The sequence below is a fragment of the Triticum aestivum genome, chromosome 5D, assembly GCF_018294505.1.
Source record: "Triticum aestivum cultivar Chinese Spring chromosome 5D, IWGSC CS RefSeq v2.1, whole genome shotgun sequence".
In the NCBI taxonomy this organism is placed as follows: Eukaryota; Viridiplantae; Streptophyta; class Magnoliopsida; order Poales; family Poaceae; genus Triticum; species Triticum aestivum.
This window is the reverse complement of record NC_057808.1, coordinates 509,333,670-509,405,758: the sequence shown is the minus strand read 5'-3', so window position 1 is coordinate 509,405,758 and position 72,089 is coordinate 509,333,670. Positions and strand designations below refer to the sequence as shown.

At 47.0% G+C, this 72,089-nt stretch overlaps 2 protein-coding genes across 2 annotated transcripts; both read left to right on the top strand.

Moving 5' to 3' along the window:
• The first annotated feature begins 31,608 nt into the window (after window positions 1–31,608).
• LOC123123312 (hydroxyproline O-galactosyltransferase GALT6) lies at window positions 31,609–35,305 on the top strand. Its single transcript, XM_044543802.1, has 7 exons — window positions 31,609–32,619; window positions 32,750–32,979; window positions 33,080–33,367; window positions 33,461–33,589; window positions 33,679–33,852; window positions 34,360–34,467; window positions 34,744–35,305. The coding sequence occupies exons 1-7, from the start codon at window positions 31,821–31,823 to the stop codon at window positions 34,948–34,950; spliced, it is 1,935 nt and encodes a 644-aa protein (XP_044399737.1). The 5' UTR covers window positions 31,609–31,820; the 3' UTR covers window positions 34,951–35,305.
• Window positions 35,306–39,211: 3,906 nt separating this feature from the next.
• Window positions 39,212–56,286, top strand: LOC123123311 (protein NO VEIN). Its single transcript, XM_044543801.1, has 13 exons — window positions 39,212–39,847; window positions 40,682–41,016; window positions 41,294–41,927; window positions 43,090–43,194; window positions 44,044–44,221; window positions 44,386–46,187; window positions 46,273–46,485; window positions 46,680–48,947; window positions 49,055–49,167; window positions 49,420–49,804; window positions 49,917–50,231; window positions 53,972–54,229; window positions 54,701–56,286. The coding sequence occupies exons 1-13, from the start codon at window positions 39,245–39,247 to the stop codon at window positions 55,820–55,822; spliced, it is 8,331 nt and encodes a 2,776-aa protein (XP_044399736.1). The 5' UTR covers window positions 39,212–39,244; the 3' UTR covers window positions 55,823–56,286.
• Window positions 56,287–72,089: the final 15,803 nt, after the last annotated feature.

Sequence of the window (72,089 nt, the reverse complement as noted above, 5' to 3'; positions counted from 1 at the left end):
GTGGTCATACGTAGGTAAGAAACGTTCTTGCTAGAAACCTACAAACCACGTAAAAACTTGCAACAACAATTAGAGGACGTCTAACTTGTTTTTGCAGCAAGTGCTATGTGATGTGATATGGCCAGAAGATGTGATGAATGATATATGTGATGTATGAGATTGATCATATTCTTGTAATAGGAATCACGACTTGCATGTCGATGAGTATGACAACCGGCAGGAGCCATAGGAGTTGTCTTTATTATTTTGCATGACCTGCGTGTCATTGAATAACGCCATGTAAATTACTTTACTTTGTTGCTAAACGCGTTAGCCATAGAAGTAGAAGTAATCGTTGGCGTGACGACTTCATGAAGACACAATGATGGAGATCATGATGATGGAGATCATGGTGTCATGCCGGTGACGAAGATGATCATGGTGCCCCGAAGATGGAGATCAAAGGAGCATAATGATATTGGCCATATCATGTCACTATTTGATTGCATGTGATGTTTATCATGTTTTTGCATCTTATTTGCTTAGAACGACGGTAGTAAGTAAGATGATCCCTTATAATAATTTCAAGAAAGTGTTCACCCTAACTGTGCACCGTTGCGAAGGTTCGTTGTTTCGAAGCACCACGTGATGATCGGGTGTGATAGATTCTAACGTTCGAATACAACGGGTGTTGACGAGCCTAGCATGTACAGACATGGCCTCGGAACACACGCAATACACTTAGGTTGACTTGACGAGCCTAGCATGTACAGACATGGCCTCGGAACACGGAGGACCGAAAGGTCGAGCATGAGTCGTATAGAAGATACGATCAACATGGAGATGTTCACCGATCTTGACTAGTCCGTCTCACGTGATGATCGGACACGGCCTAGTTAACTCGGATCATGTTTCACTTAGATGACTAGAGGGATGTCTATCTGAGTGGGAGTTCATTAAATAATTTGATTAGATGAACTTAATTATCATGAACTTAGTCTAAAATCTTTACACTATGTCTTGTAGATCAAATGGCCAACGTTGTCCTCAATTTCAACGCGTTCCTAGAGAAAACCAAGCTGAAAGATGATGGCAGCAACTATACGGACTGGGTCCGGAACCTGAGGATCATCCTCATAGTAGCCAAGAAAGATTATGTCTTAGAAGCACCGCTAGGTGAAGCACCAATCCCACAGAACCAAGACGTTATGAACGCTTGGCAGCAGCGTGCTGATGATTACTCCCTCGTTCAGTGCGGCATGCTTTACAGCTTAGAACCGGGTCTCCAAAAGCGTTTTGAGAAACATGGAGCATATGAGATGTTCGAGGAGCTGAAACTGGTTTTCCAAGCTCATGCCCGGGTCGAGAGATATGATGTCTCCGACAAGTTCTTCAGCTGTAAAATGGAGGAGAACAGTTCTGTTAGTGAGCACATACTCAGAATGTCTGGGTTGCACAACCGCTTGTCTCAGCTGGGAGTTAATCTCCCGGATGACGCGGTCATTGACAGAATCCTCCAGTCGCTTCCACCAAGCTACAAGAGCTTTGTGATGAACTACAATATGCAGGGGATGGAAAAGACCATTCCTGAGGTATATTCAATGCTGAAATCAGCGGAAGGGGAGATCAGAAAAGAACATCAAGTGTTGATGGTGAATAAAACCACTAAGTTCAAGAAGGGCAAGGGTAAGAAGAACTTCAAGAAGGACGGCAAGGGAGTTGCCGCGCCCGGTAAACCAGTTACTGGGAAGAAGTCAAAGAATGGACCCAAGCCCGAGACTGAGTGCTTTTATTGCAAGGGAAGTGGTCACTGGAAGCGGAACTGCCCCAAATACTTAGCGGACAAGAAGAAGGCCGGCAACACCAAAGGTATATGTGATATACATGTAATTGATGTGTACCTTACCAGTACTCGTAGTAGCTCCTGGGTATTTGATACCGGTGCGGTTGCTCATATTTGTAACTCAAAACAGGAACTACGGAATAAACGGAGACTGGCGAAGGACGAGGTGACGATGCGCGTCGGGAATGGTTCCAAGGTCGATGTGATCGCCGTCGGCACGCTACCTCTGCATCTACCCACGGGATTAGTTTTAAACCTCAATAATTGTTATTTAGTGCCAGCTTTGAGCATGAACATTGTATCTGGATCTCGTTTAATTCGAGATGGCTACTCATTTAAATCCGAGAATAATGGTTGTTCTATTTATTTGAGAGATATGTTTTATGGTCATGCCCCGCTGGTCAATGGTTTATTTTTGATGAATCTCGAACGTGATGTTACACATGTTCATAGTGTGAATACCAAAAGATGTAAAGTTGATAACGATAGTCCCACATACTTGTGGCACTGCCGCCTTGGTCACATTGGTGTCAAGCGCATGAAGAAGCTCCATGCAGATGGACTTTTGGAGTCTCTTGATTACGAATCATTTGACACGTGCGAACCATGCCTCATGGGTAAGATGACCAAGACTCCGTTCTCCGGAACAATGGAGCGAGCAACCAACTTATTGGAAATCATACATACCGATGTGTGCGGTCCAATGAGTGTTGAGGCTCGCGGAGGATATCGTTATGTTCTCACTCTCACTGATGATTTAAGTAGATATGGGTATGTCTACCTAATGAAACACAAGTCTGAAACCTTTGAAAAGTTCAAGGAATTTCAGAGTGAAGTTGAGAATCAACGTGACAGGAAAATAAAATTCTTACGATCAGATCGTGGTGGAGAATATTTAAGTCACGAGTTTGGTACACACTTAAGGAAATGTGGAATAGTTTCACAACTCACGCCGCCTGGAACACCTCAGAGAAATGGTGTGTCCGAACGTCGTAATCGCACTCTATTGGATATGGTGCGATCTATGATGTCTCTTACCGATTTACCGCTCTCATTTTGGGGCTATGCTTTAGAGACTGCCGCATTCACTTTAAATAGGGCTCCGTCGAAATCCGTTGAGACGACACCGTATGAATTATGGTTTGGGAAGAAACCTAAGCTGTCGTTTCTAAAAGTTTGGGGATGCGATGCTTATGTCAAGAAACTTCAACCTGAAAAGCTCGAACCCAAGTCGGAAAAATGCGTCTTCATAGGATACCCTAAGGAAACTATTGGGTATACCTTCTACCTCAGATCCGAAGGCAAGATCTTCGTTGCCAAGAACGGGTCCTTTCTGGAGAAGGAGTTTCTCTCGAAAGAATTGAGTGGGAGGAAAGTGGAACTTGATGAGGTGATAGTCACCCCTTCCGAACCGGAAAGTAGCGCAGCGCGGGAAAATGTTCCTGTGGTGCCTACACCGACTGGGGAGGAAGTTAATGATGATGATCATGAAGCTTCGGATCAAGTTACTGAACTTCGTAGGTCCACAAGGACACGTTCCGCACCAGAGTGGTACGGCAACCCTGTCCTGGAAATCATGTTGTTAGACAACGGTGAACCTTCGAACTATGAAGAAGCGATGGCGGGCCCGGATTCCGACAAATGGCTAGAAGCCATGAAATCCGAGATAGGAATCCATGTATGAAAACGAAGTATGGACTTTGACTGACTTGCCCGATGATCGGCGAGCCATAGAAAACAAATGGATCTTTAAGAAGAAGACGGACGCGGATGGTAATGTGACCATCTACAAAGCTCGACTTGTCGCTAAGGGTTATCGACAAGTTCAAGGGGTTGACTACGATGAGACTTTCTCACCCGTAGCGAAGCTGAAGTCCGTCCGAATCATGTTAGCAATTGCCGCATACTATGATTATGAGATATGGCAGATGGACGTCAAAACGGCATTCCTTAACGGCTTCCTTAAGGAAGAGTTGTATATGATGCAGCCGGAAGGTTTTGTCGATCCTAAGAATGCTAACAAAGTATGCAAGCTCCAGCGCTCAATCTATGGGCTGGTGCAAGCATCTCGGAGTTGGAACATTCGCTTTGATGAGATGATCAAAGCGTTTGGGTTTACACAGACTTATGGAGAAGCCTGTGTTTACAAGAAAGTGAGTGGGAGCTCTGTAGCATTTCTCATATTATATGTGGATGACATACTATTGATGGGAAATGATATAGAATTCTTGGAAAGTATAAAGGCCTATTTGAATAAGTGTTTTTCAATGAAGGACCTTGGAGAAGCTGCTTATATATTAGGCATCAAGATCTATAGAGATAGATCAAGACGCCTCATTGGTCTTTCACAGAGTACATACCTTGACAAGATATTGAAGAAGTTCAATATGGATCAGTCCAAGAAGGGGTTCTTGCCTGTATTGCAAGGTGTGCAATTGAGCACGGCTCAATGCCCGACCACGGCAGAAGATATAGAAAAGATGAGTGTCATCCCCTATGCCTCGGCCATAGGGTCTATTATGTATGCCATGCTGTGTACCAGACCTGATGTAAACCTTGCCGTAAGTTTGGTAGGAAGGTACCAAAGTAATCCCGGCATGGAACACTGGACAGCGGTCAAGAATATCCTGAAGTACCTGAAGAGGACTAAGGATATGTTTCTCGTTTATGGAGGTGACGAAGAGCTCGTCGTAAAGGGTTACGTCGACGCTAGCTTCGACACAGATCTGGATGACTCGAAGTCACAAACCGGATACGTGTATATTTTGAATGGAGGAGCAGTAAGCTGGTGCAGTTGCAAGCAAAGCGTCGTGGCGGGATCTACATGTGAAGCGGAGTACATGGCAGCCTCGGAGGCAGCACAGGAAGCAGTCTGGATGAAGGAGTTCATTACCGACCTAGGGGTGATTCCCAATGCGTCGGGCCCGATGACTCTCTTCTGTGACAACACTGGAGCTATTGCCCTTGCGAAGGAGCCCAGGTTTCACAGGAAGACCAGGCATATCAAGCGTCGCTTCAACTCCATTCGTGAAAGTGTTCAAAATGGAGACATAGATATTTGTAAAGTACATACGGACCTGAATGTAGCAGATCCGTTGACTAAACCTCTCCCTAGGGCAAAACATGATCAACACCAGGACGCAATGGGTGTTCGATTCATCACAATGTAACTAGATTATTGACTCTAGTGCAAGTGGGAGACTGTTGGAAATATGCCCTAGAGGCAATAATAAATGGTTATTATTATATTTCTTTGTTCATGGTAATTGTCTATTGTTCATGCTATAATTGTATTGTCCGGAAATCGTAATACATGTGTGAATACATAGACCACAACGTGTCCCTAGTAAGCCTCTAGTTGACTAGCTCGTTGATCAACAGATAGTCATGGTTTCCTGACTATGGACATTGGATGTCATTGATAACGGGATCACATCATTAGGAGAATGATGTGATGGACAAGACCCAATCCTAAGCATAGCATAAAAGATCGTGTAGTTTCGTTTGCTAGAGCTTTTCCAATGTCAAGTATCTTTTCCTTAGACCATGAGATCGTGCAACTCCCGGATACCGTAGGAGTGCTTTGGGTGTGCCAAACGTCACAACGTAACTGGGTGACTATAAAGGTGCACTACGGGTATCTCCGAAAGTGTCTGTTGGGTTGGCACGGATCGAGACTGGGATTTGTCACTCCGTGTGACGGAGAGGTATCTCTGGGCCCACTCGGTAATGCATCATCATAATGAGCTCAATGTGACTAAGGCGTTAGTCACGGGATCATGCATTGCGGTACGAGTAAAGAGACTTGCCGGTAACGAGATTGAACAAGGTATTGGGATACCGACGATCGAATCTCGGGCAAGTAACATACCGATTGACAAAGGGAATTGCATACGGGATTGATTGAATCCTCGACACCGTGGTTCATCCGATGAGATCATCGTGGAACATGTGGGAGCCAACATGGGTATCCAGATCCCGCTGTTGGTTATTGACCGGAGAGGCGTCTCGGTCATGTCTGCATGTCTCCCGAACCCGTAGGGTCTACACACTTAAGGTTCGGTGACGCTAGGGTTGTAGAGATATGTGTATGCGGAAACCCGAAAGTTGTTCGGAGTCCCGGATGAGATCCCGGACGTCACGAGAGGTTCCGGAATGGTCCGGAGGTGAAGAATTATATATAGGAAGTCAAGTTTCGGCCACCGGGAAAGTTTCGGGGGTTACCGGTATTGTACCGGGACCACCGGAAGGGTCCCGGGGGTCCACCGGGTGGGGCCACCTATCCCGGAGGGCCCCGTGGGCTGAAAGTGGAAGGGAACCAGCCCTAGTGGGCTGGGGCGCCCCCCTTGGGCCTCCCCCCATGCGCCTAGGGTTGGGAACCCTAGGGTGGGGGGGCTTCCCCCTTGCCTTGGGGGGCAAGGCAACCCCTTCCCCCCTTTGGCCGCCGCCCCCCCTGAGATCGCATCTCCTGGGCCGGCGCCCCCCCCCAGGGGGCCTATATAAAGGGGGGGAGGGAGGGCAGCAAACTACAGCCTTGGGCGCCTCCCTCCTCCCCTGCAACACCTCTCTCTCTCTCGCAGAAGCTCGGCGAAGCCCTGCCGGAGACCCGCTACATCCACCACCACGCCGTCGTGCTGCTGGATCTCCATCAACCTCTCCTTCCCCCTTGCTGGATCAAGAAGGAGGAGACGTCGCTGCACCGTACGTGTGTTGAACGCGGAGGTGCCGTCCGTTCGGCACTCGGTCATCGGTGATTTGGATCACGGCGAGTACGACTCCGTCATCCACGTTCATTGGAACGCTTCCGCTCGCGATCTACAAGGGTATGTAGATGCACTCCTTTCCCCTCGTTGCTAGTATACTCCATAGATGCATCTTGGTGAGCGTAGGAAAATTTTAAAATTATGCTACGATTCCCAACAGTGGCATCATGAGCCAGGCCTATGCGTAGTTACTATGCACGAGTAGAACACAAAGCAGTTGTGGGCGTTGAGTTTGCCAATTCTTCTTGCCGCTACTAGTCTTTCTTGTTTCGGCGGCATTGTAGGATGAAGCGGCCCGGACCGACCTTACACGTACGCTTACGTGAGACAGGTTCCACCGACTGACATGCACTAGTTGCATAAGGTGGCTAGCGGGTGTCTGTCTCTCCTACTTTAGTCGGAACGGATTCGATGAAAAGGGTCCTTATGAAGGGTAAATAGAAATTGGCAAATCACGTTGTGGTCATACGTAGGTAAGAAACGTTCTTGCTAGAAACCTACAAACCACGTAAAAACTTGCAACAACAATTAGAGGACGTCTAACTTGTTTTTGCAGCAAGTGCTATGTGATGTGATATGGCCAGAAGATGTGATGAATGATATATGTGATGTATGAGATTGATCATATTCTTGTAATAGGAATCACGACTTGCATGTCGATGAGTATGACAACCGGCAGGAGCCATAGGAGTTGTCTTTATTATTTTGCATGACCTGCGTGTCATTGAATAACGCCATGTAAATTACTTTACTTTGTTGCTAAACGCGTTAGCCATAGAAGTAGAAGTAATCGTTGGCGTGACGACTTCATGAAGACACAATGATGGAGATTGATGGAGATCATGGTGTCATGCCGGTGACGAAGATGATCATGGTGCCCCGAAGATGGAGATCAAAGGAGCATAATGATATTGGCCATATCATGTCACTATTTGATTGCATGTGATGTTTATCATGTTTTTGCATCTTATTTGCTTAGAACGACGGTAGTAAGTAAGATGATCCCTTATAATAATTTCAAGAAAGTGTTCACCCTAACTGTGCACCGTTGCGAAGGTTCGTTGTTTCGAAGCACCACGTGATGATCGGGTGTGATAGATTCTAACGTTCGAATACAACGGGTGTTGACGAGCCTAGCATGTACAGACATGGCCTCGGAACACACGCAATACACTTAGGTTGACTTGACGAGCCTAGCATGTACAGACATGGCCTCGGAACACGGAGGACCGAAAGGTCGAGCATGAGTCGTATAGAAGATACGATCAACATGGAGATGTTCACCGATCTTGACTAGTCCGTCTCACGTGATGATCGGACACGGCCTAGTTAACTCGGATCATGTTTCACTTAGATGACTAGAGGGATGTCTATCTGAGTGGGAGTTCATTAAATAATTTGATTAGATGAACTTAATTATCATGAACTTAGTCTAAAATCTTTACACTATGTCTTGTAGATCAAATGGCCAACGTTGTCCTCAATTTCAACGCGTTCCTAGAGAAAACCAAGCTGAAAGATGATGGCAGCAACTATACGGACTGGGTCCGGAACCTGAGGATCATCCTCATAGTAGCCAAGAAAGATTATGTCTTAGAAGCACCGCTAGGTGAAGCACCAATCCCAGAGAACCAAGACGTTATGAACGCTTGGCAGCAGCGTGCTGATGATTACTCCCTCGTTCAGTGCGGCATGCTTTACAGCTTAGAACCGGGTCTCCAAAAGCGTTTTGAGAAACATGGAGCATATGAGATGTTCGAGGAGCTGAAACTGGTTTTCCAAGCTCATGCCCGGGTCGAGAGATATGATGTCTCCGACAAGTTCTTCAGCTGTAAAATGGAGGAGAACAGTTCTGTTAGTGAGCACATACTCAGAATGTCTGGGTTGCACAACCGCTTGTCTCAGCTGGGAGTTAATCTCCCGGATGACGCGGTCATTGACAGAATCCTCCAGTCGCTTCCACCAAGCTACAAGAGCTTTGTGATGAACTACAATATGCAGGGGATGGAAAAGACCATTCCTGAGGTATATTCAATGCTGAAATCAGCGGAGGGGAGATCAGAAAAGAACATCAAGTGTTGATGGTGAATAAAACCACTAAGTTCAAGAAGGGCAAGGGTAAGAAGAACTTCAAGAAGGACGGCAAGGGAGTTGCCGCGCCCGGTAAACCAGTTACTGGGAAGAAGTCAAAGAATGGACCCAAGCCTGAGACTGAGTGCTTTTATTGCAAGGGAAGTGGTCACTGGAAGCGGAACTGCCCCAAATACTTAGCGGACAAGAAGAAGGCCGGCAACACCAAAGGTATATGTGATATACATGTAATTGATGTGTACCTTACCAGTACTCGTAGTAGCTCCTGGGTATTTGATACCGGTGCGGTTGCTCATATTTGTAACTCAAAACAGGAACTACGGAATAAACGGAGACTGGCGAAGGACGAGGTGACGATGCGCGTCGGGAATGGTTCCAAGGTCGATGTGATCGCCGTCGGCACGCTACCTCTGCATCTACCCACGGGATTAGTTTTAAACCTCAATAATTGTTATTTAGTGCCAGCTTTGAGCATGAACATTGTATCTGGATCTCGTTTAATTCGAGATGGCTACTCATTTAAATCCGAGAATAATGGTTGTTCTATTTATTTGAGAGATATGTTTTATGGTCATGCCCCGCTGGTCAATGGTTTATTTTTGATGAATCTCGAACGTGATGTTACACATGTTCATAGTGTGAATACCAAAAGATGTAAAGTTGATAACGATAGTCCCACATACTTGTGGCACTGCCGCCTTGGTCACATTGGTGTCAAGCGCATGAAGAAGCTCCATGCAGATGGACTTTTGGAGTCTCTTGATTACGAATCATTTGACACGTGCGAACCATGCCTCATGGGTAAGATGACCAAGACTCCGTTCTCCGGAACAATGGAGCGAGCAACCAACTTATTGGAAATCATACATACCGATGTGTGCGGTCCAATGAGTGTTGAGGCTCGCGGAGGATATCGTTATGTTCTCACTCTCACTGATGATTTAAGTAGATATGGGTATGTCTACCTAATGAAACACAAGTCTGAAACCTTTGAAAAGTTCAAGGAATTTCAGAGTGAAGTTGAGAATCAACGTGACAGGAAAATAAAATTCTTACGATCAGATCGTGGTGGAGAATATTTAAGTCACGAGTTTGGTGCACACTTAAGGAAATGTGGAATAGTTTCACAACTCACGCCGCCTGGAACACCTCAGAGAAATGGTGTGTCCGAACGTCGTAATCGCACTCTATTGGATATGGTGCGATCTATGATGTCTCTTACCGATTTACCGCTCTCATTTTGGGGCTATGCTTTAGAGACTGCCGCATTCACTTTAAATAGGGCTCCGTCGAAATCCGTTGAGACGACACCGTATGAATTATGGTTTGGGAAGAAACCTAAGCTGTCGTTTCTAAAAGTTTGGGGATGCGATGCTTATGTCAAGAAACTTCAACCTGAAAAGCTCGAACCCAAGTCGGAAAAATGCGTCTTCATAGGATACCCTAAGGAAACTATTGGGTATACCTTCTACCTCAGATCCGAAGGCAAGATCTTCGTTGCCAAGAACGGGTCCTTTCTGGAGAAGGAGTTTCTCTCGAAAGAATTGAGTGGGAGGAAAGTGGAACTTGATGAGGTGATAGTCACCCCTTCCGAACCGGAAAGTAGCGCAGCGCGGGAAAATGTTCCTGTGGTGCCTACACCGACTGGGGAGGAAGTTAATGATGATGATCATGAAGCTTCGGATCAAGTTACTGAACTTCGTAGGTCCACAAGGACACGTTCCGCACCAGAGTGGTACGGCAACCCTGTCCTGGAAATCATGTTGTTAGACAACGGTGAACCTTCGAACTATGAAGAAGCGATGGCGGGCCCGGATTCCGACAAATGGCTAGAAGCCATGAAATCCGAGATAGGATCCATGTATGAAAACAAAGTATGGACTTTGACTGACTTGCCCGATGAGCGGCGAGCCATAGAAAACAAATGGATCTTTAAGAAGAAGACGGACGCGGATGGTAATGTGACCATCTACAAAGCTCGACTTGTCGCTAAGGGTTATCGACAAGTTCAAGGGGTTGACTACGATGAGACTTTCTCACCCGTAGCGAAGCTGAAGTCCGTCCGAATCATGTTAGCAATTGCCGCATACTATGATTATGAGATATGGCAGATGGACGTCAAAACGGCATTCCTTAACGGCTTCCTTAAGGAAGAGTTGTATATGATGCAGCCGGAAGGTTTTGTCGATCCTAAGAATGCTAACAAAGTATGCAAGCTCCAGCGCTCAATCTATGGGCTGGTGCAAGCATCTCGGAGTTGGAACATTCGCTTTGATGAGATGATCAAAGCGTTTGGGTTTACACAGACTTATGGAGAAGCCTGTGTTTACAAGAAAGTGAGTGGGAGCTCTGTAGCATTTCTCATATTATATGTGGATGACATACTATTGATGGGAAATGATATAGAATTCTTGGAAAGTATAAAGGCCTATTTGAATAAGTGTTTTTCAATGAAGGACCTTGGAGAAGCTGCTTATATATTAGGCATCAAGATCTATAGAGATAGATCAAGACGCCTCATTGGTCTTTCACAGAGTACATACCTTGACAAGATATTGAAGAAGTTCAATATGGATCAGTCCAAGAAGGGGTTCTTGCCTGTATTGCAAGGTGTGCAATTGAGCACGGCTCAATGCCCGACCACGGCAGAAGATATAGAAAAGATGAGTGTCATCCCCTATGCCTCGGCCATAGGGTCTATTATGTATGCCATGCTGTGTACCAGACCTGATGTAAACCTTGCCGTAAGTTTGGTAGGAAGGTACCAAAGTAATCCCGGCATGGAACACTGGACAGCGGTCAAGAATATCCTGAAGTACCTGAAAAGGACTAAGGATATGTTTCTCGTTTATGGAGGTGACGAAGAGCTCGTCGTAAAGGGTTACGTCGACGCTAGCTTCGACACAGATCTGGATGACTCGAAGTCACAAACCGGATACGTGTATATTTTGAATGGAGGAGCAGTAAGCTGGTGCAGTTGCAAGCAAAGCGTCGTGGCGGGATCTACATGTGAAGCGGAGTACATGGCAGCCTCGGAGGCAGCACAGGAAGCAGTCTGGATGAAGGAGTTCATTACCGACCTAGGGGTGATTCCCAATGCGTCGGGCCCGATGACTCTCTTCTGTGACAACACTGGAGCTATTGCCCTTGCGAAGGAGCCCAGGTTTCACAGGAAGACCAGGCATATCAAGCGTCGCTTCAACTCCATTCGTGAAAGTGTTCAAAATGGAGACATAGATATTTGTAAAGTACATACGGACCTGAATGTAGCAGATCCGTTGACTAAACCTCTCCCTAGGGCAAAACATGATCAACACCAGGACGCAATGGGTGTTCGATTCATCACAATGTAACTAGATTATTGACTCTAGTGCAAGTGGGAGACTGTTGGAAATATGCCCTAGAGGCAATAATAAATGGTTATTATTATATTTCTTTGTTCATGGTAATTGTCTATTATTCATGCTATAATTGTATTGTCCGGAAATCGTAATACATGTGTGAATACATAGACCACAACGTGTCCCTAGTAAGCCTCTAGTTGACTAGCTCGTTGATCAACAGATAGTCATGGTTTCCTGACTATGGACATTGGATGTCATTGATAACGGGATCACATCATTAGGAGAATGATGTGATGGACAAGACCCAATCCTAAGCATAGCATAAAAGATCGTGTAGTTTCGTTTGCTAGAGCTTTTCCAATGTCAAGTATCTTTTCCTTAGACCATGAGATCGTGCAACTCCCGGATACCGTAGGAGTGCTTTGGGTGTGCCAAACGTCACAACGTAACTGGGTGACTATAAAGGTGCACTACGGGTATCTCCGAAAGTGTCTGTTGGGTTGGCACGGATCGAGACTGGGATTTGTCACTCCGTGTGACGGAGAGGTATCTCTGGGCCCACTCGGTAATGCATCATCATAATGAGCTCAATGTGACTAAGGCGTTAGTCACGGGATCATGCATTGCGGTACGAGTAAAGAGACTTGCCGGTAACGAGATTGAACAAGGTATTGGGATACCGACGATCGAATCTCGGGCAAGTAACATACCGATTGACAAAGGGAATTGCATACGGGATTGATTGAATCCTCGACACCGTGGTTCATCCGATGAGATCATCGTGGAGCATGTGGGAGCCAACATGGGTATCCAGATCCCGCTGTTGGTTATTGACCGGAGAGGCGTCTCGGTCATGTCTGCATGTCTCCCGAACCCGTAGGGTCTACACACTTAAGGTTCGGTGACGCTAGGGTTGTAGAGATATGTGTATGCGGAAATCCGAAAGTTGTTCGGAGTCCCGGATGAGATCCCGGACGTCACGAGAGGTTCCGGAATGGTCCGGAGGTGAAGAATTATATATAGGAAGTCAAGTTTCGGCCACCGGGAAAGTTTCGGGGGTTACCGGTATTGTACCGGGACCACCGGAAGGGTCCCAGGGGTCCACCGGGTGGGGCCACCTATCCCGGAGGGCCCCGTGGGCTGAAAGTGGAAGGCAACCAGCCCTTAGTGGGCAGGGGCGCCCCCCTTGGGCCTCCCCCCATGCGCCTAGGGTTGGGAACCCTAGGGTGGGGGAGTTCCCCCTTGCCTTGGGGGGCAAGGCAACCCCTTCCCCCCCTTTGGCCGCCGCCCCCCCTTGGATCTCATCTCCAGGGCCGGCGCCCCCCCCAGGGGGGCCTATATAAAGGGGGGGAAGGGAGGGAAGCAAACTACAGCCTTGGGCGCCTCCCTCCTTCCCTGCAACACCTCTCTCTCTCTCGCAGAAGCTCGGCGAAGCCCTGCCGGAGACCCGCTACATCCACCACCACGCCGTCGTGCTGCTGGATCTCCATCAACCTCTCCTTCCCCCTTGCTGGATCAAGAAGGAGGAGACGTCGTTGCACCGTACGTGTGTTGAACGCGGAGGTGCCGTCCGTTCGGCACTCGGTCATCGATGATTTGGATCACGGCGAGTACGACTCCGTCATCCACGTTCATTGGAACGCTTCCGCTCGCGATCTACAAGGGTATGTAGATGCACTCCTTTCCCCTCGTTGCTAGTACACTCCATAGATGCATCTTGGTGAGAGTAGGGAAATTTTAAAATTATGCTACGATTCCCAACAGTAAAGCGCATGAAGAAACTCCATACTGATGGGATTTTGGAATCACTTGATTATGAATCACTTGATGCTTGCGAACCGTGCCTCATGGGCAAGATGACTAAAACGCCGTTCTCCAGAACTATGGAGAGAGCAACAGATTTGTTGGAAATCATACATACAGATGTATGTGGTCCGATGAATATTGAGGCTCGTAGCAGGTATCATTATTTTCTGACCTTCACAGATGATTTGAGCAGATATGGGTATATCTACTTGATGAAACACAAGTCTGAAACATTTGAAAAGTTCAAAGAATTTCAGAGTGAAGTGAAAAATCATCGTGACAAGAAAATAAAGTTTCTATGATCTGATCGCGGAGACAAATATTTGAGTTACGAGTTTGGTCTTCAATTAAAACAATGTGGAATAGTTTCACAAATTCATGCCACCTGGAACACCACAGCATAATGGTGTGTCCGAACGTCATAACCGTACTTTATTGGATATAGTGCAATCTATGATGTCTCTTATCAATTTACCACTAATTGTTTTGGGGGTTATGCATTAGAGACAGCTGCATTCACGTTAAATAGGGCACCATCAAAATCCGTTGAGATGACGCCTTATGAACTGTGGTTTGGCAAGAAACCAAAGTTGTCGTTTCTTAAAATTTTGGGGTTGCGATGCTTATGTGAAAAAGTTTCATCCTGATAAGCTCAAACCCAAATCGGAGAAATGTGTCTTCATAGGATACCCAAAGGAGACAGTTGGGTACACCTTCTATCACAGATTCGAAGGCAAGACATTCGTTGCTTAGTATGGATCCTTTCTAGAGAAGGAGTTTCTCTCGAAAGAAGCGTGTGGGAGGAAAGTAGAACTTGATAAGGTAACTGTACCTGCTCCCTTATTGGAAAATAGTTCATCACAAGAAACGGTTCCTGTGACATCTATACCAATGAGTGAGGAAGTTAATGATGATGATCATGAAACTTCAGATCAAGTTGTTACTAAACCTTGTAGGTCAACCAGAGTAAGATCCGCACCAGAGTGGTACGGTAATCCTGTTCTGGAGGTTATGTTACTAGACCATGACAAACCTACGAACTATGAAGAAGCGATGGTGATCCCAGATTCCGCAAAATGGCTTGAGGCCATGAAATCTGAGATGAGATCCATATATGAGAACAAAGTATGGACTTTGGTTGACTTGCCCGATGATCGGCAAGCCATAGAAAATAAATGGATCTTCAAGAGGAAGACGGACGCTGATAGTAGTGTTACTATCTACAAAGCTAGACTTGTCGGAAAAAGGTTTTTGACAAAGTTCAAGGTGTTGACTACGATGAGATTTTCTCACTCGCAGCGATGCTTAAGTCTGTCTGAATCATGTTAGCAATTGCCGCATTTTATGAAATATGGCAAATGGATAAACAAAACTGCATTCCTTAATGGATTTATTAAAGAAGAGTTGTATATGATGCAACCAGGAGGTTTTGTCAATCCTAAAGGCGCTAACAAAATATGCAAGCTCCAGCGATCCATCTATGGACTGGTGCAAGTATCTCGGAGTTGGAATATACGCTTTGATAAGTTGATCAAAGGATATAGTTTTATACAGACTTGCGGTGAAGCCTGTATTTACAAGAAAGCGAGTGGGAGCACTACAACATTTCTGATAAGTATATGTAAGTGACATATTGTTGATCGGAAATAATGTAGAATTATTCTGCAAAGCATAAAGGAGTTTTTCAAAGAAAGACCTCGGTGAAGCTGCTTACATATTGAGCATCAAGATCTATAGAGATAGATCAAGACGCTTGATAAGTTTTTTTAATGAGTACATACCTTAACAAGATTTTGAAGTGGTTCAAAATGGAACAGTCAAAGAAAGAGTTTCTTGCCTGTGTTACAAGGTGTAAAATTGAGTAAGACTCAAAACCCGACCACGGCAGAAGATAGAAAAAGAATGAAAGTCATTCCCTATGCCTCGGCCATAGGTTCTATAAAGTATGCCATGCTGTGTACCAGATCTATTGTATACCCTACACTGATTTTGGCAAGGGAGTACAATAGTGATCTAGGAGTAGATCACTGGACAGCGGTCAAAATAATCCTTACTGGAATAAGGATATGTTTCTCGATTATGGAAGTGACAAAAGGCTCGTCGTAAAAGGTTACGTCGATGCAAGTTTTGACACTAATCTAGATGACTCTAAGTCTCGGTCTAGATACATATTGAAAGTGGGAGCAATTAGCTAGAGTAGCTCCATGCAGAGCATTGTAGACATAGAAATTTGCAAAATACTTACGGATCTGAATGTGACAGACCCGTTGACTAAAATCCTCTCACAAGCAAAACATGATCACACCTTAGTACTCTTTGGGTGTTAATCACATAGCAATGTGAACTAGATTATTGACTCTAGTAAACCCTTTGGGTGTTGGTCACATGACGATGTGAACTATGGGTGTTAATCACATGGTGATGTGAACTATTGGTGTTAAATCACATTGCAATGTGAACTAGATTATTGACTCTAGTGCAAGTGGGAGACTGAAGGAAATATGCCCTAGAGGCAATAATAAAGTATTATATATTTCCTTATATCATGATAAATGTTTATTATTCATGCTAGAATTGTATTAACCGGAAACATAATACATGTGTGAATACATAGACAAACAGAGTGTCACTAGTATGCCTCTACTTGACTAGCTCGTTAATCAAAGATGGTTATGTTTCCTAGCCATAGACATGAGTTGTCATTTGATTAACGAGATCACCTCATTAGGAGAATGACGTGATTGAATTGACCCATTCCGTTAGCTTAGCACCCGATCGTTTAGTATGTTGCTATTGCTTTCTTCATGACTTATACATGTTCCTATGACTATGATATTATGCAACTCCCGTTTACCAGAGGAACACTTTGTGTGCTACCAAACGTCACAACGTAAATGGGTGATTATAAAGGTACTCTACAGGTGTCTCCAAAGGTACTTGTTGGGTTGGCGTATTTCGAGATTAGGATTTGTCACTCCGATTGTCGGAGAGGTATCTCTGGGCCCACTCGGTAATACATATCACTATAAGCCTTGCAAGCATTGTGACTAATGAGTTAGTTGCGGGATGATGTGTTACGGAACGAGTAAAGAGACTTGCCGATAACGAGATTGAACTAGGTATCGAGATACCGACGATCAAATCTCGGGCAAGTAACATACCGGTGACAAAGGGAACAACGTATGTTGTTATGCGGTCTGACCGATAAAGATCTTCGTAGAATATGTGGGAGCCAATATGGGCATCCAGGTCCCGCTATTGGTTATTGACCGGAGACGTGTCTCGGTCATGTCTACATAGTTCTCGAACCCGTAGGGTCCGCACGCTTAACGTTACGATGACAGTTTTATTGAGTTTTGATGTACCGAAGGAGTTCGGAGTCCCGGATGAGATCGGGGACATGACGAGGAGTCTCGAAATGGCCGAGACGTAAAGATCGCTATATTGGACGACTATATTCGGACTTCGGAAAGGTTCAGAGTGATTCGGGTATTTTTCGGAGTACCGGAGAGTTACGGGAATACGTATTGGGCCTTATTGGGCCATACGGGAAAGAAGGAAAAGGGCCTCAAGGGTGGCCGCACCCCTCCCTTTGGTCTGGTCCGAATTGGACTAGGGAAGGGGGGCGCCCCCTTCCTTCCTTCTCTTTTTCCCTTCCTCTTTTCCTATTCCATATGGGAGGTGGAATCCTACTAGGACTAGGGAGTCCTAGTAGGACTCTACACTTGGTGCGCCCCCTCCTAGGGCCGGCCTCCTCCTCCCTTGCTCCTTTATATACGGGGGCAGGGGGGCACCCCAGAGACACAACAATTGATCCTTGAGATCTCTTAGCCGTGTGCGGTGCACCCTCCACCATATTACACCTCGATAATATCGTCACCACGCCGTCGTGCTGACGAAACTCTCCCTCAACACTCGGCTGGATCGGAGTTCGAGGGACGTCATCGAGCTGAACGTGTGTAGAACTCGGAGGTGCCGTACGTTCGGTACTTGATCGGTCGGATCGTGAAGACGTACGACTACATCAACCGCGTGGTGATAACGCTTCCGCTGTCGGTCTACGAGGGTACATGGACAACACTCTCCCCTCTCGTTGCTATGCATCACCATGATCTTGCGTGTGCGTAGGAATTTTTTTGAAATTACTATGTTCCCCAACAATAAGGGACACTTTCCAGAACGTTTTAGACTCCGAAAAGTAATAGGTATGTGGTACGGTAAGTAAACCGACTCCAAAACAGTTCTAATGGCAATTTTTCTCCGTTTTGGAATATTTAAGAAAATAGGAAAATAAGAAGTAGTCCGGGAAGGACACGAGGCGTCCACGAGGGTGGAGGGCGCGCCCCCCTGCCTCGTGGGCACCTCGTGTGCTCTCCGGACTCTGTTTTTTTGCACGATACTTCTTTTGGTCGGTAAAAAATCATCATATAATCTCCCGAAGGTTTTGACCACCGTACCACGCAAATATCCTCCGTCTTTGTTCCGAGCTGTTTTTCTGACAGATCTAGATCACCATGACGTCTCCAAGTGCCCCCAAGGACAAGTTCTTCGAGAAGGTTATCAATCCCTACCTCGCGGAGGTGCTGCAACACCCTCAAACCATTGAGATGCATGATGGGTTGCTGCACATCCGCGATGTCGAGGGACCAAGGAGGACCGGAAGCGTGGAGACAAGGCTCGAGGCAATGGAGCAACAAGTTTTCAAGTGTCAGGAGATGGTGGAGCGCGAACTCGACTCCAATCACATAATGATCACGGAGTTCACCAACAACCACAAGCTGGACGCCAAGGACATTGGGGAGGCCATCTTCAAGCTTCACAAGAAAATCGAGCACCTCCAAGCCCAGATCTATGACCTGCAAAACCAAAACTGTGAGTATGAATATAGATTCAAGAGGATGAGTTTGGCTACAGATTTAAGGATCCCAGAGACTCGTTCATCCTTCTATGACGGTGAGCCTATGCCTTGGAAGATGGACGACAAGCCTACTTCATCAACAACCCCATCACCATCACTCTCGGCAAAAGAGATATAATCACATGGGTATGGGCACTCCCCTTGGCAGCTGCCAAGCTTGGGGGAGGTGCCCCGGTATCGTATCACCATCACACTCCTATCTTTACCGTTTTTCTTAGTTCGATCCTTTTGGTAATATCTTGATCTAGTAGAATAAAATTTTTAGTATGATTTAGTTTTGAGTTTTGCCTTATGATCCTTCTATGTAATCGAGTCCGTGAGCTATATATAATAAAGATTAGTGTTGAGTCAAGGGCTTGATTATTTTGCTATGATCTTGAGGGGATAAAAGAAAAGAGAAAGAATAAAAAGAAATAAAGAGATCATATTGATCTTATGGAGAGTAATGACTTCACATATAAAGAGTATGATGAATAAAAGTTGTTGAAAGTTGACAAACTTAGTTTTGGTCATCGTTGCAATTAATAGGAAGTAATAAAGAAAGAGAGGTTTTCACATATAAATATACTATCTTGGACATCTTTTATGATAGTGAGCACTCATTAAAAATATGACATGCGAAAGATTTGATGTTGGACAAGGAAGACAACGTAATGGGTTATGTTCTCTTATATCCGAAATAAAGTATATTGTCATGGATCATCCAACATGTTGAGCTTGCCTTTCCCCCTCATGCTAGCCAAATTCTTTGCACCAAGTAGAGATACTACTTGTGCTTCCGAATATCCTTAAACCCAGTTTTGCCATGAGAGTCCACCATATCTACCTATGGATTGAGTAAGATCCTTCAAGTAAGTTGTCATGTTGCTTGCAATAAAAATTGCTTTCTAAATATGTATGATTTATTAGTGTGGAGAAAATAAACTTTATACGATCTTGTGATGTGGAAGAAATAAAAGCGACAGACTGCATAATAAAGGTCCATATCACAAGTGGCAATATAAAGTGACGTTCTTTTGCATTAAGATTTCGTGCATCCAACCCTAAAAGCACATGACAACCTCTGCTTCCCTCTGTGAATGGCCTATCTTTTACTTTTGTCTCTTACCTTATGCAAGAGTCATAGTGATCTTCACCTTTCCTTTTTACATTTTATCCTTTGGCAAGCACATTGTGTTGGAAAGATCCTGATATACATATATCCAATTGGATGTAAGTTAGCATGAATTATTATTGTTGACATTACCCTTGAGGTAAAAGGTTGGGAGGCAACACTATAAGCCCCTATCTTTCTCTGTGTCCGATTAAAACTCCATACCCATAAGTATTGCGTGAGTGTTAGCAATTATGAAAGACTAAATGATAGTTGAGTATGTGGACTTGCTGAAAAGCTCTTATTTTGACTCTTTCCGATGTTATGATAAATTGCAATTGCTTCAATGACCGAGATTACAGTTTGTTGGTTCTCAATGAAGTTTCTGATTCATACTTGAGCATAAGAGATCATATGACAATATCCATATATGTTGGTGTTATAAGAATGATCATGATGCCCTCATGTCCGTATTTTATTTTATCGACACCTCTATCTCTAAACATGGGGACATATTTTTCGTTATCGGTTTCCGCTTGAGGACGAGCGAGGTCTAAGCTTGGGGGAGTTGATACGTCCATTTTGCATCATGCTTTTATATCGATATTTATTGCATTATGGGCTGTTATTACACGTTATGTCACAATACTTATGCCTATTCTCTCTTATTTTACAAGGTTTACATGAAGAGGGAGAATGCCGGCAACTGGAATTCTGGGCTGGAAAAGGAGCAAATATTAGAGACCTATCCTGCACAGCTCCAAAAGTCCTGAAACTTCATGGAAGTTAATTTTGGAATTAATACAACATATTGGCGAAAGAATCCACCAGAGGGGGCCACACCCTGGCCACAAGGGTGGGGGCGTGCCCTACCCCCTGGGCGCGCCCCTGCCTCGTGGGCCCCCTGGCAGGCCTCCGGTGCCTATCTTCTGCTATATGAAGTCTTTCGTCCGAGAAAAAATCATAAGCAAGCTTTCGGGAAGAAACTCCGCCGCCACGAGGCGGAACCAATCTAGGGCTCCGGCAGAGCTGTTCTGCCGGGGAAACTTCCCTCCGGGAGGGGGAAATCATCGCCATCGTCATCACCAACGATCCTCTCATTGGGAGGGGGTCAATCTCCATCAACATCTTCACCAGCACCATCTCCTCTAAAACCCTAGTTCATCTCTTGTATCCAATCTCTGTGGGTTGCTAGTAGTGTTGATTACTCCTTGTAGTTGATGCTAGTTGGTTTATTTGGTGGAAGATCATATGTTCAGATCCTTTATGCATATTAATACCCCTCTGATTATGAACATGAATATGATTTGTGAGTAGTTACATTTGTTCTTGAGGACATGGGAGAAGTCTTGCTATAAGTAGTCATGTGAATTTGGTATTCGTTCGATATTTTGATGAGATGTATGTTGTCTCTCCTCTAGTGGTGTTATGTGAACATTGACTACATGACACTTCATCATTATTTGGGCCTAGAGGAAGGCATTGGGAAGTAATAAGTAGATGATGGGTTGCTAGAGTGACAGAAGCTTAAACCCTAGTTTATGAGTTGCTTCGTAAGGGGCTGATTTGGATCCATATGTTTCATGCTATGGTTAGGTTTACCTTAATACTTCTTTTGTAGTTGCGGATGCTTGCAATAGGGGTTAATCATAAGTGGGATGCTTGTCCAAGAAAGGGCAGCACCCAAGCACCGGTCCACCCACATACCAAATTATCAAAGTAACGAACGCGAATCATATGAGCGTGATGAAAACTAGCTTGACGATAATTCCCATATGTCCTCGGGAGCGCTTTTCTCTATATAAGAGTTTGTCCAGGCTTGTCCTTTGCTACAAAAAGGATTGGGCCATCTTGCTGCACCTTATTTACTTTCATTACTTGTTACCCGTTACAAATTACCTTATCACAAAACTACCTGTTACCGATAATTTCAGTGCTTGCGGAGAATACCTTGCTGAAAACCGCTTATCATTTCCTTCTGCTCCTCGTTGGGTTCGACACTCTTACTTATCGAAAGGACTATGATAGATCCCCTATACTTGTGGGTCATCACACGTGCTCCTAAAAACCAATGCCCTAGAGACACATTCGTCGCCATTGAACTATTGAATCGATTTAAAGCGTCTAACACCAAATCTTGTTGGCGCGCACGCACGATGAGAAACCCTAACCTTGCCAACCCAGGAAACGGCGGGAATCTATGCCGGAGCACCGTTGAATCCGTCCCAATGGACGGACTCGAGAAGGATCGGAACCTGGAAGACCAACTCGAAGATGAAGCAGCGTTATCCACCGGAATGTCGCACCTATGAGAACACAAAACCTAACCTAAACTACTAGCCGGAGACAAGGCATCGGGATCACCCTCACCGCCACTGGCCGCGTGAGCTATAGGCTGACGGGAGGTGAATCCATGGGCTCTCCCCCTAGCCGCAGAAGACGAGAGAGGGAAGTACAAACCCTAACGGGGTACATGATCAATATTTCAGTTGTGCACGTAATGTATAACATATTTAGAATCTGTAATGTAAGGAATCACAAGACATATTTTTAAACATAAATAGCGAATATTTTAAGACAATGGACGACGGTACTCTAGTCCACATTTTTCTTACTGATGAGAGTTCTTTACTCTGAGCGGCAAAGAGTTTCCTTGGTATCTTGAAAAATAACACAACCTCTCCTCGTTATAGTGGTCGAATTAAACTGACAAGTGGTAAGGCTAGATCGCAACTCTTATTTCCTAGCCATACCAGTGAACACCGATGTCGATTTCGCTCTTCTTGTGCATCTTCCACATTCAAATCTACCACCGCCTCCTCAGTTTATCCCTCGCTCTATGAACAATATTGCCACACCCTCACCGTGCTCACCGTCAGCGCCTCATTCCGCCGCTCCAACACTACCTCTTTTGCTCGTAGGAAGTCAAGACATCAACACCTCGATGACGTCGTCTTTCTAAGACTCTCCTCCTCGCACCACATTCTAGAGAACCTACTTTATCCGCATATCCCTAAAATTGGTAAATAAGCTTAAAATTTGTAGTCTCCTATTCAACCACCGCCCCTCTAATCGTCTTTATCGATCATTTCAACAGAGTTTTGGTATCTTGTAGTAAAATTCTTCTTATCTTATGGATGTATATCTGCCGCCTCTTGCCGCCAACCCTGATGATGATACACAAGTGTGAAAGACACAAGGCAGTCGTGTGCCATGGCTCACAGGTGGTGCATGAGTAGGGATGAACCTAAAGACCATACCATTACAACAACCCTAATCTTCCACTAACAAGCAATGACATAGGCTACTCCAATGGAACACCTGTAAAAGTCCATTTGGTTAAATTGAATTGAATCCAATGCATATATACCATCAAGACTCCTCGCGAGAGAGTGTAGGAAGGCAAAGAAGCAACACATGGAGCAACGACCAAAAAGGAATGAGGGTCTGCTAGAAAAGAGCAACTATAAGAATTATGATGAACATGTGTACTCTAATCCACATTTTTGTTTCTAATGAGAGTTCTTTACTCTGAGAGACAAAGAGTTTTCCTTGGTATCTTGAAAAAGAACACAACATCTCCTCATTATAGGGGTTGAATTAAACCGACAAGTGATAAGACTAGCTAGATCGCAACTCTTATTTTCTGAGCCTAACCAATGATGATGTCGCTCTTCTTGTGCATCTTCAACGTCCAACTCCACCGCCACCTTCTCCGGTTCACCCCTCGCTCTATCAGCAATGTCTGTCCACCCTCACTGCACTCACCATCAACGCCTCATTCCCCCGCACCAACACTACCTCTTTTCCTCATAGCAAGTCAAGGCATCAACACCTCGACGGCGCCATCTTTCTAACACTCTCCTCCTCACACCACATTCTAGAGAACCTGCTTTATTCGCATATTCCTAAAGTTGGTAATTAAGCTTACAATTTGTAGTCTCCTATTCACCCCCTCTAGTCGACTATACCGATCCTTTCAAGAGGGTTTTGGTTTCTCGTGTTAAAATTCTTCTTATCTCGTGGATGGATATCTGCCGCCTCGTGCTGCCAACATGAGGATGACACTCAAGCGTGAAAGACACAAAGGCAGTCATGTGCAATGGTCCATGGGTGGTGCAATAGTAAGGATGAACGTAAAGATGAGACCATTGCAATAGCTATAATCTTCCACTACCGAAAAGCTTTCGCCCCGCTTTATATATAAAAGCAACACCAACCATACAAGCCAATGCACACCATAGACACCACAACAACACAAACACTCACCCCAAGGCAAGATACATAGGTGCCAAAGACCAACAACTACAACACCCCAAACGACTCGAAGAACTACAAAATGACACAAAGCATCGCTTCGGAGCCGCCGGGGCTCGTCACGGCGAACACAACGCGAAGGGGTGGAGCTGAAGTCGACGAGCCGTGCAGTCCAAGATGGCACCTTCAGGAAGGACATGCTGGAATTTTGTCTATTTTGGGCCTAGCCCAATAGCAGTTTCAGAAATTCCTAACAAATCCTAGAGGCCCACGCAGCCCATTTGTGCAAGGCAAGAGGTGGAACTAAAGTTTAGTCCCACATTGCTAGTTTAGAGGGAGTTGGACCTCTTTATAAGGGAGGTTCTTTCCCCACTTGTATGAGCATGAGAACAAGAGGGACATCCACGCGCGCTCCTCCTCCGCCGCCCACCTCGCCACGCCACGCCTCGTCACGACGCGCCGCGGGTTGCCGGAATGAGCCGATGTCTAAATTTTTGCCACGCACTACGGGTATACGAAAGGTCACACGGAAGCTGAAAAGATTTTTGCGAAAGTGGAGTTCGAATGCGAACGGTGCAGCCCTTCGGCTGTTGGCTGTTCACTTCATCTCCGTCTCTTCATTTGGTCTCCCGTCGGTGCCCTCTCGCCTCATTCTCTTGCGCCTATAAAAGGGAGGTCGCTCCTCCCAGAGAGACGTACCAGAACTACTCCTTCCCTCGCCATCGGTTCCATCTCTGAGCTGCTACTATCTTCCTCATCCCGGCTTGCGGCGTGCACCGCACGTCGGGATAGTAGGCCTCCGAAACCGCACCTTTTGAGTCCTGTACGGGAGAAGGGTGATAAGGTTTTTGGGGAGCGCTCAGCGCGACTACTGGCTGCTTCATCACGGATGATCCGGTCGCCGACGACTACTTCCCCGACGATGACTTCTTCCCCGACGTCCACGACCTCCTCGACGACATGGCAGGCGAGGACACCGACCCCAAGTCCAGCGCTTCTGCTGCTGTTGTCCCGTACGTGTTCTTGTCCTTTCTATTAGAGGTCCTGCTACAGTTCCTTGTTCTAGTATTTGCCCTAGATATGTTAGACTCTATTTCATATATGCAACTTGCTATACTGTCTGCTCTAGATATGTTTAGTTACAGTTCATATATGAAGATGTTGTTTACCTTCTCTTTGTCAAATCGCATGGCTTGTTTTATCACTACTATTCTGGTCATGCTTTATCTAGTATTTCTGTTAATAAAATCTTTCGGTAAATTGCTCATATTTCCAACAATCCAAAAACCTTATTATAGGCAATTTACCCTGAGTGGTTTTGCTGCTTCCATGAGACCTCCTATGTTTGAGGGTATCCACTATAAGAGGTGGCGCGTGAGAGCAGTCTTATGGTTTCAAACCATGAGTTGTTATGACGCCACCCTTGGCAAACCTGAAGGAGAGCTTGATGCTCAACAGGCACAAGCCTTTCAGAAAATGGATACTCTGTGTAAGGCTGCTCTCTTGAGTGTTCTTGGTGAGAACATAGTTGATGCTTATGCGTCAATTGATAATGGAAAAGATATGTGGGATGCACTCGAGGCCAAGTTTGGGGTCTCGGATGCTGGCACTGAGCTGTACATCATGGAGCAATTCTATGATTATAGGATGACTGAAGAGCGCTCCGTGGTTGAGCAAGCTCATGAGATACAGTCATTTGCTAGAGAACTTGAGCACTTCAGTTGTATGCTACCGGACAAGTTTGTTGCCGGAGGTATCATCACTAAGCTTCCTCCTTCATGGAGGAACTTTGCTACCTTGCTGAAGCATAAGAGGCAGGACTTTTCCGTCCCGGATCTCATTGGCACTCTTGATGTGGAAGAAAAGGCGAGTGCAAAGGACACACGTGCTCGAGGTATTGAGGGAGGATCTAGTGCCAATGTGGTACAGAAGCAGAACTTCCAGCCCCACAAGTTCAAGAACAAGGGCAAGTTTGATGGTAAAGCAAGGTTTGATGGGAAGAACAAGGCTGTCCAGCACAAGAACTTCAAGAAGAAGAATGACAAGAAGAAAGGTGTCTGTCATGTGTGTGGGGATCCTGATCATTGGGCACCTAGTTGCCCTAATCGCTATGACAAGCGTCATCCTGGGAAAGGCGGCAAGACCGCTAATGTTGTCATTGGAGACACTGACATGAAGGATGCTGGGTATGGTATATTTCCCACTATTCTTTCAGTATGTCATTCTCCTGATTGGTTGATTGACACGGGTGCTAATGTGCATGTATGCGGTGATATTTCCATGTTTTCGTCTTATCAGACCGCAGGGACTTCAACCGTGCTGATGGGCAACGGTTCAAGTGCTTCTATTCGTGGTGTTGGCATGGTCGATCTGAAGTTTACTTCGGTGAAGATCGTGCGGCTGAAGAACGTGCATTATGTCCCCTCCGTCAATAAAAATCTTGTTAGCGGATCTCTTCTGTGTAGAGATGGCTACAAGCTTGTCTTTGAGTCGAATAAATTTGTAATATCCAAGTATGGAACCTTTGTTGGTAAAGGCTATGAGTCAGGAGGCATGTTTCGTTTATCCTTATCAGACGTTTGCAATAAAGTTGTTAATCATGTTTGCACCAATAGTGAATCAAATGTGTGGCATTCACGTCTTTGTCATGTTAACTTTGGTTGCATGTCGCGACTAGCAAAGTTGAACTTAATCCCTAGTTTCACCACGGTCAAGGGATCTAAGTGTCAAGTGTGTGTGCAAGCTAAGCAACCTCGTAAGTCTCACACGACTGCGGAAACGAGAAATCTTGCACCACTAGAGCTCATACATTCAGATCTATGTGAAATGAATGGTGTTTTGACAAAAGGTGGAAAGAAATATTTCATGACGTTAATTGACGACTCCACTAGATACTGTCGTGTGTATCTTCTGAAATCTAAGGATGAGGCTTTGAACTTTTTCAAGATCTATAAAGCTGAAGTGGAAAACCAACTTGATCGAAAAATCAAGAGGCTTAGGTCCGACCGTGGTGGAGAGTATTTTTCCAATGAATTTGATGCTTTTTGTGCGGAACATGGTATAATCCATGAGAGGACGCCTCCCTACTCACCTCAGTCAAATGGGGTGGCCGAAAAAAAGAATGATACTCTAACTGATTTGGTTAACGCCATGTTAGACACATCAGGTCTCTCCAAGGCATGGTGGGGGAGGCGATATTGACAGCATGTCATGTCCTAAACTAAGTCCCCACAAAGAACAAAGAGATAACTCCATTCGAGGAATGGGAGAAGAAAAGGTTTAACTCTCTTATCTGCGAACATGGGGTTGTTTGGCGAAAGTCAATGTTCCAATTCCAAAGAAGCGGAAGCTTGGACCAAAGACTGTGGATTGTGTTTTCCTGGGATATGCTTTTCATAGCATTGGCTATAGATTCTTGGTTCTAAAATATGAGGTACCTGACATGCATGTCGGTACGATCATGGAGTCGAATGATGCGACTTTCTTTGAAGATATCTTTCCCATGAAGGATATGGCTACCTCATCTAATCAGGAGATGCCTAGTTCATCGAATCAGGAACTAGTTACAATTACTGAACCTGCCATTTCGATGGAACACTTTGAAAGTCCTGTGGAGGAGAACAATGAAGTTCCTACTAGGAGCAAGAGACAGAGGACTGCAAAGTCCTTTGGTGATGATTTTCTTGTGTATCTCATAGATGACACTCCCAGTTCTATTTCAGAGGCTTATGCATCTGAAGATGCTGACTACTGGAAGGAAGCGGTTCGTAGCGAGATGGATTCCATCTTGGCGAATGAAACTTGGGAGATAACTGATCGTCCTTATGGGTGCAAACCTATATGATGCAAATGGGTATTCAAGAAGAAGCTTAGGCCTGATGGTACTATTGAAAAGTACAAGGCTCGGCTCGTGGCTAAGGGTTATACCCAAAAGGAAGGAGAAGACTTTTTTGATACTTACTCACCTGTGGCTCGACTGACCACTATTCGAGTTCTACTTTCACTACCTGCTTCACATGGTCTTCTCGTTCATCAAATGGATGTTAAGACTGCTTTCCTAAATGGAGAGTTGGACGAGGAAATTTATATGGAACAACCAGATGGGTTTGTACTAGATGGTCAGGAAGGAAAAGTGTGCGAGTTGTTAAAGTATTTGTATGGACTCAAGCAAGCACCTAAACAGTGGCATGAGAAGTTTGAAAGAACTTTAACAGCTGCAGGCTTTGTTGTAAACGAAGCTGACAAATGTGTGTACTATCGCCATGGTGGGGGCGAGGGAGTTATCCTTTGCTTGTATGTTGATGACATACTAATTTTCGGAACAAATCTAAATGTTATTAAGGAGGTCAAGGATTTCCTATCTCGCTGTTTTGAGATGAAGAATTTAGGAGTGGCTGATGTCATTCTGAACATCAAGTTGTTGAGAGACGATGATGGTGGGATTACATTGCTTCAATCTCACTATGTGGAAAAGATCTTGAGTCGCTTTGGCTATAGTGACTGCAAGCCCTCTCCAACACCATATGATGCTAGTGTGTTGCTTCAAAAGAATCGAAGAATTGCTAGAGACCAATTGAAGTATTCTCAGATTATTGGCTCGCTTATGTACTTAGCCAGTGCTACAAGACCTAACATCTCTTTTGCTGTTAGCAAACTGAGTCGATTTGTTTCAAAACCAAGAGATGTGCATTGGAAAGCTCTAGAGAGAGTTTTGCGTTATTTGAAAGGCACTGCGAATTATGGAATTCACTACACTGGGCACCCAAAGGTGCTTGAAGGGTATAGTGACTCAAACTGGATCTCAGATACTGATGAGATAAAGGCCACGAGCGGTTACGTATTCACTCATGAAGGTGGCGCTGTTTCTTGGAAGTCTTGCAAGCAGACCATCTTAACGAGGTCAACAATGGAAGCAGAACTCACAGCACTATATACAGCTACGGTCGAAGCAGATTGGCTTCGTCGGCTCTTGAATGACTTGTCGGTTGTTGAGAAACCTGTACCGGGTATCCTTATGAACTGTGACAATCAAACTGTGATAACTAAAGTGAGCAGCTCAAAGGATAACATGAAGTCATCAAGACACGTTCAGAGAAGGTTAAAGTCTGTCAGGAAAATGAAAAACTCCAGAGTTATTGCATTGGATTATATCCAAACGTCTAAAAATCTGGCAGATCCTTTTACTAAGGGTCTATCACGTAATGTGATAGATAATGCATCGAGGGAGATGGGTATGAGACCCACAATATGAGTTGTTCACAGTGGTAACCTATTCTTTGTGATCGGAGATCCCGTGAATTAGATGTGGAAGACAAGTTGTTGGTCAACTGAGAGGAGAGTATCCTTACTATTAACAATACCACTCCATGAAGATGCAATACTCTTCTAATCTGCATGGCAGGTTGATGTATATCTTAATGTGTTCTAAGTGGCTCTTTTAAGCAGAGATGTTGTCCCGCAGAACATCTTTTGAAGAACACACCTATATGAGTCTGATTGTTAAATGTCGCAATCTATGAGAGTAGGGTTCTCTCTAGTAAACTCATGAAAGGTCTCGGAGTATGACGCATAAGCTCCACCTGCAGGGAAGACCCACGGTAGCCACGTATCGGTCAAGGCTTTATGTGAAGCTAGATTCACAGAAAACTTGCAGTTCAAGGCCGAGTCCACTGTTCAAGTTGCTTACTAGTGTAGCATAGAGTTCTAGGTGGAAGTTCAACTTAACAGTCTTCACTGCAGTACCGGTATATAAAATAGTGTTTTGGAACCAAAGGCAAATTTTGTGTGCCTTTGGGATCTGGTTGGGGATTGCTGGAATTTTGTCTATTTTAGGCCTAGCCCAATAGCAGTTTCAGAAATTCCTAATAAATCCTAGAGGCCCACGCAGCCCATTTGTGCAAGGCAAGAGGTGGGACTAAAGTTTAGTCCCACATTGCTAGTTTAGAGGGAGTTGGACCTCTTTATAAGGGAGGTTCTTTCCCCACTTGTATGAGCATGAGAACAAGAGGGACATCCACGCGCGCTCCTCCTCCGCCGCCCGCCTCGCCACGCCTCGTCACGACGTGGCGCCGCGGGTTGCGGGAATGAGCCGAGCCGATGTCTAGATTTTTGCCACGCACTACGGGTATATGAAAGGTGAGTTCGAATGCGAACGGTGCAGCCCTTCGGCTGTTGGCTGTTCGTTTCGCCTCCCATCGCTGCCCTCTCGCCTCCTTCTCTTGCGCCTATAAAAGGGAGGTCACTCCTCCCAGAGAGACGTACCAGAACTACTCCTTCCCTCGCCATCGGTTCCATCTCTGAGCTGCTGCTATCTTCCTCATCCCGGCTTCCGGCTTGCGGCGTGCACCGCACGTTGGGACAGTAGGCCTCCGAAACCGCACCTTTTGAGTCTTGTACGGGAGAAGGGTGATAAGGTTTTTGGGGAGCGCTCAGCGCGACTACTGGCTGCTTCATCACAGACGATCCGGTCGCCGACGACTACTTCCCCGACGACGACTTCTTCCCCGACCTCCTCGATGACACGGCAGGCGAGGACACCGACCCCAAGTCCAGCGCTTCTGCTGCTGCTGTCCCGTACGTGTTCTTCTCCTTTCTATTAGAGGTCCTGCTACAGTTCCTTGTTCTAGTATTTGCCCTAGATATGTTAGACTCTTTTCATATATGCAACTTGCTATACTGTCTGCTCTAGATATGTTTAGTTACAGTTCATATATGAAGATATTGTTTACCTTCTCTTTGTCAAATCACACGGCTTGTTTTATCACTACTATTCTGATCATGCTTTATCTAGTATTTCTGTTAATATAAAATCTTTTGGTAAATTGCTCATATTTCCAACAGGACACGACACCGAAGCGCCGCCACCGCCCTAATCTTCCACTAGCAAGCAACGACACATGCTACTCTAATGGAACACTTGGAAATGCACATTTGGTTAACTTAAATTGAATCGAAGGCATACATACCATCTACACTCCTTGCAACAGAGGGTAGGGAGGCAAAGAAGCAACAAAGAAAGACGGGGGCGCACACATAGAAAACGGCCGGCCGTCCAACCCCAAGAGCAAGAGCAAGATCTAAACCTTCCGGGACCGTATCGCTCCATGGAATCATTCCGTTTGGATGTATAGCAGCGAATGTTCAACGCCCGACCCAGGTGAGCACCGGTCAACCCCACCGCACGGGATGCTTCGCCCGCCCCAACCCCACCCCACCCCAGCGCCGGCGCGCGCCGCTTTACCCCACCCATACGTCGTCCACGCACTCAGTCCACAGCTCCACGCACACCAGCGCCCCCAGGTACACGGCACGGCAGCAGGCCGATCCACCGTGCGCCGAGCCCACGCGACGCCACCCTCCCCTCCCCCCGCGTGCCGAACCCACCACTGTGCCTGTGCGCGCAACGGAGTAAATTAGGCGCGCTGCTTTTCACAATCACACAAGGCGGGCGGGCGGGCGAGAGAGAAATAAAATAGCACTAGAATAATGCGACCCGCATCGGTTTGAACGGGGCGGAAACCGTCGATCATCTCTCTTCAGAACAACGCGGCGGACACGTACCACGCCCGTCCCGCGGCCTCGGCTTTCCCGTCCCCTGCCCTTTCCATCCATCCCTCCGTGGGCCGCCTCTGCTCCGCCCCCGCCCGGCTCGCTCCCCTCCCGACCCGTACCCGCGGCTCCGGCCGCCCCCCGCTCGCCTCCCAGCTAGGGTTAGGGCTTGCCTGCAATGCGGAGGGGGATGGCGGCCGCCGCGCCCTCCCGCCGCCGCGCCGTCCAGGGCTTCGCGGCCTTCTTCATCCTCGCCTACGCGCTCTTCCAGGTGCTCCTCGCCTCGCCGCCCTCCCTGCCCCTGCCCGGCGCCGCGGGGGCGGGGGCGCGCCACCTGCACGTCGACGGCGACGACGCGGCGGCCGGGCGGGGCGCGCCGGCGCGCCCCTCCGTGCGCGCGCACCGGGAGGCCCTCGAGGCGGCGCCGTCGGGGATCGTCTCCGGCCTCGACCTCGGCCGCCTCAACTCCTCCCGCGCCGGCGGCTCGCTGCGCAAGGTCGCCGCCGAGGCCGCCGCCGCCGGGGCCCGCGTCTTCGCCGACCTCTACGCCCTCGGGGGCGCGTCCCTGCCCGACCCGCTCGACGAGGAGGACAGGGCCAAGTGCCCGCACTCCATCGTGCTCGCCGGCGACGAGTTCCGGGCCCGGGGGCGGACCGTGGAGCTCCCCTGCGGGCTCACGCTCGGCTCCTACATCACCGTCGCCGCCACGCCGTACGCCGCGCACCCCGAGCAGGACCCCAAGATCGCGCAGCTCAGGGAGGGGGAGGAGCCCCTCATGGTCTCGCAGTTCATGATGGAGCTGCAGGGGCTTAAGACGGTCGACGGCGAGGACCCGCCCAGGATCCTCCACTTCAACCCCCGCCTCCACGGCGACTGGAGCGGCAAGCCTGTCATCGAGCAAAACACCTGCTACCGCATGCAGTGGGGCACCTCCATCCGATGCGAGGGCTGGATGTCCCGTGCCGACGAGGAGACTGGTATGCTACACCCTGTTTCTCTTTCTTTGTTGCCTGACTGATCAAATACTACTACTACTGTTTAGCTACTCTGTTATTGATTATTTTGGCTGTACGATAGATAGATAAAATTGATTGAATTGTTGTTCAGTGGATGGGATGGTCAAGTGTGAGAAGTGGATTCAGGATGAAGATCAGTCCAACGAGTCCAAGACGTCATGGTGGTTGAATCACCTCATTGGCCGGACCAAGAAGGTTTCTAGTTCTTGGCCATACCCATTTGTGGAGGACCGCCTCTTTGTTCTTACTCTCACCGCTGGATTGGAGGGATATCATGTGAATGTTGATGGCCGGCATGTGACGTCATTCCCGTACCGCATCGTAAGTGCCAACTCTCTGCTCATCAAGATATGAGAAGCATAATTAGATGTTAGAATGGTGGGGCACTGTGGCTAACTTTTGTCTCTGGTGGTGTTTGCAGGGGTTTGGGCTTGAGGATGCTACTGGCCTATCATTGAATGGGGACCTTGATGTGCAATCAGTGTTTGCGGGGACTTTGCCCACTACGCATCCTAGCTTTGCACCGCAGAAACACCTTGAGATGTTTCCAGCTTGGCAGGCCCCTCCCCTACCGGAAGAACCAGCCGAGATATTCATCGGCATCCTGTCAGCAGGCAACCATTTTGCAGAGCGTATGGCTGCTCGCAAGACGTGGATGTCTGCTGCCCAGAAGACTTCGAATGTCGTTGCTCGATTTTTTGTTGCGCTGGTAATTTTTGTTGACTCAGTCTATGGCTTAGTAATTCCTAGCTGTGTACTCCACTATCCATGGGCTTGAGCTTTTGAATTATCTTTTCTGCAGCATGCCAGAAAGGAAGTGAATCTAGAGTTGAAAAAGGAAGCAGAATTTTTTGGGGACATTGTCATTGTGCCATTCATGGACAGCTATGATTTGGTTGTTCTGAAGACGGTTGCGATATGCGAATATGGGGTATGTGTAAGAGCTAGTACCCATTTTCAAATTTGCTAATTAACTCGCTCTATTGACTATTTGCCACCAATGAACCCTTTCTCTCTCAGGTCCATGCCGTCTCTGCGAAATATATAATGAAGTGTGATGATGATACTTTTGTTAGACTTGATGCAGTAATGGCTGAAGTTAAGAAAATACCGACCGGTAGAAGTCTTTATATAGGGAACATGAATTATCGCCACAATCCATTGCGCATTGGGAAATGGGCTGTTACTTACGAGGTAAACTTGAAGAATTGATTTCACAACGACTGTCCTTTTTTCTTTCATCGGTTTATTAAGTTAGTGCTTCACTACATTGCTGTAGCAAACAGTCCAGAAGTTATTGAACTTTCTGTTCTTATTTAAAATAGATGAGTTCTCGTACTTGTCCCTCGCTGTAATTTATGTTTGAGCCAAAGTTGCTATAAAAGATGCAGTCGTTAGTTCCTGCCAGTAGGACAGTTTGCTTTGTTGCTTGCTAGAGCCTGAATAAATCTGTAGGAAGAATGCACAACTTTACTCTAAAAGTTATTGTGTGCTGCCTCAGACTTCCTGTCATAATTTCATATTTTCCAGTAGGTAATTACTCTGAATTTCAACAGGTTGTACTATCTGAATACTAGACACGTCTATTATGCTTTTCCACTTTAAGTTCCAATCAAGTTACTCCTTTAACCAAAAGCAGTGTACGGTGTCCGCAGTAAATGCACATATTTCTTATCTCTGCTTTTCTATTGTACTTGACAGGAGTGGCCAGAAGAGGATTATCCAACATATGCAAATGGTCCTGGATATGTTATATCTGCTGATATCGCAGATTCCATTGTTTCAGAATTTACAGATCATAAATTAAGGGTAAGATCAGACAAATGCTTCTGGCCCACATGCTACAGAAATTAGTCAACAATTTTCATACCACCAGAATGAACCAGAATTTCACCAGATTATGTTTATGCTCCCAGTGGAGCAGCCGTAATACCATATTAAAAAACTATGCAGATTTCCATGCACAAGATAACTTGAACCGGGTTGAAAAGAAGAGAATCTGGGCATAAAAAACGTTGACAGACCACTAGTTCGTTTCTGGTAATAAAAAGAAGATGACTAATTCACATTTTGCTTGCTGTGCAGCTCTTCAAAATGGAAGACGTGAGCATGGGAATGTGGGTGGGGCGTTTCAACCACACCAGACCCGTCGAATACGTGCACAGCGTCAAGTTCTGTCAATTCGGATGCATAGACGACTACTACACCGCGCATTACCAATCACCGAGGCAGATGCTGTGTTTGTGGGACAAGCTGCAGGCTGGGAGACCACGGTGCTGCAACATGAGATAGCGATGAGGGAACCGGTGGCACCTGACCTCTTTTTGGTGTTACTGATCGGGCCGAGTTTTGTTTAGAGATGACACGGGCCGAGTTTCAGCTAGAAACGACCGAGGGAATGAACGAACAGGCAGCTTGTGGGGACTCTTCTGGATCGGCTTGTGGTGCTCCTCTTTCTCCCATATATATAGAATTTCTGACTGCTCAAGAACTTCAGTTGTAAATGTTAATGGTAGAAAAGCTTAGATGAATTGATACTATCATTACTTTTTGAGTGGCTGATTGTGGTTAATGGTCGTTTACAACCCATCAGGCACAGAAGAGCAATCTTGCGAGTTTACATCAATTAGTGAGTTGGTTTCAGTCATTGTCTTTGCCATGAATTTGGCCCACACATGGGCCTGTCATTGTAGGACTTGCACGTTGTTGTGCTGCAGTATCTTTCTCTGTCGATGAACATGGAGCTGTTTTCTGTCGGCACTAGTCTAGCACGGCCTCGGCTTGGCCGACTTTGTGTGGCCAAGGTCACAGGTAACTTGGTTCACTTTGAACCGCCGGATCTAAATGGAGTGGTCCAGATCATTTTACTGTACACGTCCTGTTCAACACTGCAACAGCTCTCCTGGTCATTCTGTACCATGCATCCGAGGTATGTACCGTAGCATGTCCTTATCTGAAATTTGACTACTCATAGAGAGGCAAGCCAGCAAGTCGGCCAATATTGAATTTGACAGCTCATACAGCATACAGGTTTGCTGACCTAGAGCAAGCAACTCTAGTAGAGTTGCCATAAGTGCCCGATCGCAACAATAACCATCAGCACGATAATTCTGGCAAAAACCGTGACGTCTGGCATAGTCGCCATCCGGCATAATCTTTGGAGGCCGCTCCAATTGAGCCTGCAAGCCTTCATATTTGGCAGTTGGAGAGAGGGTATTTAGGGCGCACTACATCTTGAAAATGGTTTGGCGCGAGTGACATTTCCCCATCTGCTCTCCCCGCCTGCGCTGCCACCTTCCCTCCCTCTCTGTAGCGCCACCTGTGCCGCTTCCTTTCGTCCCCAATCCCCACTAACAACCTCACGGATGCCGCCTCAACCCCCGCTTCCTAGTCCGTTGGTTTGGAGTCGGATCCCACGACTTCAACGATCGTTGCGCCTTTGCCTGCGGTTCACCACCACCTAGGCAAATACCTCGTCCATCATGTCGGTAATGAGCCAGGCTTAGAGGTGACAAACCCCTATGCCACCACATGCATTGCCGTTCCCCCCGTTTGTGTCGCACAACCATCAATGAAGAAATATAATGAGAAGACGTCGGACAGTGGTCGAGCCCCTCCTCTCTTCATCCCGGCGGCGGGTGAAACTCGGGTGCCTTCCTAGTCTGACGCGGGCGAAACGAAGAGAGGTAAAAAAGCGATACATTGCTTGTATTCAGTTTGTTCAATCGAATGCAAGATGATTGTGGAAAAATGTTGGCAAATGTGCAATGATAGTGATTTAGCGAGGATTCTGTGATTTTGGGGAGGATTTTGTGTTTTTTGGGGGGGGGGTCGACCATCAAGGACGAATCATTTATCGGGAGTATGATGGGTGAGTCCAGTGGCACAAATGATTTTGATGTTCTGGGCGCATCGCATTTAGATCAAATGGATGCGGACAACCGAGATACAAAATTTGATCAATCCCAACCCTCCAGTTGTCAAGGAAGAAAGATATTCGGGCTGAAAGCTACCCCGCGAGTGATGATATTGTGGTTGTGAGGGGGTAACAAAAGATCTCTCTCGGTGTGGCTGTTGGAAAAGATCAAATAAGTTCAAAGTATTGGAAGCACATCAAGGAGCATTTCAAACATCACCTTGGGCATCCAACCAGACATACTCTCAAATCTCTCATAAGCTGATGGGGTAAGAGTCAAAGGATGTGCAATCATTGGGTTGGTTGTTTGGAGAAAGTGAAGCACACTTCTCCTAGCAGTGTCGCCATTGAGCAATATGTAAGCAATGTATTGCCACATTTGCATTTTATTGAGCATTCACATCAATTTGAGTATTAGTATCTTTTAGGATTATGTAGCCCAGGAGAGGCACAATAAGTGGCCAAGTCAAAGGGCAAATTGTGTTGGCCTCCTACATTGTTGGAATCTCTTGGAAGGCAACGAGAAGTAGAAATCAAGGAATGATGAAAGTTCTCCGAAAATTGGAGTGCACAATTCCTCTTATGAGATGGACGATGGTGATGGAGAGGAAAGGGTGCCTAGAGGTCCCACTCCGGCCTCTGAAACGGGTCGACCCGACGAGAGGAAGGTAACAAAGGAGAAACTCAAGAGACAAGGAGAGATGGAGGTGATGAAAAGAAAGATTAGTGTCTCTGTCTTGATGAGGACAAGGAACGAGTACGCAGATAAGAGGAAGTAAGAAAGGCTCGAGATGAAGGAGAAGAAGATCCAAGAGAAGATACCGAGGTGGGATGCTATGGCGACGCCATGAGGAGACGGAGGCGCGTAGGCTTGAAATTGAGGAGTGTCGGGTGACAACTGAACATGAACAGACACCCGTGGAGAATCAGTTCATCATGTTGGATCCGAACACCATGAATCCAATGAGCGAGCATTTTTGTAGAGGATGCGGATGACGATCATATGTTCCAGGTCATTTGAGGAAAGGGTGCATGCCAGAGCTGGACGGTGCACACGCCAGAGGAGATGGGGATGATGCACATGCCAGATAAGGGGATGGTGCACACGCCAACAACATGTGATTTGTACACGTTGATTTTAACTCCAATATGATCTTTTGGATTCAATTCAAGTGGTTGAATAAAGATAACAAAAAAGTATATTATGAGGTTGAGATATGGTGACTCTGAGTTTGCACGTCACCTGACCATCTTTCAAAATATTATGGATCAGGCTCCATATGCAAATATGACGACTACAAATATGACAACTTGGTTAGAGTTGCTCTTAGCCACATCAAGTCAGCCAGTCTGGAGAGGTAGACATAGTGACATTACCAATTGTTATTTAGTGGATTTGTTATTCCTTAGGCATTTGAGAATTTTTTCAGACTGGTCGAATTTTTAGTAGTTGTAGTGCTGAGTTTTGAGGCTAGACGAAGGCGACATGGATGGCCGCGTTGCCAATGGCGAGACCAAGCTAGGACCACGTCGGAGATTGGGACGAGGATTCAGAAGTGCTGGTGGGGGCTTTCATTCTAACTACGACTTAGATTAGATGGCAGTCGATCTTGAGATGGGGATGCGGTGGCCAACCCCGGCGCCACTTGGAAGGGAGGGAGGGGATCCTGGGGAATACGTTGTGAAAGAATAACGCGAGGCAGCCATTGGCCTGAATCAAACGGCTAGGGTCAATCGACTGAAACCGAAAAAAACTTAGTTACCTACCACATAGATGCTCTCTTACTTGAGTCGTTTTCTTTGTTGATGCATAACATTTGAGCACAAGTCTTTGTAATGTTTAAGGCCCCTGCGAACCTTGCAATAACCATACCAGCCTTTGAAGACAATAATAACCATTCGCCCATGAGATGAGATTTAAAAATCGCCGAAGCAATGTCGGTTGAAGAATCATCCGACACAATACGGACTTGCAATCAAAAGTCGGCCAAGTAGCTCTCCTTGAAAGATGCAGCATTTGCCAATATATGAACAAATCTAGGGACACAAACTATCACATGCCCTTCCTTACACCAAATCAGGCGTCAACGAGGTAGGGAAAAAACGAAGATACCTTATTCCAACGGCCATCGCCGCCACCACGTTGTTGATGTTGACAGGGAAAAAGTATAAGAAAAGGAAAACAAGACAGATGGCCCCCTTCCCCCCAACTCACCTCGTCGTCGACCATATGGGGAAGACGCAGGCGGCGCCGTGCAAGGAAGTTATGGGCACAATAGCTAGGGTTGGGAGTGTATCACAGCGCTATCATAGTTTCATGTGGTTTAGAAAAAGTTAATGGGGCCAGCTATTACTCCTAAAAGATATGTTTTCAGAAGAAAAAGGAAAGTAAAAAAGCGTTTTTTTTGGATTTAAGAATAAAAAAATGTGTTGTGGGAACCCCATGAAGGACAGGCGGCCGATTTTTGTGACCGGCCCAGCCCGAAGCCCGCAACGCAGAGGTGTAAACCAAGATAAAATCCCTGAGCCCAAGCCGCCCTAGCGCGCGTGTCCACGGAGGTCACACCTCCTTCCCTTTTCCCTTCTTCCACCTCACGTCATCGGCGCCGCCTCCCCCTCCCCCCTCCCAACCCACCCTAGCCGCGCCGCCCGAAACCCGCCGCCGCCCCGATGAGGGGCCGCGGCAACCCCCAGATGCCGCCGCACGGCTACGACCCGCGCAGCGCCGCCTTCGCCGCCGCGTGGCACGGCGCCGCCTCGGCCTCCGACCCCGCGGCCGCGGCCATGAACCCCTACCCCTTCGCCCCCAACCCCCAGTTCGGGCAGGACCCCTTCCATCTCATGCTCCCTCACCTCCTCCTCCAGAACCAGGCCGCCCTCGCCGCGGCCTTCCACCACCAGCAGCAGTTCCAGCAGCATCAGCATCAGCAGCAGCAGTACCAGCAGCCGCCGCTCCCCTCCCCCGGCTACGCCCAGAGCCCTACCACCCCCAACGTCCAGCACCGCCCGCCCAACCCCTCGCCCGCGTCGGCCCCGCCTCAGCAGCAGCAGCAGCAGCCGCTGCCGCCGCCGCGCAACCCCGCGGCCCTCGAGAGGGCGCAGGCGGCGGCGACCAAGGCGCGGGACGAGCTCACGCACGCGGGCCAGGGCGTCACCGGGTGGAAGGTGGCCCAGGCGGCGCTCGTGGCGCTCAAGGCGGACTCGTGGGGATCCCTCGGCGTCCAGCTCCACGACGTGCCCGTCCTGCGCGAACTCTTCAGCATCGAGGGCAAGGTCAGTGTTCCTGCTCGGCTGAGATCCCGGTAGCTCGCACTGTACGCGACTACGTGACCTCGCAACGCTCGTATATGTTCTGTTTTGAATTCACAGTGATTTCATCTGCAATTGCTGGAGCTTGGTTCGTTGACCCTGCAAACCCTGCTTCTTCTACGCTCCAGTTCATAATTAAACTGCCATGTGTTGGCACCATGAGGCAAACTGTCAGGGGGTGGCGCAGCCGTGTGCTCTATGCCCTGCTCTCCCTCTTTTATTAGCTTTGTCATGCTTATATAGGCCTTCGTCTCATGCCGGATATTGTGCAGTACTCTGTTCTGATTTCATTTGTAAACACAAGTGGCGCTGAGATTGTTGCCCTGTGTTTGGTGAAGTTGCGAGTATGTTTGCACAGTGCACTGCACCCAGGCTTGTGCACGTTCCATGCCTGCTATGTTAATTTCGGTACATGTTCTCATCTTATCAGATAATTTAACTGTGCTAAACTCCGCAGCACCTTCTGTTCTGCTATTATGTAGAAACAGAAGAGTAAGGAAAAGGAAACCTAACTAATATGCTCCCTTGCCATAGCATAGCATTGCAATTCACTATGGCTCATGTTAAATTAAGCGCGAGAATGCTTCTTTTTGCTCATTTTCTGTAGACAGCGCTGCTTAAATGCTTGCTCATTTTGTAACAAGTGCCAGAATGCTTCTTTTTTGCTCATTTTCTGCAACAGCATAAAGCTTGCAGAGCTCTTTCTAATGGTCAAATTATCACTAAGTAATATTTGGGAGAACTGCACATGGTTATCTGCTGTTTGACTTTACATGGACTTGGTTTGTTGTTTGCCAGGTGAACACATTCATCCATTGTTATGTTGCAGCAAGAAAAATCGTATCTATTCATGACCTGGAGGTTGAGATATGCAAGAACGAGGGTATTGGTCAGTTCGAAGAGCTGGGGTTGGGGCCTTTTCTTCAGCACCCACTTGTTGCACATTATTTTTTTGTACCTGCTGATTTATCCAAGGTGCCTAAGCTTAGTAGCGAGGAGATTATCAGTTGCCTGCAGAAGTTTATTGATAATTCTAAGGAGAAAGTCACAGCGGAAAGCTTCTTGGATCATCTCGCGGAACAAAAGTCGGTCTCTGGGAAGGAGAAACTTGGCGTGCGCGTACAGAGCTTGGGGTATGTACCTTCTCTTTTAGGCACATACTTGTTCACTTTCCTTGCGTGCTCCAACGTTGGTACTGGTGTGTACTTTGAGATAGAAATGACTTTCTTCAGCCTTCCTGCTACTCCCTCCGATCCATATTACTTGTAGCTGAAATGGATGTATCTAGACATATTTCAGTGTTAGATACATCCATTGGAGCGACAAGTAATATGAATCGGAGGGAGTACTATTTTGTCTCTTACTTTGCACCAGAATATTTAATTTATCTGATTTGGGGGGGTTTTGTAGGTTGCACATTTCCTTTCTCCGACAGGCCAGAAGAAATGAAGTTGCTGCAATTAAACATCTAGGCAAGACCAGTGGTTCTCGTGATAGCACTTGTGAGAAGGATCTACCAAAACAGACAGACTTCCATTCGGGGAAGCAGGAGTTGGACAAGAGGTTCGATGATATAACTAGCCGTATAAAGCAATTACCAGGCATCAATAAACATATTCGTTTTGATTCAGCCGGTGATGAAGTTGATGACGGTAGTAGTTCGAAGGACGCCGTGGAGGAGAGTGAGAGCGAAGATAGCTGTTATATTGTTGACAGAAAGGATGTTGATAAAAGTGTCAGTGGCTGCCCATATCCTTCGACAGCAGAAGAAATTAAACGTCTTGGTTTGAAATCAGAACAGAGTAAAAAACCAGCTATTGTGAGCAGCAAGGTAAAAGCGAATGAAGTAAATGTCCATTCAAGAAACAAAAGGAAATATGAGGAAAATGGGACTCCTAGCTCTTTGTGCAAACAGCCCAATAAGCGGCAAAAGATGCAAATAAAAAAGAAAGAAGTCTCGCCTAATTGCTTCCTAAGTACAGGTAAGCTGGAGAAATTCATAACAACCTGGAAAGAAGCATGCCGTGAACATTCAGTTCAACAGGTATGCTTGCTAGCTGTTTACTTATGGTCAAATCCTTGTTCTCTGAATAGTTGTGAACTATAGTTACATTTATCAGAGTGTGGATTTTCAGCCCTCAAGCCCCATTGAGCTTGGAATCTGGGCTCTGCATATGCATAAAAAAACTGCCTGCTTTCTCTTTTGCTACAAATACAAACATAAATACCAACAGAATACATAGCATGCGGGTCTACCCAATTTAAAGGAAGTGCTCAAACACTCCACCGAGGCATCGATTTCTCTCATGTTCGTCTTTGCTCCATCGATAAACACGGTGTGGCACATCTGCAGCGGTGTTGGCGATTCGATGGCGAGAGCTATATTTGGGGTGGGGGAGACCCCCGCCAAATATCCCCACTAAGGTTGGGGTCGTTGTGGGCCATGCTGCCGCACTTGAGCTCGGGAAAAGCCAGATCCCCACCTTACCATGCCTGGATCTGGCCATCCCTCCTTGTGCTTGATCCAGCCTGGTAGTTGGATGATTGGTGGATGCCCAGATATGCCATGGAAACCTGCAAGACTGTGTGTCTTGTCTTTCTGCCGATTGTTTGTGTTTATTTGTGTTTTTTTTCTCTGCTGATGGTTTACATACATGATATTTTGGCCTGGAGTTTGTTGTCCTTGGTCAGACAGATTTAACCAATATTTTTCCAACTGTTTCAATCCTGGTATTCAAATCTGGGCGGCACATCTTAATTCTATCTGTGCTTGGTCGGATCATGAGTCTTTCTGGTGTTAAAAACAGTGCATATATTCTTGCTGGTGGACCTCAACTATCTTTTCCTTTACAAAATGCTACCCACTCGGTTCACAAATATAAGATGTTCTAACTTTTTTCTTAATCTAAGATGTTTTGGATATTTCAGTATGGACTACATACAGACTGAAATGAGTGAACAAACTAAAACATGTCTATATACATCCGATTCAGAAAAAAGTTAGAACATCTTGTATTTGTGAACGGAGGGAGTACTTGTTAGCTCCCCCCCCCTCCTTCGATGTTTTCTGCATACAATTTCTTCATCTTAACTCTAAAATTCGAAGAATTCCATCAATTGTTCAGCAGAATATAAGTGTTTTCAGTTTCAGTAGGGCCTTTTACTGTTTCCAAATCTAATTTATTTTGCACTTCTCATTGATGCAGGTTTTGGAATTGATAGCAAATTACTATACAGAAACACCAGAAGAAAAGAGGAAAATGATAAATTTCTTCTCGCAATACCCAGGCATTGGCTTCCTAAATGTTGCAGTGAGTTGATTCCTTTTTCAGCCAACTCCTACATTACAAGTGGATCTACTAACCAGATATGTTGTTTGCAAAACGGCTTCATTCTTTTTAGTTGCTACACATAGAATGCACTTCAAAGTTAAGATTAGTTAGGCTCGGTATCATAAATTTCCTGATGTGAGCCAATAGATCTGCAGGTGTAGCATACGTGGCTTGTACTTGTATGATGAGGTGTGAATGCATCCGGTGCACCAAGTCTTATGGTGCGTTCGCCCAAGGTGAAAACACGAGCTAAATAAATGTCGTAAAAGAACTTTGAAAATAATTCAGCATGGAGAACGGCATATATTTACAATGACACAAAAATTCACACTCAAATTTGACCCACAGCTCGAGAATCAAATAAGGCAAATTATTTTATGAATAGTATTTTGAATTGGGCCGTGAATTGGGCCCACTAGCACTATCAGCGCTAAATTTGTTTTTTGTTTTTTGAGCTGTATTTCAAATTTGGACTTCACATTTTGTGACATTGTAGATGTGGATTGTCCATCTCTTAAAAAATCAGTTTTTTTTCTTCGTTAGTTTATGTTTCTAGCTTGGGTGCGCAGGATAAATTCTCGAGAGGATAGCTTGTGTCCTGATTGGTAGCTTGCAGTTCTTCCTTATTTTTCTGTATCTGTTGCTGAAAAGTTCTGGTAGCATTTTGTGATCATATTTTTCTGTATCTGTTGCTGAAAAGTTCTCGAGAGGATAGCTTGTGTCCTGATTGGTAGCTTGCAGTTCTTCCTTATTTTTCTGTATCTGTTGCTGAAAAGTTCTGGTAGCATTTTGTGATCATATTTAATGTCCTGTGTCATGTATATGCAGGTTAGATCTATGGCCTGTGGTCTGCTGGACAGTATTTATGATGCGATCCATGTCTTTAGTGAGAATAAATTGTCATCAAGTCCTATTCCTAACACCACAACGGAGGTTATGGAAATTGAGCCCCTGAGTAAAGAAAATACTAAATCCATTGCTAAAGGAGCCAATCAGCCTGGACCCAGTACTCTCTCTCTCTCTCTCTCTCTCTCTCTCTCTCTCTCTCTCAGTTGTTTGCACTCAATCAAATTCTGTGATATGGAACTGGAACCAACCTCTAACAGCTGCTGCACCACTTGACAGTTGACACAAAGAAATACCCCTTATCATTTGTGTTTGTTCATGCAGATGTCACAGCTGATGATGTCATCAGGAGAATTACTGAATATTTTGAGTCCAACAGTGGAGTGTCTAGAGCTGGGGCCTTGAAAGTGGAAAATTTTATGTTCCTGAAGACACTTCATGATTGTGAAATATGGGTAGTTACTCAATTTTCTGCCAAGCAATTTACTTCTCTTGGCCATGGGACTTTCCTTGAGTTTTTGGGAAAACATGGTGATCACTTCCCCCCTAAGTTGAGTAGTTTGTTGAAGCGGGGGAACTCTAATTCTTCGTCTCTGGAAGTTTCTGTACTGCGGCAACAAATTGAAGTCCTACTCTGCCAAGCCGAGGGTAACTGGCTAGAAGATGGTGACTTTTCAGGGGATAGTTTCCTTATGCTTCTCAAAAGGCAGTTCCCGACAATTAGTTTTGATATTGCACAATTCAAATCTGGGGAAGAACTTAAAGGTTCTATAGAGAGACAGAGAAGGAGCACACACACAAATAATATCACGTTTTCTGTCTCTCTGTTGGAGAAACGGTGGTCTGGAATGTCTCCAGGCGAGCATGATACTGTTGGTGGGCAGAGGAACAGTTCTGAACAAACTTATTATTCTGAAACCGTTTCTTCACGAGAAGCAACTAACTGTTTACTTAAGGCTCCAATGTTGTCAGATCTGCTTCTCTGGTCACATTGGGATATGTTGTTTGCTCCTTCACTGGGTTCCTTCATACACTGGCTGCTGAATGCAGGTCCAGTTCAACAGCTAGCTTGCATCGTGACCACAGATGGTAGATTTATAAGAGTAGATCCATCAGCCACGGTTGACCAATTTTTAGAAGCCATTATTCAATGCTCACCATTTCAAGTGGCAGTGAAGCTGCTTTCCTTGCTGCACATTTACAATGGTTCTGTGAATACTCCATTTTCCTTACTGAAGTGTTATGCACAACGAGCAATAGGTATCATAATGAACAACAACAAGGATCCAATGAACACTAGTTCTGATGGCAAACCATTTGTGACTGAGGGATCCCATAATCTAAGTGCTGAACAGCGTGACAGCTCTCCTCATTTTGTTGGCCATGTTCAAGAAAGCTCCCATCTGTCTTCTGCAAGAAATGTCATGTCTGATGTCTTAACAAACATTGACAGCACTATTCATTTTGTTGCCAAATTTTTCCTTGATTGTCTTGGTCATCTGCCTTCTGAATTCCGGAGTCTTGCAGCAGATATACTATTGTCCGGACTTCGGACAGTTACCAAAAATTGCTATTCAGTCATCTTACATGAAGCCACAGAAACTTGGCAGCTTTGCATGCTTCATGATGTTGGGTTGTCACTTGGAATTACCGAGTGGGTCGAAGATTATCGTGAATTCTGTTTAGCTGAAGGTCGTGCAAAGACAGAAACACATTCTTCTTCTGGGCATACATCAGCTGTATCTGAAGGACCTACACTTGAAAACTCTAACATGCTTATTCCTCATGATGCTGATATGGTGAATGACAGTACTAAATCATTTCCTGGCGGAAAGGATCAAGTCCTTTCTATGAATAATAAGGAAAACCAGAACATGTTAAATCCTGTTGGAGTCAAGGCAGAAACTGCATTTCATACAAACCAATCTCCCGTGAGGGGAGAAATTAATCTCGAGGAAGCAGCTCTAGTTATTGAGACTATACGACGTGATGAGTTTGGTTTGGATCAGGCTCTAAGCTGCACCGAGAATAGTTTGTTGACGAAGCAGCATGCTCGACTTGGCCGAGCACTGCATTGTCTTTCACAAGAATTATACTCTCAGGATTCTCACCTACTTCTTGAGCTGGTAAGCTTAACTTGCACTCGTTCATTTTTTGTGCTTGTTTGGTGCGAAGATCAGTTTTTTGCTGACATCTGCCTACTCTATTCAGGTACAGAATGCTGACGATAATACTTATCTTGAGGATGTTGAACCCACATTAGCATTCGTTCTTCAGGATAATGGTATCGTTGTTCTCAACAACGAGAGGGGCTTTTCTGCTGAGAACATTAGAGCTCTTTGTGATATTGGTAACTCAACAAAGAAAGGAGCCAACAGGGGTTATATTGGAAATAAGGGCATTGGATTTAAATCAGTATTTCGGGTAGGTTTAATAGAATCATTTCCAATTATTACCACCATAAAGCCATAATGATTTTACTATTGCTTGCTTTGCCATCTATGATTTCATGAATTTCTTTTTGTATCAGTCATTTGAATTTTTGCCATCTACTATTTTGGGTAGGAATCTCGAGTTAATGTGGAAAAATCACATTTTTGTTCTGTCTAATATGTCAGGTAACTGATGCTCCAGAGATCCATTCAAATGGTTTCCATGTGAAATTTGACATTACCGACGGCCAGATTGGTTTTGTATTGCCAACTGCAGTTCCACCCTACAGTACTAGCTCTTTGAGTAGAATGTTATCTGTTGAAGATGATAAGGACGCTTGTTCCCGCTGGAATACTTGCATTTTACTTCCCTTCAGATCTAAATTCAGGGATGACACTGGCATGTGCTCCATTGCATCCATGTTTTCAGATCTCCACCCATCTCTGCTTCTGTTCCTTAACCGACTGAATTGTATCAAGTTTAAGAATGTGGTGAATGACACACTGCTGGTTATGAGAAGGAAGGCTCTTGGTGATGGCATTGTGAGGATCTCACATGGGAATGAGATAATGAGTTGGTTGGTAGTTAGTAAGAAGTTACAGGGCACACTTGTACGCCATGATGTGCACACTACAGAGATAGCTCTGGCATTTACTTTGCAGGAGACTGAGAAAGGAGAGTATGAACCTTACTTGAAGCAACAGCCTGTGTTCGCTTTTCTACCTCTAAGGAACTATGGTCTTAAATTCATTCTTCAAGGGGATTTTGTTTTACCTTCTTCCAGAGAGGAAGTGGATGCAGATAATGCATGGAACCAGTGGTTGCTATCCGAATTCCCCTCTTTGTTTGTCAGTGCACAAGAATCCTTTTGTTCCCTTCCCTGCTTCCAGAGTTGCCCTGGAAAGGCTGTTACAGCATTCATGAGTTTTGTTCCTCTAGCAGGAGAAGTTCATGGATTCTTTTGCAAGCTCCCTCACTTAATCCTTTCCAAGTTACGTCTGAATAGGTGCATGGTTTTGGAGGGTTCTAGTTCGCAATGGGTCTATCCATGCAACACATTAAGGGGTTGGGATGAACAGACTAAAATGCTGTTTTCTGATGGCTTACTTCATCAGCATCTTGGTCTTGGTTATCTGTCAAAAGATATCATCATACCTGATACATTATCAAGGGCCCTAGGTATTCACGATCATGGACCAAATGTTTTTATTGATATGGTATCATCAATTTGCCGAACTGAGGGTTCCATTGAGTCACTGGGGATGGAGTGGCTATGTGCTTGGTTTGTAAATCTTCATTTGGCGCTGTCACGTTCTTTTCAAAATATTCCCTCGACAACAAGTCTGGAAGGTGATCTTTTATGTGCTCTCAGGAAATTACCATGCATTCCGCTTTCAGATGGTTCATTTAGTTCTGTAGCAGATGGCCCTATATGGTTGCCTCATGATATTCTCGGTTCCACAACTGACTGCAAAGGTAGCATGAAGGATTTCCCAATTCTGTATGGTAACCTTCGATTTGTTAGTCCATTGCTTTTCTCTGTGTCCTGTAAAAATAAATACCTTATAGAAGAAATGAGAGCTAACGATCTGACGGATATTCTTCTGAAAATCGGGGTGCGAAAGTTGTCTGGACATGAAATTATCAAAAATCACATCCTCGCATCCTTGCCAAATGGTACAGATGCTAAGAAGGTTGATAAGATGATGATGATAGAGTATGTGAGTTTTATCATGCTCCATCTTCAGTCTCCATGTACAAGCTGTAATTTTGGGAAGGAAGAGATAATGTCAGAACTACGAAGTAGACCCATCTTACTTACAAACCATGGCTACAAGTGCCCAGCTGATGAACCAATTCACTTTAGTAAAGAATATGGAAGTCCTGTGGACATAGGCAAGCTACTTAAGAATGTTGAAATCAGATGGATAGAACTTGATAGTGGTTACTTGATGAATCATGGTTCAGATTTGCTGCCATCTGTGCTGAAAAGTTGGAGGCAATTTTTTGAGGAGATGGGTGTGACTGATTTTGTGCATGTAATGAAAGTTGAGAAAAACATATCCCAAGTTGATTCTTTGATAGCAGGAAGAATATTGCAAGGTGGTGTTTCTGGAACATCCTGTACAGTGTATGACTGGGAGTCACCAGAACTGGCTAACATTTTATCATCATTTTCTTCAAAAAATTGCCGAGAAAATTGCATATATCTTATGGAGGTTCTTGACAGTTTCTGGGATGATCATTATAGTGCAAAAGCTTGGTGTCTCACAAGCGGGACCAGTTGTGATGGGAACAGAACAGTCGAGTCATCCTTTATGAAATGTATCAGAAGCTTCAAATGGATAGCGTCAACTGTGGATTATGACCTTCATAATGCAACGGATTTGTTTTATGATTGTGAAAGCGTGCGTTCCCTGCTTGGTGGTGTGGCCCCATATGCTGTACCTCAGGTTTGTAGTTTTTATTATTACCTACAAGCCGATAGAAAGAAGTGTTTTATTTATCCTTACCAACACGTTTGCCCACTCACCTTGGAAACTTCATTTCTGTGGAACAGGTATCCAGCGGGTCACTAAGGAATGTTATTGGATTCAAAACAAATGTATCCCACAGTGACGCTTTAATGACCCTGAACTTATGGATGACATCACAAGTTCCATTCAGCGCAAGGTATTTCATTAAAAGAAAATCTGATCTCCATGCTTAGATGCGAAGCAACTGTAAAGATTACTAGTCTAAACACTACCATGTTTCTATTTTAATCTATACATGTGGTTGCTTAAAATGTGGGTATGTGCTTAAGAACTAATTTGAACATTTCCAGATCAATCCCACTGGCATGTAGTTGTTTTTCACCGCACACTACCCTGCAAATTTTCTTTTGTCAAATAATTTCTAATGGTTGACCTGCCTTTTCTTCAGTGTGGACCAGATGAGCAAATTCTATACCTTTGTGTCAGAAGGTGCAGCTGATGCAAAGATTGACATCAAACGGGAGTTCACGTCATGCTCATCTATATTTACACCACTAATCCGTGCTCGATCCAGTGAGGTCGTCCATGGTAAATTTTTATCCCCAAAAGACCTCTATTGGCATGACCCAACAGGTTGTTCTGAAACGACAGAGGAATTCGTTTTGGTGAAGAATAGGATGTTCCCAAGAAGGATGCTGTGCTCAACCTATCCAAACCTTTGTGAATTCTTTACGGAAGCATGTGGTGTACCAAAAGTTCCAACAACAGCTGATTATGTAGAGATGCTCTTACGGCTATCTAAAGTTGCACTGCCTTCACAAGTAGCCCATCAGGTAAGTTGCTTTTGCATGGAGTACCTAAAGTTATGTCTTTTTATTTGTCATTGCCTCAACTGTTGGCTGTACGCCTTTAAAATATGAACTTTCGTTTCCACATTCTACATAGGTCTTCCGTGTATTTGTGAGATGGGCTACCGATATCCATTCTGTGAGTGACAAGAACGATCTAGTTTATGTGAAAGATTCTCTTCAGAAGCTGGAGACAACGATATTGCCAACCCTGGTTGATAAATGGGTCTCTCTCCATCCATCTTTTGGCCTTGTTTGCTGGTCAGATGATGATGAGTTGAAACAACACTTTCAGAACTGTATTGATGTTGACTTCATACAATTTGGTACACTTTCTTCTGAGGACAAGCAAATCTTATATGGAAGAGTTGCTGCACTGATGAAAAGCCTAGGTATCCCAGCGCTATCCAAGGTAATATATTTCTTGTTTTATGGTATCTTTATTGACTTCTTTCCTACATTCAGCAAAGTCTTCATGCTGGAAGTGTTGTATGTAATTCGTCATTTAGCTGCATAGTTGTGCAAAGTAATACAAATTAGAAGATTAGTAAAGTTTGCTATGCGCCATTGGCTAATTTAGATGCAAGGCATGCTCCATGTTCTGCATCCACTTGGCTGTGTTTGCAGAAACATAAATATTATATTTTGGTTATTTGGATCGGGGCATATTTCACATCTTGAGTAATATGTAACGAATGAATTATACGAAAATACAAAATGTATTTGCACCAAAATGCTGCTGCACAGTGCGAACTATGCTGTAGCGGGTTTTAGCGGGCTGTAACAACTAACAATCCCTTGCATCACAACCGAACAGAGTAGCCAGTTTGTGGGCGCCTGACAGCTACTATCAGCTGCCTGCTTTACCAGGGCCATATCTGTCTATTTAATGACTAGGATAACCCGGAAATGGAAGTTAGTATAAAAAACAATGTTTTGATAAATAAAGTTTACTATGGTACAAGCAGATTTTAATGCGCCTCACTACTACTCCCTCCGTCCCAAAATTCTTGTCTTAGATTTGTCTAAATACGGATTGAAAGTCACATTTTAGTATTAGATACATATGTATCTAGACAAATCTAAGACAAGAATTTTGGGACGGAGGGAGTACTATTTATACCGTACGTGGCTGCGCGTGAGGAAAGCTTGCCCCTAAGCTGCTTAGGAGGGACTTTGATACGGTGTGCATTGGCGCATATGGAAGGAGCACAATGCATGAATCTTCAACGGCCTCTCATTGACCCCGGCTGGAGTGGTGGACACGATCATTGAGGAGCTGAGACCCTGGTGGGAGGCAGGGTGTTTTGCTACCATCGCGGCCTTCTAGCTGGCTGCTCGTGCTTTTGCTGTGGTGCAGCTGTGTGTCTGTGGCATGTGTCGCTACCACTAGCTGTGCTTGCGCGGTCGTGGTGTTGTATGTTTGTGGTGTTTGGCCACGAGGCTCTGCCTACAGCTTCACCTGCTTTTACCCTTGGCGACCTTCGCTGCTTCGTAAATGTTCTCTCCGATCTTAATAAAGATTGGCCTGAGCCCTTTGACTATTTTACCGTATGCTACTCATCCTACAAATGGGTAGTAGGAAGTAACACCTTTTTGGGATTTGAAAAAAAAAGACCACAGTAGAGGATTTCGGCAACAAGGAAATAGAGTGATGCAATAAATTAAAGCAATTCTTTATTTGACGGTGCTACGGCGGGCTTACGCCAGCCTGAACCATTTTCATTATAGATAAGATTGAGATACAACACGACGGTTACAACAGATATCACTCGACACATAGGAGAAGGAACCAAGAACAACAGAATAGAAGATGGAATAAGGAACAACAGAAAAAGAACCAGAGGCGAGCTACGACAAGCAGCCAACACCAAGAACTTAGCATCCATCACCACCAGTGGACCGAGAAGAGCAGGAACTAGCTTTGTTGGATCCGTCGAAAGGACATCCGCCACTGAGAAGACGTAGAGAAGAAGTTGCCTGCTACCATGCGATCTCTGCACCTTGAAGAGCTAGGAGATCGTAGCCACCATCGAAGAGCATCCTGCTGCCTAGGAACGTCGCGGCAGAGAAAGCCACAGACCGTGCCGAAGGGCAATTTTCTGCCGAGATAGCCCTACACCTCCTTTGAGCCACACCACGGCCACCATCACAAATGGAGAGAACCATAGCACTCCGCAGGCCACCAAACCTCAAAAGCCATCGAAGGGTGCCGAACACCGAGACCTCACCACCGCCACAAGCCCCCAAAAGAGAGGTCAACCATCAGCATAGGATGACCAAGGTACTGGTCGCCGCCACAGAGCACCTCCACCGCCACCGCCCTACAAACCAGCAACCTGAACCAACACTCCAGCCCAGACATCAGACGACCAACCGCGGATCCCTGGCTCCTGAAACGACGCCCCCAAGGGGGAAACAACATTGAAGATGTCGTCGTCGTCCGATCCAGAGAAGGATCTGAGACTTTCGCCCGAAGCACAAAGAAATAGCCGGCAACGGTAGCTCCCCAGTGATGCCTTCACGAAGGGACACGGCGCCAGGAGACGTCGTCATCATCGTTGCCGACGAGGTCGACAATAGGCTTTCGCCCGAAGCATCCCAGTCCGGCCGACTCCGCAAACGCCGGCCGCCGAGTCCGGCAGCGCTAGACCTTCCCCTCTCCTGCCAGTCCACGGCGAGCGTCCCCGCTTGGTCCAGCAAGAGTCATCCGCAAACACAGCCGCTCACCTCGAGCACCTGCATAGACAGAGTTGGTTCTGTCTCGGCTGCCACCTGCACCCAACCCCTCACCGCCGGCCACAACACCACACCACCACACGCCTACCCCGCCGACAGCAGCCACCAATGACCCCCAGCCGCAACCATGGAGTGCACCAGCCGTTCGAGCCACCGCCCCAGAGGGGTCCAGATTTGGGCGAAGAGAGGCACCCAGACCAGGCATGGCAGTCACCAGGGTCACCGCCACGGCCTGCTCCACCACGCTGCGCTGACCACCACACCCGCCTACGCCACCAGCCCCCAGTCGCGGCCGCGGGGACCGCCGGCCAAGGGAAACGGGCCGCCGTCCGAAGGGAGCTGGATCTGGAGCTCCCCTGGGCAGAGCGGCGTCGGATCCTTGGAGACCCAGCTGCCCACGCCTCCGCGCCGCTCGCGCCGGCGCACTGCGCGACCATTGCCGGTGCGCGCCCCCGACCACCCGTGCCCGCCCGCGAGTCCCCGTCGCCGGCCAGCGTCCCGCGCCGCCACGCCTGGAGAAGAGGAGGGAGAGCCGTCCCCGCCGGCGCCGGCGCCGAGGGCTTTGCCCAGGGACGCCCTCCGGCGGCGGCGGGAGGAGGAGGGGGGAGGCGAGGGTGGCTGTCGGCGGCGGCTGGGGTTTCTCCCGAGACGCCCGCGAGAGCGACACGGGAGTCAAGCAAAGCCACCCTTCACGCAGAGAATGGCTGATCGGTGGAAGCAATTCTTTATGGTAGAAGTGAATTTTTCATGTGCTTCACAATGTTAATTTCTACCATCCACTGGAACCACTACCCATCCTGCAAGTGGCAGCAGCGAGAAATGAGGGTGGAAGGTGTTGTAATGGTGTGTGTCATGCTGTTGAAACTGCAAAGTCAATTGGAATTTCCCACAAGTTCCTAAACGTAAAATTCTGAAAGCTCCATCCTATGATTCCATCTATAATAGAATAATTGACGAGAAATTTGGTAAAACTGTACATTTTTGTTATAGGGAAATGGCTACAGGTCACACGTGCTTCTTTCCTTTTCTTTATTTTTAACTAGAAAAAGTTACTCAACTTTCCACCACTTCCACATTATACACATACTAGTTCTTTATAGCCTTGCTGGGGCTGATGTCTTCATCACAGTCATCAAAATTGACTACAAGGGTCACATTATGACTTCACTCATATCTGCTAGTAATAGGCTAGCAGCATTTGAAGGTTATATGCTGTAAATTGTAGTAACATACTTGATATGTACATGTCATATTTTTAAAGTATATAGTACTTTATTTACCATTTCCGCAACTGCACGAGCTGCATATTAAGTTTAGGTTATTTTTTCAGAACTTTGGTTTATTGAGTGGCATATCCTGAATTTGTGTCCATCTTAAGTATTGTTCTCATTCACTTTTGTTGCTTTTGTATAGGTTGTGCATCGTGAAGCAATATTCTATGGCACGGCTGACAACAGGGAAAAGGCTACTTTGCTTTGTGGACTGTTACCATATATGCAACGCTACATCTATAAGACGCATAGAGATGCATATATCAACTTTCAGCAAAATGAGATCATGAAGCTTAGCAATCTTCAGATTATTGTTGTTGAAAAGTTGTTCCACAAGTATATGCTTAAAGGACATGAGAGTTCTTCTAAGAAAAGATTCAAATGCCATTGTCTTCTGCAGGTTGGTACCTATGTTTCTGTTCCGCCTTTATGGTAACTAGTGTGAGTGATTACCTCCTTGCTAATCTTTTGTTTCCGAATAGTAACTGCATATTTGTTAGGTAATTACGATGGACTATTGCTTGCTTAGTTAGATGGTTTATTCTCGGGTCCCTCCTATGACACCGCTGAAGGATATAGTGATGTGCCACTGAATATACCGATGCACTTTTGCATCCGAATAATGCTATAACTGGCGATCTCTAACTTTGGTTGCTACTTATACCTGATAAATAGTTAAATTAAGTGTAATGTACTACCATGTATCGACCTTATTACATTTTGTTGACTATGCAAAATTAAGACCTTTAGAAGTTCCTGCAACGGCATTGCTTGAATGCTTGATGCACTTGATGATTTAAGGTTTTGCTCTGTTATGTCATCTGCCATGAGCTTTAAAGTTCATTTGATTTGATCTGTTATTTGTTTTCAGGGAAATATTCTGTATGCTACGCAAGAAGCTGATTCACATTCATTGTTTCTGGAAACTTCTAGAATTTTCTTTGATGGATCCCCTGATCTGCACTTTGCGAATTTTCTGCACATGGTCAAAACCATGGCCATATCTGGCACCTCAGCTGAACAGGTTGAGTCTTTTGTCGTTAATAATCAGAATGTGCCTGCGTTGCCTGAAGAGGAAGCGGTTTGGTCCTTTTCTTCCTCGTTTGTGCCAGAGTTTGTACCCGACCAAGGTGTTGATTCCAAACCGGTTGAAACCTCATCTGCCTGTGTTCTCAATATTCACAAACAACATCAGAGGTCAGACGGAACTGTTTCAAGTTGGCCACCTAATAATTGGAGAACAGCTCCTGATTTTAGAACATCCCGCAGAAGTCAGCATGGACCCCTGCAAGATACAAAGGTGAATAATGATAATTGGCTTCCTGGACCCCTGCAAGATACAGAGGTGAATGATGTTGAGCTCACAAATACAGAAGATAATTGGTTTCCTGTTCAGCTCGACGAGGATTGGGTTATAGAAGAGGATACGAGTCTAGAAAGTAACTTACACACAGAAAGCACAGTGGCAACATTGGACGAGCCTCAGATGGTGATGTCCATTAACGCGGACGGTGCACCTGCTTATTTGGACCTGGGGACCGGTTCACCTAGCGAGACTGAGGTAATGGATTTCAGTGACAAAATGCCCAATACTTCAGAAGGCAGGGAAAGGCTCCGCGCAGCCCAGTTACTAAAAACTGGCAGGGTTGGTGAAGCTGTAGCCTACAAACATTTGGTTGAGCGGCTAGGGGCCAAGAACGTCAGGTGGGTGAATGCAGACACTGAAACCGGACTGCCCTATGATATTATCATCACCCGCGGAGATAATCGGATAGAGTATGTGGAGGTGAAGGCAACCACAACTTCAAACAAAAACTGGTTCTACATCACAGCGAGGGAATGGCAGTTTGCACTGGAAAAGGGGGATGATTTTAGCATCGCCCGTGTCATGGTGTCTGGCGAAAAGATGGCAAATATTAAAATGTTGAAAAACCCACACAAGCTTTGTCAGAAGAAAATGTTGCATCTTGCTCTCTTGATTGCCCGCCGGTAGTGAAGCAAACGCTGATGGACTATGTGCACGAGATTGAAGTGATTGCGGGAACTTGTCGGTGGTAATCACTGAGATCTCCATCTCCGCTGAAGCCTTAATAGGAGACAGGTGCGTTGCCTGATCCGACCTGTCAGTCTATGGTGCCTATCTCCTGTGTGGTGAGTGAGATGAGATGAGCCAAGGTTGCGAGATTATCAAGCAGCTCCTGATTCCTGTCTGCATGTAGTGAATATGTCTCTGCTTTCTGGGGAAATGATCTTGGTGATGTCTCTGGATCCGTGTTACACATGACATCGTCATCTCGTGCCTGGAGCTCTGCTCCACTGACTTTGTAACTGGTTGTAATAGTGGCTACATAACCATAACTGTTGGTTTGTTTGATTGGTGATAACGAAACTGTATTTGATCATAACAATAGTCAAGAATTTAAACACCATAGCAATAGTCAAGAAATTAAACATTGATGGTTCGGTGTCTTGCCTGTTTTGTCTAATTATTTTCACTAATAACATGCTCATATGCTGGCGGTAATAGCTTCATGCGACGACGCTGACATTTGAGCGCTCGGTTGCTGCGTTGAACCAAGCCGGTCGCTAGCCCAAGCGGGTGGATTTTACCTTTCCTAGTTTTTATGATGTTATTATATTTCGAGAATATCACTTTGCCGAGGTTGAGCACAAACTGAAAATCCTATCCAATGACTATGCACCACCACCCACCCATTGCCTGTGTCAACGTAGCTATCGTACCCTACCGTGGTGACGGGCCTGGCCCATTTAGCTTCTGCAGCGGCGGCCGGCCGAGTCGGAGTTCGAGAAGATGCGGCTGGCTGCGGCGACGATGGTGGAGACCGAGTGATGACAATACCCAGATTGAGCCGCCTGCCGCGACAACGTAGGTGTGGTCGAGGACTGCATGTGATGTACATGAACTAGAGAGTTTGAACCTTGTGGTTAAGCTCGAGAGAACCAATCTAGACGATGACAAATCACGCGAAGACAATCAGAGCACATTTTTCTTTTCTTTCTAAAGCTTTCTTTAAAACTTAAGAGATATTTAGATGTCTAACTTAAAAACTCGGTACGGGTGCAATTTTTTTCAGTTTTGCTAAAGCACATGTAGATGTGTCATAAGTATTGCACATCTAAGTCCTATGTCATTGATCTTACGTCAAGATTCGTGTGGATATTTTTTTTTCTTTTTTTCCTATTTGTGCTTGTTTCACTCACTTAGATGTGCAATGACTAGGGCACATCGCCGCTTCGCCGACGAGCCTGTGGGTTCGACCCCCCCCCCCCCCCCCCTCGCTCCTCGCGTTGCACCGACGACTGATGACGGGGGAGAATTCTGGTCCCTCGACTCTGGCTAATAGTTAAGGTTAGGTTTTTTAGTCCTCATAGGAGCGGTGCTCGGGTGATGGTGACACTTCATCTTCGAGCTGGTCTTCCGGGCTTCGATCCTCCTCGAGTTCATTCGACGAGACAGGGTCGACGAAGCTCCAGTGTAAGTTCCCGCTCTCCTTGGGATAGCAAGGTTAGCGTTTCTCTCCATGTGCTCGCGATGGTGAGATCTAGTGTCAGGTGCTTTAGATTGATGCAAGGGTTTCAATGACAATGACTAAGGCTCACTAGAGCTGGTCCTTAGGGGCAAGTGCACGAAGACTTTCGGACAATCATCAACAAGGTTAAACTAGGTATGATAGGGGAGCGGTGACAATGCCATGTATCGGTGGTACACCGTAGGACCGGAAGTTGGCCGGCCAGGCTGGACATAGTGCGACGTAGGCTTGCTACTCGGAGGGTCTCCAAGACAGCACCAACAACTTGCGCATAAGGGCCCTGGAGATCTCGGAGGGTCACCAAGTCGGCCTAACCGACCTAAACTCTTGTAGACCCTAGGTCTTGTATCCTATATAAGCGCGGGGAGACTTGTATGAGATCCTTACATTATGTGAGATCGTGAGATCAACCCCAAAAATTCATATTTAGACATTTCGTAAAAATCTGAAATTATTTGACAGTATTCATGTGGGGTATGTCTACAACTCCGAAAAAAATCAGCTCAAAACTCGATGTACATTTAAAGATTCAAAAAAGACAAATTTCAATATAAATAGTGACAGCTTTGGGTGAATCGTACTTTGACACTATTCACATCCGATTTTGTCATTTTTGTTTCTATTAATGTAAGTCAAATTAAGAGTTGAAACTTTTTGAGGTTGTACATCAAACATTGATGTGTGTCTACAATTTTTTTGAGAATGTTTGGACATGTATTTTTTTAATCTTATTGTCTCACCTAATGTGAGATCTCACACAAGTCTCCATCTATATAAGCATGACCCGGGGTTAGTCGATAGGCATATGATATTCTAGTCTCAATACATGTATGCGATCCCTTGCATACACCATCAATCCAATCTAGCAGGGGTGGGGTATAATTACCTCCACCGTGAGGGTTCGAACCTAGGTACCACTGGCTATGCGCGACACCATGTCGGGACTACTATCGGAATAGTGAACCGACAAGCGACAACAGTTGCACGTCAACGACTCATTCTAGATGTTGTAGTGATCGTTCGGTGATCCAGATGCTTCGATGCAACTTTTATTATCTTTAGGGGTGCCTTTTGTGATGAGCTTTTCAAATAGATCAGGGTCCTATTAGCAAAAAGGAAACTCGGTACGGGTATCCACCTCGGAAAACACATTGTGTCTATTTCATAAAGCATAAACTCGGTACGGGTATCCACCTCGGAAAACACATTGTGACCATACCATAACTTACAAAGTTGTTGTTGCAATGATGAGATCGTACATCGAGCAACAAGGGCCCGCGGGCCTTTTTGCAACAAGGCTCTTAGTCACAGGATCACAAATTGTGCAGATCGGACGGCTCGTGACCTGATCGATCTTTTAAAAAGATCAGCCGGCCGACATGACTCAAAACCATCTCTCATTCTCTAACTCTCGACCAAACAACTACATAATGCTAAAAATCTGACGCCAGATTTTTAGGCATGATAAATCGAACGATTTTTATGGCAATTTGTGTTGGCACAAGGATGGCAAATTTAGTTGGCGAGCATGACAATTTCCTGGAAAAAATGAACCGAGGTGAATTTGCAATGCTCCCCGACTAAACCCGTCATTCTCACGAAACACAATTTGCGATGAAAAACATTCAATTTGCCATGCCAAAAATTCTACGTTCGCTGGATATTCGGGTCCAACCTGCTAACATGAAAGTTACAAAAAAATTAACCTAGCCACATTCTTTATTTTTGCCAAAACTTTAAACATAATTTATATGGTGGCCCCCATCCGATCATTCTCAAGGAAATAATCTCCATTGTCGAAATCTACTAACGTGCGGTGGTGGTGAAGTAAAAGGATCGTTGACCACCCCTCAAAGTGTTCCATCCTTTTTTCTGACAACTGTCCTGGTGCGGTGGTGGATGAAGTAAAGGGATCGTTGGATATCTCAAAAAGTGTTTGATCCAAAGTACTTGGGATTACCAGTTCCAGATGGAAGAATGAACAGGGGTATGTTTGAAACTCTACATGCCAGTCTTAGTAGAAGGCTTGTGGATTTGAGCGAGCAATACATGTCAGTTGGTAATAAGGAAATTTTGATAAAAGCAGTTGCTCAAGCAATTCCCACGTATGTCATGAGCGTGTTTCGACTGCCGGCATCGGTATGTGATGATCTTACGCGCATGATGCGGCAATACTGGTGGGGAGTGGAGAAAGGTAAAAGAAAGATGGCTTGGTTAAGTTGGAGCAAAATGATACTCCCAAAATCTAAAGGGGGTATGGCTTTTCATGATATGTGTGCGTTTAACCAGGCTTTGATGGCTAAGCAAGCATGGCGACTTATAGATGCTCCATGGAGCTTGTGTGCACGATTGCTATGTGCGAAATACTACCTTGATGGTAATCTTCTAGACACAGTTTTTTACTGGGAATTCATCCGTTGTGTGGAAAAGTATTGAGCATGGCCTAGAATTATTGAAGAAGGGGGTGATATGGCGTGTGGGGAATGGGGAATCTGTGAGGACATGGCGGGATCCGTGGATACCTAAGGGCCCATCATTCAGACCGATCACACCTAAAGGTAATTGCAGGCTTAACCATGTTTCTGATTTTCTTGATGAACATGGTGTGTGGAAATCTCAGTTGTTGTCTAATTATTTCTGGCCAATGGATATGGAAGAAATTTTAAAGATCCGTACATCTCCAAAGGCAAAGAGAGGATTTTATAGCATGGCAACCTGAGCGGACGGGCATATTTACTGTTCGAAGTGCTTATCATCTCGCCATGGCTGGCCATGAACTACAGTTTGGAGGTGGTGCTTCTAGTTCCAACCCGGATGGATCGAGAAGGTTGTGGGATTTGATTTGGCAAGCAAAGGTTCCACAAAAAAAAAAGAAAATTCACGCATGGAAGGCATGCTCGGGAGCATTGGCGACAGCAAAAGGAAAATTGGATCATCATTTGCAAACGAGGGCGTCGTGTCCCATGTGTGGCGTGCATACTGAATCATCATTTCATGCTCTAGTTACTTGTGATCATGCAGCCCGGCTATGGGATTGTATGCGTCTGGTCTGGCCACTTCTGGCCAGGGAGTCATTAAGGGATACTGGCGCTTCTTCTTGTCCTCGATGGATGCCAGCAAATGTACGCAACATGGTACTCCTTCTTATTTGGCGTATATGGCAACTAAGGAATGATACCGTGCATGGAAAGGAAGTCCCTCCCCTCCCGTTACTACTTCAGTGGAATTCCTACGAAGCTATGGGCAGTCCCTTGATCATGCTTGTAGGTTTTCACCGGAGGAGATGCTCAAAGAAAAAATTGTCGGCGTCCTGGGAACGGGGGTACCCAGACTTGCCTGCCTGCGGCCCACGGCATGGCTCCACCAACGGCCCGGTACGGCTCAGCTTCAGCAGCAACCACTCGAGACCCTTGCGAGGGGCCAAGCCTCGTGAGGCGGGCGACACTAAGACCTCCCTGGGGCGGGCCTCCCTAGGCTGGCTCCTGAAGAGCGGAGATATCTATGCAAGGGGCACCTCGCGAGGTTCACGTGACGTGAGCCATGACGACTAAGGCCAGGCGGGCGCCAGCGGGCGCAGTGTACCAGTTTCCTCTTTGGTGCTAAAGAGGCAGGCGCAGGCGAGGAGTCCCTAGGCATCAGGCAAATGTTTCCATATCGGTGCAACGAGACCAAGACCAGCAGGACGGAGGTCATCGCGGAGCCCACATCAGCGTCACCACCAGAGCCTTTGGCAGGCGAAGACCGCCTTTTGTCAGGATAGCTTGTACCGGTTGCCCCCCTTCTAACTTGGCCGTTGTGGGATCCCTTTCCGCCTAACATTTGGGAAGAGGACTAGGGCCTCTATAAATAGGACTAGCCACCACCATAGGAAGGGGACGGATCATTCGAGTCACCCACCCACACACCAGCTCATTGAGCTCAAGAACACCTCTCCTCCTGAGGCTGTTCGTCCATTGTACTATAGTTCATCTTAGCCCGCGAGGCAATCCACCACCACCACACTGAAGTAGGGTATTACACCACAACGGTGGCCCGAACCAGTATAAACCCCTGTGTCCCGTGTTCTTTGAGTCCGACGAGCTAGGCCGTGAGATCGTTGAGCGAGCGAACCAGGGAGAGAGAGTTCTTCGTGCACCCCAGAGTTCGAACCTCACAAGGGTTTGCAGAACCCCGAATCCGACATTTGGCGCGCCAGGTAGGGGTGCGCCGAAGCTTCCCTCCGGCGATCCGCGCTCCACCGCTCCACCGCTTCCATGGCCGACGCTCATAGGGCTCGTGCTGAGCGCCGGGCCTCTCTCAACGCTCGCGTTGCTCAAACGGCGCCCGTCGGCGGGCCTCCTCGTCGTTCTCCATCACCTGCTGCCAATGCCGCCACCGGCCCGGCGGGGCACGAGCAGCAAGCCTCGTCGCTGCACCCCTCCGTGCGGCGGGATGGACGCACCGCCACCCCGTCGCTGGCTCCAGCCGGTTCATCGTCCACGCTCGTCGCGGGCCCGCAGACGCGCAGTCTGCGCTGCTCCTGGCACGCGAGCTCTTGCGTTACCGTCCTGTCGACGACCTCTACGAGGAATGGCTGGACTGCATCGCTGAGCTCGTCAGCGCCGCTGGGGGCTCTCCTGCCCCATCCCTCTCGCTCCCTCGCCCACCTCCCCCTGCAGGTGACGTAGCCCATGGAGCGCCTCCGCCACCTCTACATCAAGACGCCGCCCTCGCACCAAGGCGCGTGGCCCCGCGGCGCGATTCACCGCGCAGGGCGCCCGCACGCGAAGAAGGAAGTTGCCAGGAGGTCCAGCGGCCGCAAGAGGGGGCACGCACGCTCCCAGCGCCGCCACGCCAAGACCGCGCTCCGCTCGTCGCGGCGGCGCGCGAGCTCCAAGACCAAGCACCACCTCCACGACGGGCTCCAGTGGCCACAGTGGGTTGCCGAGCCTTCACTCCCGAACTGCGCAGCGTCGTCTGGCCCGGGAAGTTCAAGCCCAACCTGCCTCCGCGCTACGACGGCACTCCCGACCCGGCTGAGTTCTTGCAGCTTTACGAGCTGAGCATCGAGGTGGCCAACGGCGACGAGAAGGTTATGGCGAACTGGTTTCCCATGGCACTCAAGGACGGCGCGCGCTCGTGGCTCCTGAACCTGCCTGCGGGATCGATCTCCTCCTGGGGCGAGATGCGCGAGCGTTTTGTCGCCAACTTCCAGGGCACTCGCGACCGCCGGCCGACCACGGATGACTTGCGGCGCATCAAGCAACAACCAGGAGAAACCCTGCAGAAGTACATCCATCGCTTCAACAGCGTTCGCCTCAAGATCCCCAAGGTGACGGACGAGGCCATCATCTCACCATTCTCTGATGGCGTTCGTGATGTCAAGATGAAAGAGGAGCTCGCCATCCACGAGGACCTGAGCACAACCTTGGAGCTATTCAACATAGCGACCAAGTGCACGAGAGCTGAGGAAGGGCGCCATTCCCTCGTCGAGCTCCCAGCTGCCGACCCGGACGACAAGAAGGCCAAGACCAAGGACGTGAAGCGCAAGGGGGCGGCTGTGCTCGCGGCCGAGCCGGAGATGAAGCGCGGATGAGATCACCCAGAATCATCCAAGGGCAGACGTCCGTTCTGCGCCTTCCACAATGTACACAACCACAACACCAGCGACTGTCAGGAACTCAGAGCCATCCGTGATGGGCGTTTCGCCTGACGCCCAGAGCGCAACGGCCGTGGCTACGGCCGCGGAGGAGGCCGAACTGGAGGGCACTGGGATGACCGCGGCCCCCACCAGAAGTGGCGCGATCAGCCTCGTGAGGACCGCTGGCATGACCAGCCTCGCGAGGGCGCCTGGAGGGACCAGCCTCGTGAGGACCGCCCTCAGGGCAAGGCTAGCCTCCCTCCGCTGCCACCGCCGCCAAGGAGGAACAATGACCAGGACGAGGGGGCTGGGGGCTTCCAGGAGCCTCGCGCCATCGCCTGCATCTTAGGCGGCGCTCAGGCCCAGCCTCTCAGCGCGTCTTCAAGCAGTTTGCTGGCGAGGTGAATGCGGCTCTCCCCAGGCTCGAGGGCACGCGCCCGCTCAGGTGGTCCAAGTGCGCCATTACCTTCAGCTCGTCCGACCAGCTCAAGTGCGCGGCAACTGCTGGCGCCCTACCGATGCTCTGCTCGCCCATCATCAGCAACATCCAAGTCACCAAGACCCTCATCGACGGTGGTGCAGGGCTCAATGTCCTATCCGTCGAGATGTTCGACCACCTCCAGGTGCCATATGATCAGCTGCAGCCTACCAAGCCTTTCTCAGGAGTGACCGACGGCTCCACCACCCCGATAGGGCAGATCCGCCTCCCTGTCACCTTCGACAAGCGCAACAACTACCGCACCGAGCTCATCGACTTCGACGTCGCCCACATTCGCCTGCCATACAATGCCATCCTTTGGTATCCAGCCCTGGCCAAGTTTATGGCGGTGACTCATCACGGCTACAATGTCCTCAAGATGCCAGGAAGCTGTAGTGTCATCACGGTCGCCTGCGAAGAGAAGGACGCGGTGTGCTCTCTCGAGCGCGCCTACCAGGCTGCAGCGGCCGAAGACCCAGACAACGAAGGCACCTTGTACCCTCCTAAGGCTGTCCCCAAGAAGAAGACGCAACTGCTCCACCAAGGGCCTCAGGAGAGCGGCGTCTCCAGCGGCACCACCTCAGGACCTGCGCCCATGGATGGGGCGCCTCCCTCCCTCACATAGGAAGGCGCGCCCGGCCCTCCTTGGGCTGGGCTTGGGGGCTCTCTTATGGAGGGCCTCTGACCTAGCCAATGTCACGAGGGAGGCGCTTGCACTACAAAAAAAAAGACAATCCGTGACATTTTGGGCCGAACGGAATTTTTTCTGTCATACTTATGACACTTCTATGAAGATAATTGTGACAAAACCCGGTATCATCATAGATGTGGTGGGCTCCTACTTCTATGACAAAAAATCATGACAGAAAATGGGCTTTTCGTCCTGGGCGGGCCGAAGACGCAGCTGCATGACATTCTTTGGGCCGTCCATGACGGAAAAAACCGTGGTAGAAGCGAGGGCGAGGAAAATATCGGGGTGTTCCTGATTACGGTGGGTGGTCGGGGCCGAGCGATGCACAAAGGTTTGCACGTTTCTCTCGTACACGCACGCGCGTGGGTGCGAGGCGTTGGGCTCTAACTGAAACCGAGCGAGGCATTCGCCTACTGAACCCGAGCGATTGCACTGCAGGCTACGCGTTACTGAACCCGAGCGATCGATCGATGGCTGTTAACTGAACCCGATCGAGCGATTCCTTCGCTACTGCTGCTAACTGAAGCCGATCGATGCTGCCTCTGGATGAACAGTGAGCTATGCTGGGGGGGGGGGGGTTTGGATGAACAGTTCCCGGTGGGGGTGGATGAACAGGACCCCGTGGTGTTGCCTCTGGATGAACAGGACCCCGATCGATCGAGCCGGTTGGGGCTGGATGAACAGGACCCCGTGGAGGGCTGGATGAACAGGACGACCCCGTGGAGGGCTGGATGAACAATAGACGGTGGAGGGCTGGATGAACAGTAGCCCGTGGAGGGGTGGTTGAACAGGAGCCCGTGGAGAGGGCTGGTTGAACAGTAGCCAGTGGAGTAGCGCGCGGTGGAGGCTGGATGAACAGGAGCCCATGGATGAACAGTCGCAGGTGGAGGCTGTAGGAGGTCGACGGTGGATGAACAGTAGCCCGTGGAGGCTGGAGGGGGTCGATGGTGGAGATGAACAGTATCCCGTGGAGTCCCGTTTTGCGGTACGCCACACCCCTCTCGATGAACATGACCCCCGTTTTGACCGTAGCGCTCCAACACAAGTCCGTTTCCTCCGTTTTGCGGTACGCCACACCCCTCCCGATGAACAGGACCCCCGTTTTGACCGTAGCGCTCTAACACAAGTCTGTTTCCTCCGTTTTGCGGTATGCCACACCCCTCCCGATCAACAGGACCCCGTTTCGACCGTAGGAGGTCCAACACAAGTCCGTTTCCTCTGTTTTGCGGTACGCCAGACCCCTCCCGATGAACAGGATCCCGTTTCGACCATGGCCGGTCGAACACAAGGCTGTTTCCTCCGTTCTGTGGTACGCCAGGCCTCATTTCCATCGGCTGTTCCGTCCAAGCCCTCCCGATGAACACGACGACACATTCCATTCCGACCCAGCCGGTTGGCTCCCCATGAACACGACGACAATGCAGTTTCTCCGTTCTGACCCAGCCATGTACACGAGCCCTGGCCGTATGTATGCGCGAATAGGCGTTCGAGACCCAGCCCGTATGTACGTACGTGGCCGTATTTTCTTTCTTGCACACTGCCGCTGTACGTACGTGTACATGCTACGTGCGCGCCTCTACTACGACACGTGCGTGCCTCTACATCGACCAGTATGTACGTAGATGTTCGCGACCAGAATGACAACACTACGTACGCTTCAACCAGGTGGGTCCCGACTGTCAGGCACTTCCTTGCGTGCGAAGATGTAGCTGGTGGGTCCCAGCAGTCAGGGGGCGAATCACTTTTTTTGCCCGGACGCACTTCCTTGTGTGCGAAGATGTAGCTGGTAGGTCCCAGCAGTCAAGGGGGAAACGTTTTTATCACGAAATACGGTTGCCCCTCTGGTGGGTCCCTGCTGTCAGGTGGAGGAATCATTATTTTTCGCGTAATAAGGAGGCACTTCCTTACTGTGGCCGTGGACCCAGCTGTTAGCCTCTCCACATCCAGTCCACGTCCAAGGGAAGCCGTTCCTTCACCATGTTGACCACGCCGCGTCAAGAGCACCAGGGCGGTGGACGACGGCGAGGCCTAGGAAGGGGACGACGCGGAGCCGGGGAAGACGCGACAATGGATGCCCACGCGTAGAGGAGTATGAGGGTTCACTGGTTCGCTGCGGTGTGAGGCTGCCATCGCCGCAGAATAACAGGGGGTGTGGGTGAGTAGAGGGATGGCCTGGCCAGCGGTGGGAGTAGTAGGGGGCGGTCAGGCCTCCGTGGCATCGCAGCCGGCCACGGGAGGCAGGAGCACGAGGCACGACCGACGCTGGTTTGGGCGGCTGGAGCAAGAAGACCAGAGGTTGAAGAAGCACTACGGTCGTTGGATGGACATCGTACGGTCACAGGAGCTAGAATCGTGCATATTGACTAAGTTGACAAAGCCCTCCATCCCCGTCAACTTAGTAGGCCCACAAGTCAACCTCCCACTATACTGGGTCCCAGCTAGCAGGGGGAGTATTCATTTTTTGTGCGTAATAAGGAGGCACTTCCTTGCATGCGAAGATATAGCTGGTGGGTCCGAGCTGTCAGCGGCGGTAACGTTTTTTTCGCGAAATGCAGAGGCCCTTTCGGTGGGTCCCAGATGTCAGGTGGAGGAATCATTATTTTGCGCGTAATAAGGAGGCATTTCCTTGCTTGTGGCCATGGACCCAGCTGTCAGCCTCTCCACGTACAGTCCACTTCAGATGCATGTCGGTCGTTGACCACGTTGACCAGGCCGCGCCGAGAGCTCCAGGGCGGTGGACGACGGCGAGGCCTAGGGAGGGAACGACACGGAGCCAGGGAAGACTCGGCAGTTGTTTCCCACGCGGAGGGGAGTACGACTGTACAAGGGTTTACTGGTTCGTCTGCCGTCGCCGGAGAATAACATCAGGTGTGGGTGAGTAGAGGGATGGCTAGGCCAGCGATGGGAGTACGGTGGGGCGGTGAGCCCTGCACGGCAGCACAGCAGGCCGCGGGGAGGAGGGAGCAGGCAGTCCCGCCAGCGCTTGTTTGAGCGGCTGGAGCAGGAAGAGCAGAGATTGAAGAAGCACGACGGCCGTTGGATGGACATCCAACAGTCACTGCTTGTGCGTCAACCTTTTTTTTAGGAAAGCCTCAAATCTGTGGAAAACAGCATACAACCCATCTGCCATTATTTCTAATAATTTACAGCCCATTTGCTAATTCTTAAGGTTTTTTTGGAGCCCATATTCTTTTTGTTAGCATTACAGCCCATATTGTGGCCACGGTTAAAAAATTATACGAAATTTTGCATATTCCGGTGCGGTCCGAACTGTTTTTAATCCCAAAATTTCGAGTCACATTCAAACTGATTTTAAAAATAAATGTATATCAATATAAAATCCAACAAATTGTCAACGCATAAAAATCAATGCAGTTTAAAATCTCGAAATGAAAAAAAAGAAATTTGAAACTAATTGCCGGTTTGATGTGTACAACCCATTTCTCATTACTGATAGGCCATTTTCTCGGCCAACCGAATGGAGCTCTCCTTGTCTTGAAAGATTTGCAGCCCAACAGGCCTGACAAAGCGACTTACTTGGCAAATCACAAAAAAACTGGGCTAGCCATTTTCAGAAAGAAAAAAAACTACTGGGCTGGTCTGTGGTAAACATAAAAGAGAAGGCTGTCTAGACAGGCGAGAGTGCCCCGCACAGCCCAGTTGACACCCTGCTTCCGTCTCAAAAACAAATTAGATAAATGCCACTCCAATTATGGCGATTCATAAAAATGCCACTGCAATTTCCACACTTTGAAAAAAAAACAAGAATGCAATTTTTGTAAACTTTGGAAAACGCCACTGCAATTTGCAAACTTTGAAAAACGCCACTCCAGACTTCGAAAAATGCCACTGGAAATGGCATGAAATGGCATTTTTCAAACTTTGGAAATTGTAGTGGCATTTCTCGGAAACACCAGATTTGGAGTGGCATTTATCAAATTAACCCAAAACAAAAATATATGGGCGAGCTGCTGGGTCCCTGGTGTCAGCCGCTCGTTGTGCAATTCTCTCGTTTATTGACTACATTGACAATGGCATGGGACCCAGATGTCAGAAATCCATTAGGAGGAGCCATTTTTTTATTGGCTTGAAATAAGGAGGCACTTGCTTGCGTACTGCCATGACCTTGGCGGGTCCCTGCTGTCATCCTCTCCACGTACAATCATCTCCTGATTGTGTACGCGTCAACTTGGTAGGCCCACAAGTCAGCCTCTAAACCCGTGGAGGACAAATACAACCCATTAAAAAAAATAACAACCCATTCCATACGTTCAAACGGAAAGTTCAACATTCAGAGCAAAGTAACATGTCTGATCCACATATAGAGTACTGAACTTCCACGTTGACAACCATCATAGCCAAGTTAACTATCTACTCCCACTAATACTCTAGTAGCGTACAAGTACTAACTTACTCTTAGCTAACTAGACAATGCCGGCCGCCATCTGCGGTACACGCTAAACGCCGGCACCGGCGTCCTCCGCCTCGCCTCGGACTTGCCAGAGGTGCGATAGGGCGCGTTGCTCGTGCGCGTTGGCCCTTTCCATGCCAGCGTGGTCCACTGAAGCTTCGGCTTCTAAGCGGGAAACCCACTTGACGAGCTGGTAGTAAAAATCGGCGTCGCGAACGCGTGCGTGCCTGACAGCCTCCAGGGCTATTTGCCGGGCACCGGCCTCCATGTAGTCGGCCCAGTTGCGGGCGCTCTGCTCGCGACTCAGAGCGTCGGTGCGCTGCTGCTCCATGTCCCGCTGGCAGCGCAAATCGGCAATACGCTGCTCCTCCGCCAGGCGGTCGCGCTCCAACAACTCCTGCTCCTCCGCCAAGCGGTCGCGCTCCAACAACTCCTCGATCTCCGCATTGCCATCTAAAGACCAATAGAATGCCTCCTCCCTCCGTCTGCCTTCCGGTGAAAAACCGAACACTAGTTCCGGCGGTGACCGCCTCTAGCCTCACCTATCATGGACGGGCGGGGGCATGGCGGACGTGGTGAGAGCGAGGATAAGTGGCGAGCGACATCGGGCCGGTGGGGGCTTATGAGGATAGGGCGAGTTGGGTCACGGTGCCATCGGAGAAGGCCGGGAAACAGTACTTATATGCGGAAGGTAGCGCGACGGTCATCGGAATTCAATGCATAAGCAGGCATGGCTTAGCGCGCCAGCTTGCCGTGGAAAACTAGAGAAACTAAAATTATGACTGTGCCGTCCCGTCCCGTCCGTGCTGGGTCGCATGCCGGCATGACGGTCAAACGAGTGCACTCGAATCATCTCCCTCCTTGTCAATAATGATTCCACGGATTTAAAAGGCCCGCAACAATTAAAGCGCATCTTTTTTCGCATCAGTTAGCTGCCTTAATTACGGCCGGCTGCATGCAGGCACTCAGAATCGCTCACAGCCATTACGTGGAGCAGCATGCAACACGTCGTAGCCGAGGGCACGCATGCAACCACTTAAATCACTGGAATTAATTAGGCTTAAACTTCTGCATGCAGTTAATTATTGCCGTGCCTTGGTCTTGCTGCTTTGGCTCACGGGACTAGTAAACCCGGACGGAGGGAGTACCTTGGTTGGTGAGATTTTTGAATTAAGCCCTACAAACTGGAAAGGAGGTACTAGTACGTGCGTGATCCACTATTTATTTGTGTAGGATCGAGTAGGTCGTTTCTTGAATTGAGCCCTGCAAACCGGAAATGAGGTAGTACGTGCATGATCCGCTATTTATCCGTGTAGGATCAAGTAGGTCGGATAGTGTACGTGTAGGATCGAGTAGGTTGGATGGTGTACGTGTACGATCGCATTAGTTGATGAACTTTAGCTAGGAGATAAGGCATTTGTGAACGTTTTCGCTAGTAGTTTCTTCAGATTTGCATGACATTTTCTTCAAAGCAGCTTGTCAGTTTCTTCAGAGGTAGGCATTTTTATTCAAAAAACTGCCACTTTGGATCTTGCGTCGCAACTAAAACTGCCAGGAGCTCATTAGTAAGCTAGCTAGTGATCGATCAGTAACTTGTAAACACTAAGCGAACGGAAATAAGGAACTGTTAATGCATCTCAATGATTCACAGATCATATACAAATATGTAGCACCAAAAGCAAAGATCAGCCACTTCGGATCTTGCATCGCAACTAAAACCAACTAGTACGATTCCCATACATAAGATCAACATGTTAATGCATCTCAGTGATTCACATATCATATACAAATATGTAGCTCCAAAAGCAAAGATCTAGAAAAAACATTTGTTCTTCCTACTAACATGGATGCTTCTCTTGGCCAACATTCAGTACAGACTGAAAGACAAATTTGTTTGTGAAGTCTACATTTCCTCTTGCAAACGTAAGTGGTTTCACCAACAGCTGGAACCATGAGCATGAACCACACATGATGGAGGAACATCCACTTCAATATGATTTGGTCTTCTCTCGATCACATGGCGAGACTATTTCCGGAATACAAACTTTATTAGGCAAAATGATGCCCATTGTATAATCAGACCAAAGCAGTAAAGCACCTAGTGTTGGCCAATAAATAGTAGAGTACTACTTTTCTGCAGTCCATGAAGTGACTATTCAATCTTTCTGTGTCTATTTTCAAATGGCACTGCATGCAGTGACTACACTATTCTCTTGTGCAGTTCAACCAAAATTGCGGTCACTTTGTGTGTTTGCCAAATATCAACGGGAAGACATCTCTGTCTGCACAAATATCAAGCAAGTACTAAACATATACCCCACCTTGTATTTTCGGTTTAAATATGTCTCTTCCGCTTAGCATCTGTCATGTTTTGCACTTGACAATTTGATACAGTCATGTTTTGCCCTGGACAATTTCATACTAAATTAATTTGCTGGTTCAGAGCAGAAATATAGCACCTATTCTTCATCAGACCAAGGATATCCATGTTCGCAGTGATGGAAGAGGTGAAATTGATACAACCGAAATTGAGCATCCAATCATTGAATCCTGTCCTGCACCTCCAATGTAGGTCCACCCTGCCAATAAATTCACATGCAAACCACTAGTATTACTATCTAATGACAGTACAAAAAGAGTAGCAAGATAGTAGCAAACCATGTACCTTCGTAATGAACAACTCATAGTGCCACCAATTGGATATAAAGGTTTGGAAGAAAACATGCTCCTAATGTTGAACCAGTTGGACTTTTTGTGCAGTTCCACTAAAATCGAGCATCCCTGTTTGCATAGATATTGAAAGTGTGATTACTATAAAAGTGGCACTAGTTGAAGCATAGACTCACAAATATAAGCATTCCAATTTCTTAATGGGAAAAGGTAGCAAGACTGTTTCTAACCACCTCTTTGAAGGAATAAATAAGGCAACAACGGCTGATGTCAGAAAGGCATATATAGTTCTTTCTGAAAGAATGATCGATTCCTGACCTTTCCTCTTATTTTAAGCATATTTTGTGCAGTTCAACTAAAATAAAATGCCATCACCGCCTTGACAATTCAGTGACACTGTACAAAAGGAAATGACTTAACATTACATCATGATGTCAGGTATGTAGTCGACAGGCATTAGAGACAAACATACAGACCTCCTCCGATAACATAATGATCATTAATTTTAACAAAGGTGTGACTAGCTTTACCGGGATAATTTGAGTGAACTCTACACCCTCTGTTCCTTAATATAAGACATTTTTGCGGTTCAATTTAAAGTACCCAAACGTCTAGTATTTAGAAAAACAGGTAGTAGTTTTCTTGAGCACATATCTGGGAAAGCTTGCCACACTTTATTTATGTCCATACGCTAATGCAACACCATTCGAATACTACAAATATACACTAATCCAGTGGCTAGTGCAACAGTAGAGTAGTTATTTTATTACAGGGTACAGTACAATGGTTTTACTGAACAGATTTCAATAAACTCTAGCACTGGAAGATTTCTATAAGAA

Excerpts from the sequence above, each read along its gene's own strand:
- LOC123123312 (XM_044543802.1), top strand. The coding sequence starts at position 31,821 with ATGCGGAGGGGGATGGCGGCCGCCGCGCCCTCCCGCCGCCGCGCCGTC. Across the intron at positions 32,620-32,749 it reads CCGTGCCGACGAGGAGACTG|TGGATGGGATGGTCAAGTGT; the intron begins GTATGCTACACC and ends ATTGTTGTTCAG. Across the intron at positions 33,590-33,678 it reads TTGCGATATGCGAATATGGG|GTCCATGCCGTCTCTGCGAA; the intron begins GTATGTGTAAGA and ends TTTCTCTCTCAG.
- LOC123123311 (XM_044543801.1), top strand. The coding sequence starts at position 39,245 with ATGAGGGGCCGCGGCAACCCCCAGATGCCGCCGCACGGCTACGACCCG. Across the intron at positions 43,195-44,043 it reads TTGGCTTCCTAAATGTTGCA|GTTAGATCTATGGCCTGTGG; the intron begins GTGAGTTGATTC and ends ATGTATATGCAG. Across the intron at positions 49,805-49,916 it reads CTTCACAAGTAGCCCATCAG|GTCTTCCGTGTATTTGTGAG; the intron begins GTAAGTTGCTTT and ends CATTCTACATAG.